The sequence below is a fragment of the Elaeis guineensis genome, chromosome 12 (genome assembly GCF_000442705.2).
Source record: "Elaeis guineensis isolate ETL-2024a chromosome 12, EG11, whole genome shotgun sequence".
NCBI lineage: Eukaryota > Viridiplantae > Streptophyta > Magnoliopsida > Arecales > Arecaceae > Elaeis > Elaeis guineensis.
Genome location: NC_026004.2, coordinates 13,535,003 through 13,607,091, shown reverse-complemented (window position 1 = coordinate 13,607,091; position 72,089 = coordinate 13,535,003). Strand labels below are relative to the sequence as shown.

The 72,089-nt window shown below is 35.7% G+C and overlaps 3 protein-coding genes and 1 pseudogene across 7 annotated transcripts; 2 read left to right on the top strand and 2 right to left on the bottom strand.

Annotated features, from left to right (window-relative positions):
- Positions 1 to 3,572: 3,572 nt before the first annotated feature.
- Positions 3,573 to 10,416, bottom strand: LOC105055108 (uncharacterized). Of its 3 annotated transcripts, XR_012135978.1 has the most exons (5): positions 9,906 to 10,416; positions 7,390 to 7,848; positions 6,486 to 7,271; positions 4,479 to 4,563; positions 3,573 to 3,591 (listed from the first exon to the last, which is right to left on the bottom strand). XR_012135978.1 is itself a non-coding variant. In XM_010936825.4 (3 exons), exons 1-3 carry the CDS (start codon positions 10,014 to 10,016, stop codon positions 6,579 to 6,581), a joined length of 1,263 nt encoding a protein of 420 aa, XP_010935127.1. In that variant the 5' UTR covers positions 10,017 to 10,416; the 3' UTR covers positions 6,216 to 6,578. The 3 variants fall into 3 exon arrangements, 1 of the variants encoding a protein (XP_010935127.1); XR_833671.4 differs by lacking the exon at positions 3,573 to 3,591 and having other exon boundaries at positions 4,274 to 4,563; XM_010936825.4 differs by lacking the exons at positions 3,573 to 3,591; positions 4,479 to 4,563 and having other exon boundaries at positions 6,216 to 7,271.
- A 5,612-nt stretch (positions 10,417 to 16,028) lies between these two features.
- LOC105055109 (uncharacterized) lies at positions 16,029 to 17,025 on the top strand. The gene has a single exon (XM_010936826.3). The coding sequence runs from the start codon at positions 16,029 to 16,031 to the stop codon at positions 16,578 to 16,580; it is 552 nt and encodes a 183-aa protein (XP_010935128.1). The 3' UTR covers positions 16,581 to 17,025.
- A 412-nt stretch (positions 17,026 to 17,437) lies between these two features.
- On the top strand, positions 17,438 to 30,363 carry LOC105055110 (chloroplast protein FOR GROWTH AND FERTILITY 2). 3 transcript variants are annotated; one of them, XM_029267606.2, is made up of 3 exons: positions 17,438 to 17,763; positions 23,581 to 24,208; positions 26,218 to 26,486. In XM_029267606.2, exons 1-3 carry the CDS (start codon positions 17,500 to 17,502, stop codon positions 26,322 to 26,324), a joined length of 999 nt encoding a protein of 332 aa, XP_029123439.1. In that variant the 5' UTR covers positions 17,438 to 17,499; the 3' UTR covers positions 26,325 to 26,486. The 3 variants fall into 3 exon arrangements, with proteins under 3 accessions (XP_029123439.1, XP_073102838.1, XP_010935129.1); XM_073246737.1 differs by lacking the exon at positions 26,218 to 26,486 and adding an exon at positions 30,311 to 30,363 and having other exon boundaries at positions 17,440 to 17,763; XM_010936827.3 differs by lacking the exon at positions 26,218 to 26,486 and having other exon boundaries at positions 17,443 to 17,763; positions 23,581 to 24,532.
- On the bottom strand, positions 28,088 to 30,969 carry LOC105055111 (GDSL esterase/lipase EXL3-like; annotated as a pseudogene).
- Positions 30,970 to 72,089: the final 41,120 nt, after the last annotated feature.

Here is a 72,089-nt window from a genome sequence, read left to right as displayed (position 1 = left end):
AGCAAAAAAAAAAAAAAAATATGCCAAAGGGTTGAAATATGAACAAGTCAACTGATTGGCCAAAAGAATTCGTATAATGACAATAAATTATAATATTATATAAATATATCATATTAATTACTAGAATCTATTACAAGCAGCAAAGGTTTAGGCACCAAAAAGGTACGACAAACTTTCATAATAACTTGGATATTTTCCATTGCCAACTGTTTGTTCTGTCTTCATCTTTTTAGCAAGGTTTCTTTATTGGACTTTTCCATCTGTATTTTGGCTTTGCTTCTTATATACTGTTCAAGAATAATCTCAAATGAAAGTTCGGGTTGTATCTTTCGGATGAAAGAATGATTTGTCATTTTTTTTTTGTAATATGCACAGCTATGCAGCCTGATGAAAAAGAGAGTTCGAAATGCTTTGAGATACATGTAATGCATGATCCAAAGGTCATTGCTGTGAAAAGAAGATCAACCATTTTTTTCGCACGAAATGTACAAGCCTCACCCCTCCAATGATAGGGCTCTTGTTGTCTGTCCAATTCCCAATTCATTTATCTGCCATTGTTTATCCTACATTAGAAGCGACCGTGACAGCATGCAGAAGCACATGGCTAGTGCTTCCAAGGCATAAGAAAATATCACATGGAATGCTGATATCGAAATCCCTTTCATATCACGTAAACTTTTGGGAACAATTGCACGTACAGGTGAAACGAAAGTCTAGAACCCATTAACGTGCATAAAGAACAACGGTACGAAAGCACAAGGAGCTAACCAAAATGGTCCTGTATCCCATATGGACTCCTTTAGGCACCAAATGTGGCCGTACTGCGGATGTAGGATCATCTATTTGGAAAAAGCAGGGCAAGCGCATAAGTAGGTGTCTCGTACTGTGCATTTAGCATCTCAAGTTATGAAACAGCAACCACAAAACATCACAGCATTATTTGTTGAATTACCGCTTAAAATAATCTACATTTGGAATGAAAAGCCAATGACCTGATAACTGGCCAGGTACAAGGCTAATTGCTTGCTTAGAACTGCTCTTATGTTATCCCTTGCAATTCCAGCAATCATCAGAGAAGAAATGACCACAAGGTGTACATAGACTTTTTTAATAAGAAGACATGTACACTCCAACCAAATGCCAGCAGTTCATGTATAGAATATTCTGAGAATGATGTTTTCTAGAAACATTAGGATATATGAGGCATCTACTTGGCCATTCTTTGCGCAAAATTGACTGGACCAACAAATGGAATGATTCCATGATCCAGTACTTATTTAGCTCTGCAAGAATCTCAACAAAATCCAATCCTAATCCTCCACATAGTTGGTTCACGTGGCAAGAGTTGGCAATTGCCAGCCTGCTGGCCAATTACACCATCTAATTCCTGTGGAAAGGACAAAGAGAAGTGCAGTATTTTTCAGGACATAGTGTAAGAAATGGATCTTATGTTTGGATGTTCTCAGCCAATAAATGTATAGAAAATAAAATGGCAAGCCTTTTCAAGAGTGCACGTGAGACCTACGATTATTATTCATCTGTTAGGGCCCAAAACACTGGATTACAAAACCAAAGAAGAACCTTAAACTGGAATGAGATGGTTTCTTTCATTTTTATAATGCAAGTGTCTGGTTTTTTAAGGGCATGTCATATGGGTGCCAGATTATTGCCTACAATTCTTGCTCCTAAAGTCTTCAGAAAGCCTACGGATTCCGAGCAGGGAAAAGCGCTAGTGTTAGATAGAGATAGCGGCCAAACGAGCAATTAATTACATGAGAAAATCCACATATGCTTCCAAGAAATTAAAACAAATTGGTGCATCCACAAGTGTTGTGGGCCCCACCATCATGCTCGGTTTTATAACCACGCCACATGTACCATTTGATGGGGCCAAGAGGCGCCTACGGAGGGTTACAATATTCAAAAAAAAAAAATTATTATATAATATTAAATTTATCACAACTTAATGAGAATATTTATATTTCATCGACCATCGTGTATTTCATTGATTTTCATAATGATACCTCATATTGCCCCATCGATTCTCAATTTTTGATTAGATTGTTACAAATTTGACATGATATCATTATTGTAAAAAAAATCTTTCCTGATATTTTTATCGTCTACTTAGTGCTCTTTTTACCAGCAGAAATAAAAATTGAATCCACAAATAGTATCATATATTGAAATGAAAAATAAAATATTATATAACAGTCATTTCATAAATTCTTGTAATCATTGCATGCGAAGTAAGCGGATAAGAGCTCCAGCAATTTCCGATTGCTAATACAAGAGACTTGGGTTGAAGTCCCAATTTAGATTTAACGATAGACGTTGCTAGAACAAGTACTTCTTGGTAAAAAGAGCTAGAAAAAAAAAAAAAAAAAAAAAAGGCAAGGTTCAATGAACCATATTGCCCATCTTTTATTTTTGTTTTTTTTTTTTTTAAGCAACATGACACTCATGTAATTGTTATAACAGCCATAGTAATACTACAGTAGTGATTGTTTGTTTGTTTTTTTTTTTTCCCATACATGCCGCTGGCGATACTGAGGGATGGTGCCAGAAGCAACAACTCTTCAATTATGAAAAATAGATAAACATAGTTTTGGATATGGTTTGTGCCAAAAAGCTGATGTTTGCCCATTTAGTTCTAAAAACTGTTTATCTAAAATCTCATACTTTGGTAATCCTTGAAAAATCTTTAGATCTTCTTGCCACAAGAAAGCATGATTTTGCCGCCAATGAGCTTGCAGATTACGGATGATCACATAAGCTTTGGTTAGACTGGGAAATCGCATTTGGGTCAGCTTTCAGCTGTCGAGTAGGTGATCTTTATTCTTTGCCTCGTTTTCCAGCTTGGCATTGTTGCTTTTGTTTTTATCAAAGGAAAAAAAGGAAAATTACAATAGAAACTATATCCTCATTCCACTCGTCTCATCCCAGCTTGATCCACAGGCATTATCACCATATGCCCTTTTTCATCCACTCTGGTACCGTTCCTGCACAGCTTTTCGACTGGGTTTGTTAATGTCTGCACCAGTTTATACTCAATTCAGGTTGCAGTTTATCATCAATTCAAGTCGAACATTCACCGTAGCAATGGGAGATTTCAAGAGGTCTGTGCTAGTTCTTTTATTTCTACATTCATCTCACATAACGATGCTATTCATCATCATCATCATCATGCTCTTCATCGTTGACACCATCATCATGATAGACACAATGGTGCGCATCCCTTATCCAAATATCTCTAACCTCCCAAGTCTAGTAAAGGTGGAATTCAATTATAGACTAATTAGTTCACTTGGAGGAGATGGTGGTGGTGGTATCATCATCATTGCTGATGAGCTGCACAATAGTGGGCTGCACTTTTCCAGAGGTTCCAACTCCTGGTAAAGGTGGAGTGCGATCGTAGATTAATTGATTCACTAGAGAAGGATGATGTTGCCATCGTTATCATCATCGAGCTACAAACTAGAGCTACAAAATAGCGGGTAGCCTTTTTCCAAATACCTCTAACCACCCAAATCTTGTCAAAAGTAAAACTCAATCATACATCGATTGATTCGTTGCCGAGCAATTCATTACCTTATAACAGTCACAAAGTTCAGAATTAACGAACAAATTCCACAAGAGAGACAACGAGAATTTATAAAAAGGTTGATGGCTTCAACAAAAGAACAGTAGAAAGAAGAATGACATACGGTTGCAAAACAACAAACATCATTTATTTGTAATATATGAGTATTTATTAAGTCAAATAATAACTACGACCAAATCATAAATCCATCAATAATTTAATGATTCCTGATTAGTTTCAAGATTTAGAGAACTTGAAGAATCATTTAGCCAACTCACGAAATTCAAATAACTCAGATAATTTGTTACCATGCTGTTGACCCACACCCAACAAAATAAAAAAAATAAAATAAATCTAGGCCTAGGCAACAAGTATGCAACTCAAAGAAATTCAAACTCCGCAACTACAATAATTCCACATAAGATGAAATACATTCCACCAAGTTGGCCTGAAATATCACAAATCGTCAGTTCCCACCAAACAATTTTGGGTGGCAAACCTAGGCCCACCTAACACCATTTGATAGAAATGTTGTTTATCCTGTCGAGCATGTTAAAGTAGAATTGAATCAAAGTCCCCTCTCACTTTTAAAAGAGAGTATGCCATCCCACAGGGCACCTACTTCAGGACTGGTCATAAAAGCTGGAAAGAGGGCTCCACTAAATGCCCATTAAAGTTGGGTCTCCCATAGGTTCAAATCTTTCCAGCATATTCCATTAAAATAGCATGTTGTTGTGCAATTATTCAGTTAGCCTACCAACTCATTTACAGATGTTGTATTCCCTGAGCAAAAATGCATGTCCTTTCTTTTGTTGTTTTCAGCCTGGATTTGTTTGTTTTTGGTTCTGCCATATGATTTATCTCAAGATTATAATAGTTTGCTAGGTTCTCATACCTGGATTGGAATAGACCATTGGCTTATCTCACCATAGAATCATGCTTGCAAGTTGGATGATGATGGACATTAAGCTCTAGAAGAACTGGAAGGTAATTTAGCAAGTCAGTTTTCTGCATGGTTTAATGGTAGCCATGTAAAAAATTAAAAAAAGTTCATGAAAAAGAAAACCAGTAACTACCAGGGAACTCATTACAAAAGAAGCAAGGTCGAGAGTAGAGAACAATTTCATAACCCCACCTAGCACAGATGTTTAAAGGTAACCATTGACAGGGGGTGAAAAGTGTAGTATCATAAAACACAGAATCAAGATCCAAAAAGTCCCCTATATGACTTAAAATTATCAGTGGTACCTAAACTCTAGCACTACAGGTACCGGAACCGAGCAACTTTCCCAGAGTGTCTTACTATTTAGGACCTGCAGGGACCAGAAGCAATGAACAAACTTTGTTATAAAAAATGCACCACCATGTCTCCATGCGTGTTGCACCACCTGACCTAACTGGAACTGATCATATCAGTGGAACAACTGTGGAAACAGATGTAGCAATACCGATCATCCACTAAAGAAACTACTTTGATATGGTCATGAAAATGGAGTGGAGGTCCTCCACAAACAATTAATAGAAAGCAACCTCCATATAACTCCTATATCCATAGTGAATGAAAAGGACTGGATAATGACCACTATGAGGCCAGAGTCCAGGAATCTCAAACTTACCCACTTTGTAACCTGATAATTTATGTTGGAACCGATAGCCCTTTGATAGTATTAAATAGCGTGCTTTCTAGTTAGAAGTGCAACATCATCTCAGGGTAGGGAAGCACCAATATCACACACTGCTAGAGTGGGAAAAAGGCCAAGGTATTGCATAATGCATTCAAAAGTATCCAGTCAACCAGTATTAGACATAACTGAAAAAGGGGAAAAATATTGAGGAAGAGGAGCTCCAGAAGGAAAATTAAGCCAGGGAAGGTGTAGCCCAAAACTATTAAGGCAGCAGGCAACCCCCCCGTCTGCCTAGGAAGGCTCCCAAAGTTCAGGGTAGCCCAAAATAATAAATTAAACACATCAAATCAGAATAGAAAGTCTAAGAACCATTAGCTTAGCAAAATCCCATGCTCACTTTTAAGTCAATCTTATCTTCCATACCCAAACATAATGCAAAAGGTTAACACGAGCACCATCTAGCCTGCATCTTTTAAAGCATTTCTGGTGAATGTTGACCATTTAATGTTGGACATGATGGATGTTAAAATTTAGAATACCAATGTTGATGTTAACTTACAAGCTATGGACTATGGTCTATGCATTTGAATGATTATTAAATGATGATTTTTGTGGATGTTGTTGTTACTATGGAGTAATGACTAAGTTATAACGATAACCTCTTATGCTTTCTGTATATGATAATATATATATGTGAAGAAATATACATCTTTTATTGTGAAATTCTGGCCATACTGTAAAATTGTAGTTTCACCATTCTTAGCTAAGAATGATGAAACTATAACATTGTATTCGATTCAAAGGTAAAGTCTGTAAATGCCAGGCAAAGCACTAGTCATTTTTGGAAAGAAATGACAACAAAAATACATGCCTTCACTATATCAACGTACAAATGGAATCAAGGAGATTTCAGAAGTGCAGTGATCGCCTAATAAAAGATTAAAGCATGCAGATTGTCAATGAAGAAAGCACAAAGATTTTGCATATTACCTCAAACAAATCACACATATAAAATATTAATGCAATTCTTAAGACCTTTTGTAATCAAATCAAGCAGTAGGGTTCAACATATCCAACATAGTAAATAGTGAATTCAAATCAAGCATGTGAATGTAAAAAAAAAAAAAAGGAAAAGACCTTAAAAGGTAAAAATAGTAAATTCTACATTGTTTCCCCTTCTGTTTCTCCATCGTTGTCATATTGTAAGATAGTTTCAGAATGAAGAAACATTAAATCATATTTAGTATTCGAGGAAACATAAATATCAGTAGTCTAACCTTGTGCAGGAGGAATTGATTCATCCACCAAGGCACAAGCACCATAACTTCTAGTAATTTATAGTCAACCATAGACTTCAGTCGGTCAGATAGTCACATAAACCAACTTGATCGAAACACCAGTGCCGGGGTTCGACTTGTCCCATCCATCACACACACAAGACCAGGCTGCAAGCTGCCTCTCTCACCCATACTGAAATTGAGAAAGCCTTCCAACCGAACAAGATTTGATTGCCCTTCAACCCTTCCTCCCACACTCACACCCCAGCCTACCTCATCATCCGGAGTATCAGATAAGGTGATGGCCCACTGCAAGAGACTGGGGCTTGGGTTTGACTTTTGCACCTCAACCCATCCCCCAAATTTTGTACTTTCATCAAACTCGAATGTTATGGCAGCAGATCCTCCTGATATAATTCCTATGGTAGACATTGTAGTGGCAGAAGGGGATGCTTGTGCCATTACATGAGGTCTGAAATGGGATCGCAAATTGACTTTTGGAACGGCAACATTACCAAGTCTGATTGGCTGTGACAATGAACTAGGCATTTTCCAGGCACCAGACAAAGTGAGTTTAGTTTCTTCCGATAGCTGGTATGAAATTTGCCAAAATGTGCTCAAGATACTCCTGTAATCAGCAGCATCTGGTTCAGTCCCCAAACAAGAGATCATCTCAGCCAAAGAAGCAGTAATGTTTGATGCTTTGACTGTTAAACCAGCAGCACAGCCATGACGTTGACTAAACAAAGGTGGGCTGGATGAAGTAAACCCACTAAGGCTTCTGCCCTGCCACAAACTATAACCTGATAAGTTAGGAGGACTATAGTTTTCACAGAAATATATCTAACTAAAGATTTTAAATGTATTTAAAGAATAACATAACTCAATATCTAGAAGGCATTACCTCTGCCAGGTTCATATCAGAACGAAAATCATTACATTTAGCCCCAAATGGTATTGAAATTACAGACAACAGTTCATTAATATGCGCCAGGTACATTACTTTTGCTAGTACCAGGGGGCTCCCAGCAACATCATTATCATAATAAATGTCATTGCTACTCGACATAAATTCTGCTACAAGAGAATCCTTTTGCCTGACGGTAGTCTCAAAAATAAACCTTGAGTCTATGCCAGAATTTATTCCCGCTCTATCCAGGGTATCACATGTTTGCTGATCATCACGAAGCATTAATGCTCCAGCCACATCAATGATTCCTTTCATGCGTGTGCTGGCTTCAGGGAAAAGACTTCCTTTTCCAGATTTATGCAATGAAAGCATGCGCTCAACCTTGTCCTGCCTATCCCTAAGCTTCATCAAGTCAGAAAATGCTTCTCGTTGCAAGCGCTTCAGAATCCCTATCTGAAAAGAGGAAAAAAGGGAATAAGATGCAAATCTCAAAAAATAAAGTGCTTGCTTGTATCAAACCATCAAGTATAAACAGAAAGCCTCAGATAATATCCCAGGCTGCAACAGTACACTACTAAAACAATATGATGATCCTTTATAAGAATAAGACAAGTTGCTGTGGCTTCCAGGTTTAACAAGTGAAAATGATATAGATAGGTTGGGTTCTTTAATTTACCCACTGCATTATGACTTATGAGCCTGTGAACAATCATCTCTGATGATCTTTATCAAGCCACATCACATACCATTTGCAAAAATATACTTCAGTGCATACAAATGTATTATCATGATTCACATAATGTTCTAGAAGTGCTTTATATATTCAAGCCTTTCAGCTGTATGATTTAACTGGTCCCTGTTGTTTGTCTTGCTTTATGCAATATAGTAACATTGGCGAGAATGCTACAGCAACTGTATGCATCACAACTCAAAGTGCAACAGTATAACGGACATAGATGGCTACACGTTTCCATACATATTTATTGGCTTTCTCATACAATAAGCATAGCAGACCATTCAAAGTGATAGTCCACATTGCTCATATTGATCTGAAACTCCCAAAATGTCTCGTGACAAAATAAATCCTAAGACTTCTTACATGTGTCATGATCATGAACAAAATAATTTTTTAATAGCAAGACAAATGATTTATTATTTTTCATGGTTAGAGAGTATCCAAACCACTTGAATTATGGTCCACTTATTTTGGACATCTATATTCCAACTATCGTTATAAATCATTGAATTGAATAGCACAACTTACATGTATGCGCCTATAGGTGTGTTCACACCATGTGAGATATGTTTGTTTGTACATACACAAGCAAAAATGCAGTCCATATGAGCAACACATGCTACAAAAATCCCCCTCTGGATTTCGAGTTGTCTATTGCCCACCCTTTCTCATTTCCTAGGCATAAAATCTTGGCACGTTCAGGCTTAAAATTTTCAAAAGCCTTGGATGAAAACCTCTCTCAACTGATCAGATATGCACTAAAAGGTAAGCTCCTGATGTCATTGCATTTATTTTTCAGTTTAGAAAAAAAAAAAGAGGAGTTTCTTGACCATCAGACATATAAGAGGGCAAAGGAACAATTTACTTTGCAGGTGTGTCAAGTTGAACAACTTGAGCCACAACAGAGTCACTTACTTGATCGTGACTGCTGAGCTCAGAAAGAACGAAGAGCAGATGCTACGTGCATTGTTCTTAATGTCTTAGCCCCGAAACTAGCCAAACATTTTCTTCTAATTTTACAATGACTAGTAGTTACATATTCAAAATATTTGACATTTTGCTTTTCATCCTTTGTGAGCTTTACTAGATTGCTCTGAATCTTTATGAAGTATTCAAAATTATACTTCCACTAACCCTAGATACTTGCCGGAGAGTTCCAACAATTCTCTTATCACTTTGTCATAACTACAGGTGACTGAAAGGTGTTATCTGGTTTCTCAAAAAAATATAGTAATGGATACTCAACAGTACCACTATGGCAGGGGCAAGGGCTATCCCAACTCTTTTCCATGGAAGTATCAAAGCACAAAGGCGTTCGTTCCCCTGCATACCTCTAATTTCCTTATCTATAAAGAACATATCAAGCTCACCTCTTCAAGATAGCAACATCTATTATCTAAACAAACTTAACGTACTGAAGACTTGGTGACCAAATCCCAATCTCGGAAGCTTCGGAACTAAAATTTATTCAGCAACAATAGGAAAAAAAAAACGAAAAAAAAAAGGTGAGGGGCAAAACTTCTTCCACATAATGAAGCAAAAAACATGATGAACATTCTGCCCAACGAACCACCTCATATTGAATAAAAAGATGCACATCATCACGGATCCAGTTTCCACTTACTTCCAACCATTATCGGTGCGTTTTATATTTAAATAAATTAAATTCCCTTTCACACAACTATCATGAATTGGACAAGAGAAGAACGGAACTAGGGATGAGTCGTTCCAGCGATAGAAAATCGGGGCAAAGAGAGAGAGACGCGATGCTTACTGGATCGTGGCGGTGGAAATCGAAGCGCCGCTGGATCGCGCCCTTCACGAATTGCTCGGTGGATTTCACGAACCCTTTGATTCTATCCAACACGGATGCGACGGGGTCCATTTCTTCCTTTTCTTCTTAACCCCCCAGCCTAGATAGGAGGAGGAGGAATCGAGGCGAAGACGAAAGCCCTAAACGATGGAACGAGGAGAGGAGAGGGGCTTTCCTCCAGCTACCAAATGAATGGCGCTATCTTTTCTTTTGATTTGGGGATTTATAGAAAGGGTTTTCGAAGGGTCAGTAGCTTGGATTTTAATCCAAGAAATTTTTTTGAGACACAGCAAGGGGAGCGTAGAACAAGACAGAAGAAAGTAGAAGGGTTCAAAAAATGGATCCAACGGTGGATATCAAAGTAGCCTTCTTGCCTATGATTGAGCTAGGTCCAGGGCAGGAGTAACTTCATTGCGATGGCGACAGCATCGGTGTAAGTGCTATGCTTGGTGTTGGAGATTTGATCATTTCATTCCTTGGAGCTCATGGACCTGGCAGTCTGGAACTCGCCTAAGATTCAAGTAGTTGATAGAGGCAATATGATTGGAGATCCCACTTGAATGTAGCCATGCTCTCAAAATTTTTCTGAAAGTTAGCAATGAAGGAAAAGATGATCACACATCTCGGAAACCAAATTGTAGAGTATATAAGTGCTGGGTGTAGGTCGATCTTATTTAACTAGATTAACTACAATTAGTAATTTTTATTGACTAGTTAGACATGCGAAGAATAAGTTGTTGATAATTTTGGTAAAGGAGTTAATATTAATACATACTTGGGGACCTAACTGATTTATTTTACGCTACGCAGATGAACTAGTCCCGGCACTCCAAGCACCGGGATGGTTTCTGCTGTAGTGGTCAGAATGAACCAGCCTCGCATGCCCAGACTAGTTCCTTCTTACACCGGGCAGTAGACTTAAAGATAATTTAAGGAACACCCAGGGACTAATAAGTAATTTAGTCCCAAAGTCATAGAGATTTGGAACTAATTTGGTTTATGAGAATTTTTTTTAAAATTAAATAGAAAATTATTTTTTGAAAATAAAATTTTAATATGTTTGATTGACAATGAGAAAATGACTTATTGAAAAATAAATTATATTTGGTTGAATATTTATTTTTTTGAGAACGTTGTAAAATACTTATTATACCCTTAATAGATCGGAGACCATATATTATATTCTTAAATTTTATATAAATAATAATATTATATTTATATTAATATAAAATTAATATTAATATGTTATAAAATAACATTATATCAAATAGTTTATTGTATTAATATAATATTAATATATATCATATTATATTAATACATTATTAATATTTTAATAAATATAATATTATATTAATATTAATATTACTATATCAATATAAATACTATATTAATATTGATAAAAATATTATATAAATATTAATATTAAAATAATAAATATTATAATATCAATATAATATCATATTATCACTATTCAGTATTTCATCCAAACCATTCATGATATTTTACAAAATTTTAATCATAGATTTTAAAAAAATATTTTGGGCAAGAAGAAAATACCATCACTTTTATTCTATAGGAAGTACCAAAATCTATCTTCTTCATAGATTTTTATTTTTTATGAAATGTGAGAAGTAATTTTTTATGATTTTTTTTTTCATTCTTTTTTCTCTTAAAATTTTAATCAAATAAGAGACATCCTCTATATTTTTGAAAAATTATTTTTTCCCCCTCTACTTCACGTGAACCAAATGGGTCTTTAAGGTTGACGTGATGTAGCTAGTTCATTTTTCATCCAATAATTTTCACAAATGATAGGGATTTGCTAGTTTTGTGCCAGTTGTTGAACTAAAATCGGATACATGCATCCGCATATAATACCATCTTCATGAAATATTTGTGCGCCGCACTGCAGAATAATTCATTATCCGACAACATACTTGAGCATAAGAATTTCATGCGGACATCCATATGGTATGTACCCTTTAAAAGGATTATGGCGCGAATGTTTGCACATATTTTTTCTGTGCAGTGTACGTTTATGTCCCCATATGAGAACAAAAATCATATGGTGCGGATACCATAAAATATCATATGAGGCAGTCTACATTGTATATCATGTCTTTCTTAATATATAATTTTAAAAAATAAATTTAAAAATTATTTTTTTTATTAATAGAGTTATTAATCCTGTAATTAAGATATTTTTTTTCTTCCTCATTTTTAGTACATAATGATATATATTATATGACCATATGATATATGCTAAATATATAGTCAGGTGATACATACTATAAGTTTTTATTTTGATATACAACAATGATTACTGTTAAGTAGATGTCTGGTCAGGATACTATCTTTCAAGATTTTTTTGGTACTACACGATGCAGCAGGAAGAAAGAAGAAATAAAACAAAAATAATCAAAATATATGGATCAGCCAAAAAAGAGCTCACCTCCATGGGGCATGCAAACTTTACTATAAAAAAGAAATATTATAAGAGGAGATCTCATCCTCAACTCTCATACATCCAATTTCTCTCTCACAGAAAGTTCTGCCTCATAAAAACTCTCTTTAGGAAGACCCTCTGAACCCCTAAAGTGATCGCTGTCCACTGTCCAGGAGCCTCTTTGCTCCTCCTCTCAGCGTCGCGTGCTCTCTCTCTTCACGGAATTCTGTTCTCTGGGTTACCGCATGACTTTATGGAAAAACTAACCACCACATCCTCACTGTTGCGTATATAGGCTTTTAAAGGCTTAAATCCTGATTAGATTCTGTTTAGGAGTTCTAATCAGGCCCAAACAACTCAATAAAAACTTTCCAAACCGTTGGATCGAAACCACAAGCTACCAGAGCCATCCGATCACGATTGATTTATGGAACAGTACCGTAGATCCCAAAAAAGGTATGGAAAATACCCACGTGGTTCACAAACCTCTCGATGCACCGTTTGGTCCACGGTGGATCGAAAAAATGGGCTCCCAAGGCGCCTGGGCCTGGACCAGCCCACGCGCCTGGGCCGGCATGTGCGCCCTGTGTGCTGGGCCACACCCTGCCCTGCACTGCCGTGCCTGGGCCATGCGCGGCCATGCCGCCGCTGGCCGTCAGCGGTCCTCCGCCACTTCGAATTCTGTGCCGACTTTTCTCGCACGTATTTTCTACGTCCGGACTCTATTTGTGATGATCTTGATCTCGTTGGACTCCATTTTTCGCCACGGACCTCGCTGTGGGCTCAATATGGACCGAGTCTCTAGACGTCAAATACTAACACATATAACTAAATTGATATATAGTTTCATCAATACATAATATATAACTAATTAATACACATATAGAAAAATATTTATTCAACATCCCAATACACACATCTAGGTAAAGAGATGCATAATTTTCAAAATATAGCATTTATCAGCATATAATATATGAGCAAATTATATATACTAGATGGCTAATTGATATATATTGTAAGATTTTTTGATACATATCCAGCAACAATGCAATACACATCTATAGATAAATTGACATATAGTTTACCGAACTTAGTATTCACTGATACATAGTATATAGTCAATTGATACACACTTAGTAAAATATTTATTCGACATCTCCAGACATATATCTAAGTAAAATGATACATAGTTTCTGTGAACTTTTAATGCAAAGATCTTAGAAAAGAAAAGAAATTTAAAAGAAAAAAAAAGAGCCTCAAGGTGTGTATTTGGTCATTGCTGAATGTATATCAAAAAAGCTTACAGTATGTATCAACAAGCCATTTAGTATGTATCATTTGCTCATATGCTGTGTACTGATAAATATTATGTTTTGAAAATAGTATATCACTTTATATAGATGTATGTATTAGGATGTTTGATAAATATTTTACTCGATGTATATCAACTAATCATATATATACTGTATACTAATGAATATCAAGTTCGGTAAACTATGTATTAATTTAGCTGTAGGTATGTATTCAATCATTACAGGGTATATATTAAAAAAATTTTTAGTATGTATCATTTAGTTATATATTTAGTGTGTATCATATTGTTATATAGTATATATCACGCTAAAAATGAGAAAGAAAGAGAATATTTTAATCACGGAACTAATAATTCTGTTAGTAAAAAAAAAATTTAATTTTTAAATTTATTTTTTAAAATTAATATTAAAAAAAATATGATATGTCATGAAGTTCACTCCATACGATATTTTATAGTGCCTGCCTATATGATTTTTGTTCCGTGTATGCTCTGTGTTAATGCATCAATCTTAAGCTCAGTTTTATCGTGAAACTACAAGTCCATCCATTCCTCCCGTCTTCTCTCACCCAACTTGTAATATGTCTACACAAATTACAATTGGTGTATAGCCACTTAAACTCGAGCCAAGGGTTGTTGTACACAAATTGAAAGCACTGACACAGGCACGCTTCCCTCCACTTGATTACTAGAAATTACTCAAAGCCTGAAGCCTAGGTTCAATATTGAGTGGTTCAGTGCATGCTCTATCCAATAGCTTTTTCTGTATTCTGGAGGCCAAACCAGATGGTTTTTATTTTTTTTGGGTAAAACCAGATGGTTTTTGTTGAAAGCTGAAAGTTGAAACTTGGAACTAGGCTCAATGTCCTGTTTCTTGTTCAACAGAAACAAGTTTATCCCCGTCATCAAAAAGCACACGATATGAAATATAGGAAAGTCCAAAATTGTTGCCCTAGAACTAGAGGAGGTTCATATCTCACATGTTTATTAGGATAAAGAAGGATGCTAATAAGCTAAACAAAAATTGACTCTTCGTTACATCTCTCATATACATGTTAATCATCTGTCGTTAGAAAAAGTATATCTTTAATCTCATATCGATTGCGAGTCAAAAAGAATTATGATTTGTATAAAATGAGATTTTCTTTTATTTGTGAGGTATTTTTTAAAGAATAAAATCGTGATGCTCAAGATGATCTGAAACTTAAAGATTCAAGATGGTTAAAAATCAGAGCGGACAATAACTCACCTTTGTGAGAACGAAAACCGATTCTCTTGAGCCAGGAATATCTCTGACCACAACATCATCCATGTGTCAAGATGAAGTCATACCATGCAGAATGCATTAACAGTTTATCACTTTTAATTTCAGCTCTTCTATGTAGTAATCTTGGTACATTTTGCCCTAATCTTTTTAACTCTGCTAAATTTATCGCAAGTGATAGCTTAACGAAGGGACCAGCGAACCGCGCCAGGGACCAGACACCCAGTACTGCAGAAAAGTGAACCCCTGCCTTTTATTTACCAATCTTTCCTGAAAAGTTATTATTTTGTCCCTAACACGCCAACATGAAAAGTAGAAAAAATTTATCTACTTTTTCCACTGCTTTATCACCCAACCAACAGACTAGCGGACTCCATGGATCCCAAAACTAAAAGCGCCGTTCACCAACACCAAAACAGATCTTCTAAACAAATATCGCAACAACACGTAACATGGTGTCAACCAACCTTAAACGTGTCGATACTTTGTTCGGTTTGAAGGTTCTCTTGCTGTTTCGTGAATCTCAGCTGATGATCTAGGCCCTCCACGTGATCGGTTCCAGTGCTCCGCAGGCCGAGAAAGAGATCCTAATCATATCCCCCACGTCTCATGCTCTCCCCACCTAACACGCGCCACAGCGGATCCATCGAAATGCAGGTGGGGCCACACATATTCACGTCGCCCTTGTATACGTGTCGAGCAACTTTCCTCTCGTATGTGTCATCTGTGAACAATGCAATGTAGCTGATGTCCTGTCGGACGAGACCCCCCGACACAATCCCTACCGGTGCGTCGTGGTCGGCTCCGCAGGCGCGACAAAAGCCCTGACACTACTCCATTGTTATCCAACAACCGATAACTTAACCAAAACTTTCACTTCTTCCTCTACTCGGAAACAAGCTTGGGTCCCACCAACCACGCGTGTGATCCATTTTCTTGTTGTCACATTATCCGTGATGAACTGGGTTGTTATAATATTTCGCATATTTTAGTAACTACTTGGGCTACGTGACGATATAAGGCAAGAGAAGCCAAGCCACGGACGTCAAAGCAGAAGAAGAAATGGAGCAAGAGAAGAGGAAGTTAAGAAGGGAAGAAGAGATTCTAGAGACGGCCTTAGCAGCAGCCGGAGCTGCTCTCTTTGTCTCAGGCCTCAAAAAGTTCTTGCCTTGCGTTCTAAAGCAATGGCCATTAGCTTCGGTGGTCACTCCATCTCTTCTCCTCTTCCTACTTCTGAACCTGATCATTGCTTCCATAGTTGTTATATCCGTCCAACCTAAATGCGGCATTGAGAGCAAGTGCAAGTCTCCAACTGATGCGCTCAAGAAGAAGAATAAGAGCAGACAGAGAGGGAAGAGATCGAGCTCTCCGGCTTCGACCATAGAAAAGAAGCAGAGGGAGTTTGTTGCAGAGTTGGGAGGGGATGAGGGAGAGGAGGATGGGGATGCAGAAGAACTGAATGCAAGGGTGGAGGCTTTCATAACGGCGTTCAAGCGGCAGCTCAGGATTGACTCATTCTCTTCTGGGGCTATTCACAGAACCAGTTATGCTGGAACTCCATCTTGTTTGGTAGATCATGAGAGTTATTTGGAGCATAAGTGTAGTTGTAGGTAGTTCATAAAGGGATTTTTATTTTGAATGTTTGAGTGAAGGACAAAATTCACTGACGATTTAATTGAGGTGGTTTGTGCTTGAATATTGGGATTTATTACTGCATTCAAATTTGTATCTTCTCCATCTATTCTGGTCCTGCGAGCTAGCTAACGCCAACATTTGTGGATTTTATGGACACAGGGTCAAATTGGTGGTACGGATAAACTATCATTAATAAAAACTACCATAATATATTTAAGCAAAATATAATAGCTAATAAAATGGCCACTAAGCTGCAATTTAATTTGGTAAAAACAATTGCCACCATAAGTTTAGGTGGATCATTATGCAAGGATTCTACGGGTTGATGCAATTAAAAGAGAGGTGATGGAATCAAAACATACTATATAGGCTTCAGATAGATATGTAGAGCCGATGAAACCATGTATAAGAATGCTTAGAATTTTTCTATAATGTCAGTCCAATACATCCACAAATAATCTAAGGTAGATGGCTTCTTCTTTATTGTTTAAGGATTACTGAAATTATATCTTGAAAATCTATTATGCGTTCTTTGAAGATAGAAGTTATTTTTGAGCAAACTATAGAGAAAAAAAATTATCCCCAATCATCCGAGATTGTTAAATATTTTATTAATCTTATCATGTCAACAGAAAAATAAGACATTATCTATGTTACTTGTGTGCTATGAGCACTTTTCTAGCAAGCCATTTGTATTTTTTTTTTTTTTTGACTCCTGAATTAGAACATTTTTCCACCCACCAGAGAGGGGACATAAAAACAGACGTGAGAAAATCTGCCGGGTTGATCTCATCGCTCCAAGTCCGGTTGATCCCCAACCAACGGTTCTCATAAGCAAATACATCCCTCTCCTCTACCCGCAACTTCTCTTTCTGGAGGCAAACCGAACGCCTCATCCATGGAGAGGCTCATCTCTTCCTCTCCTCTCCACTCCCAAACTCCTCTCTCGAGACCTCGTCCCCTCCTCTTCGGAGTCCCCTCCAAGGCAAGATATAACCTCCCTTTCTTCCCACGCCATGGCAGCTTCAAGCCCGTTGCTTCTCTCTTCTTCAAATCTCCTGGGAGGGTCTCGGTTCCTCGCTATGAAGAGCAGGCGAGGCGAGCTCGGCCATGTCGCCAATTGGCCTCAGGAAGGGAATTGGCGGTCTTATTTCCCCAAAAGGTGCAATCTTGCGTCCTTTTTTCTGTTCCTTTTCTTATGCTGGTCTCTGTTTGAGACCTTCTTCTGTTTCTATAGAAGTGATGTATCTCTTGTTTTTCCTCTTTGTCTGGCGCTTGAATTGATCGGTCAGCTAAAAATTAGATTTTTGATTATAATTGTGCTACTAGGATTGTATAGCTGGTGCCTAATATACGAGGCTTGTACCCCATTTTAGGTTAAGAAATGTTTGTGTTGTTGGATAGTGGATGTTTGTAGATTGGATGTTCCTGTGAAAATTGCTTTCTGATATTGTTTCTTGTTATTATAAGGCTGGTATGGACCAATGATGTGAAGCATGCGTATCTGGCTTTCTTAGAGTAGGAGTCTAATGTTTACTTTTAGAAAAACGCGTTCTTGCTGTCAAGTGATGCATACACATTCATTATGCGTGGAATTGTTGAAAATTAAGAAGTTAACCTTTTTTGCTTCTCAACAATCTAATTTGTTTCTTTCTCCTCCTTTTTTTTAAAAAAAAAAAATTTAAATTGGTGTTCTTGAAACGGTTCTCCTTGCAATTGCTTGATTGGTCTAATATTCACATGAGGCATTGTTCTATCACAATCTATGGATGAGCTTAAGTGATTTTACTTGTTATCATTGTGTTTCTTAAATAAATCTCTCCATTTTCCAAGAGATGCTATGGACATTATAGTTGCAACTTTTGATTTTGATTTTTTTTTATTTGTTTATGTAATTGCATATTATGCCACATGATAGATTGAATTGCTTGGACAAAAAATTTAGTTGTTAATTGTAGGACATGAACATATAAGCATTCAAGTACTTTCCTCTTGACTTCTTGTGAATTATGTGATCCATTAACAACATCATGTTGCTATGCTGCTTCCACTTAGTTGAAACTGCAACATCTGCACATCTAGTGGTCACGATATGTTACAAGTCACTTCAGGTTGAAGATGCGACATTTGGCTTTACAACTTGTGGGGGGAACAATGTGCTGCGTAGTTGCTAATAACTTTTTTCATGACTTTGAGGAGATATTGGGTATTTGCAATTATGTAGTCAATATTTTCATTATTGATGCTAATCAAATATCCATTTATGGAAAGTTTATGCTCCAGATATTCTTTTTTTTTTTTTTTCCTGCAATGCTTTAGTTTCTTTGCAGAAATTTTATCCCAGGAGACATTTCATTTTATTTTTGATTCTAATGTATATTTATAATGGAGAGGCTCACTTCCAATGCCTTTATGCTAATGATTTAACTACTGATTTGTATTGCACCATACCACATAATAAGTAACATGCTACAATAAATAGCATGTCTTGTGTGTTGACCTATGTTGTATTATATTACAAATTCACAATGAGATACTATGGTATAGACTGGAACAATTTGGTGCCTTGTTAGTCTAAAATGACTTAGCTTATATTTTTCTGTTATCATTACATCACCTAATGACATTTGTAATTCCACACAATACTTTAGTTATGAAGATTGATATATAGTAACAAGAACAATAATAATGATTTTTCATTTGAAAACTCGAGCTCCTTTTCTTTGTATTGGAATATCTTAATGTTGCATTATCTAGGGAACATAATGGATACAAGCATATTATGGAATTGCAATAAGAAAAAGATAATTTGGGGAGGTCACACTGGATGTATGAAGCTTGTAAGTACATCCCATGTATCTCTTTTTTTAGTTATAGCATAATTTATGTTTCTAATGGTAAGAATATATATATTTGTTTTTTCTTCATCGTCTATAGCATATTTATGGTTTGGAATAAGTTTCTACTTGGTAGTGTTGTGTGCATGTATATTCATTTTTCAATGCTTGTGAAGATAGACATTGTAACATTTTTTTGATTTGCCTTTTGACGCTCAAACTTATTTTCCCTAGTGTGTAGCCGGTGCATGTATAACATGGACATGATATGAAATGCTTTTAGTTTGTTACAGGTCATGTATAACATATTTGGAACTTACTTTTAAGGTAAATTAAAAAACAACTTATTATTATTTTTAGTCGATATTTTATCTTCACAATAATGAAGATGTGAATAAAGGACCACATGGCTCAAGGTTACAACTAGAGGATGAGGCTTGTGGTTAGTGGGCATTTTGTTCAATTTTGAATAAATATATTTTCAAATTTTTCTTTGGATTGGCATTATTGTGCTTACAAGACATTGGCAATTTTAATGTTGTACCTCTATGTATTCTCCAAAGCGAGGTTTGCTATCTCGGTATTGGGTACCATATTGGTTTTTATTGATTTGGTATGGTACGGTACACATCCTGTGCAAAAATAGCTCCCAAATCATTTTTCTCAATTTTTATTTTGGTACACCTTGGTTTAGGTCGGTATGCTTCGGTATGGATCGGTATGCACTTCGGTATGGGATGGTTTGTCTCAGTACAGGCAGTACGGGGTTTGTACTGACTCGAAGTGGGATTTCATATCGATTTCCTCTTGATATGGTACAGTACATCCCATACCGAACGATATAGGACGGTACGGCAAACCATGCTCCAAATTAACTTAGTAATATGGATCATGCTTTGATGTTTTAAACTTCCTTTTGGACCATATTCATCAATTGGATTAGATGCATAACATTAAATCTTTGGTAAAAGAGTGTAAGTGCATGTGCCCACTTTCTTTAAATGCCTTGATATAGAAAATGATATGTTAGAGGAATGAACCAAGCATAATATTGGAATTCAGAAACATTCATTTGGGATGTACAATAAAGTGGATTTTGATGGCCTTGGCTTGTGGAGGAGGTGATAGAATCTGCAAATTTTGGCTTCACAAAGAGAATCTTTTATCCTTTTTTTCTTCTTGTGGGAAAGAAGGGAGGGGGGGTGCGGGGTTGAGGGATTGCGGTTGCTGTAGAAGATGAAGAATGAAGCATTTTAGTTTGTTATCCTTTGATAAGAGTGCTGGATAATATTTCCCATGAAGCTGAAGCTTAACATCTCTTGCCAAGCACTAGTGAAGACTAAATATGCTGCCTTGACGTAACGTAAACAAGCAGATTCCTTGCTTCGACAATGCATTTGATGTCTTCATGTCTTGAGTAAGTAACTATGGTATTGCAGTTGAGTGTAAAATGTAACATGTATATGCAGTAGAATTATTTATTTTTGGTAATTGGAAACTTGCAACTGGGTGGAAGTGAAAGCCAGTTGGAGGAGGTAGGGCTGGAACTGGTCTTGGCCTAGCCCAAGGCTTATCAGTCTGGGTCAGCTTCGGGCTTGAGGCAATTTGGGTTGGGTTTGGGCTTAAAAATAAGGCCTAAAGATGTTCACAGTCAGGAGTTGCTTGACCATTGGACTCACAAACCAGGCCTAGCCTATAATCAGGTTCGAAGCTGGCCGTAAGCAGGCCCAACCTCGCCTAAGCCCCGACTAGACCTTATCCCACCCACTCCTGCTTGGGGATGATTACGACACACTTCTTTTGGTGGTGTACTTGTAGGCCATTTCTTCAAGAGAGGGAAGTGATTCGAATTTGAGGGTTTGGTGGCGTTCACGGCAAGGTTAAAGGGCACAAGAAGGGGTTTTGGAAGCCAATTCATTTTTGCAACATGTTAAGCAGATGGAGTCGTTAGTGTATTTCATTTGTCTGTTATTATAGAAAATATTGTCTATGTTAGATTATGTATGGAATTCGAACCAAACTTGATTTATGATTCATTATTTCGATTTCACTAACAATTGTTCTTTTTTTTTTTTTTTGCATATAGATTAGATATGCACCTATTCTTTATACTCTTTCATGGACGAATTATGCCTATTTTCATATAATAGGATTTACGTATGTAACCTCTACCAAAGAAGGATCTATAACTTCGATCCAAGCAATTTATGTACCTGCAAATGATTTGAGTAATCTTATTCCTGCCATGATGTTGGCACATTTAAAATGCTATTACCATACTATCAAAAGTATTAGCTACTAAAGGTATTTATCCAATGGTGGATCTATTAGATTCAATGTTGGCTATATTACAACCTCCAATCATTGGTTAGGAACATTATGAAATTGTGCAAAGAGTTAAGCAAACTTTATGACGTTGTAAAGAACTTCAGGACATTATACCTATCTTTTGGTTGGATGAATTATCCAAAGAAGATCGTTTAACTATAGTGCAAGTATGAAAAACTGAGCATTTCTTGTCACAACCATTCTTCATGGCAGAAGTATCTAGTGGTTCTCCAGGAAAATATATTAGTCTTGAAGAAATAGTAAGGGGTTTTAATTGATCCTTTTCGGAGAATTAGATGGTCTTCTTGAGCAAGCCTTTTTATTTGGTGGATAACATTGATGAAGCTACCGTGAGGGCTATGAAGTTGCATGGGGAAAGCAAATTGAAGAAATAACCATAAAGTTTTGTCTACTATTTCCTAATTGAATTATTGAGGGGTTGCTCTGAGTGCACATTTGATAGGAAGGCGGTTGTCTGAATTGCTGCTGCTATTTTCTCTTCCTTTGGTGGACTGATTGGGTTGGTGGAGTTTGGTTCTGAGATTTCTCTGATTTAATTAGCTTTTGGCAATCTGATGGATAGGAGGAGAAGAGGTAGGCGGTGCGGCAAGGGAGGGAAGGGGTCGAGGAAGGAGATGACAAGGAGGACTAGCATGATGATGTTATGGGAAGAGGTGGTGGGCACCACCGGGATTGGGCAACATGTGGTGGCGCCACTGATGAGTAGCCAGCTGTGATGGTGTGGGGGACTTCTCTCTCCCTCTCTCTCTCTCTCTCTCTCTCTCTCTCTCTCTCTCTCTCTTCTTCTTTCTTCTTTTTGTCTAATCTTGCATTGTGGTGGAGGAGAGGAGGATAATGGCAGTTACAGTTTTTACAGTTTTGGCCTGATCTGTTTTGGACCTGGCTTGGGCCAGAACTTTGAAAACATCTTTGAGCCAAAGCTTGGTCTTAAGTCCCATTCCTAAAAAAAAAAAAAAAATTCAGGTTGGGCTTACGCAGGGGTATGACTCAGCCTTCCTAGCAGGAGATGGCCTTTTTCTAGTGTTTGGATTGCTGCAGGTTGATTAGAATACTACAAGTCAAATTACCTCTGGGAGCCCTTTTACAGTGTTTTATCTTATGGCCAAATTAGCCTAAGACAACCTACTGCAACTAAAAAGGCTTTAGAGGCTTCTATATGATGGGTTTAAGTTCCAACAAAGACAATGAATGGTGGAGAAATAATTAGAACATACTTTAATAGTATAACCAAATAGAATTACGCTTCTCATTTACAAACAAACAAACATAAGATTTTATTTTCTGGAACTGCAAACACATTGAAGCAAACACTGGAGATGGAGTTACTAATACAACAACTACAACCACATGCAACCCTAACTACATGCATTTCTTATGTATAGGCATCCAAACATTATGAAAGTGAATTTCATGTACCAGCAGGATTATGTCATAAAGCGTAGAAGCTAGGACCTTTGTGTTTTTGTGGTCTTTGATATTTGATGGGAGGATCATGTAGGCAGTGTAGTTGGCATGGCTGTTTCAAACTTAAGGTTTGCTGCAGTAGAGTTTTGGCTTCCAAATTATTATATGCTTGTTCTATTTCCTATAATTGACTTCTGCACGCCGCTTGCATGACCATTTTGATTCAAAAGGATTCAAAAAGGAGATATCTTGCCATGTATCAGACTAGTTATTTTGGTGTTTCTCATTCATAATTATGCTAACCAACTTCTATGATTATTGGGGGTTCTTTTGTGGTTTGCTAAGTCTTTGATAATTCTGAATAAAGTCTACATTTTACAATATTTCAGGTTGCTTCTGCTCTGGTTTACATTATAGTATCAGCATTTATTGTGATCATAATCCAGCCAATTCTAGCACCACCAGCTTATGCAACAATGCAGTCTGCCGCTAAGACAAGTGGAAGACTTATTAGAAATGAGTTGCTAAACAGTGCATGGACTGGTTTTTTTGCTGGTTGCCTGCACACGCTATCAGGCCCTGACCATCTCGCTGCCTTGGCTCCCTTATCCATTGGTCGATCAAAGATGGAAAGTGCTATAGTAGGGGCCCTTTGGGGCTGTGGCCATGATGCCGGCCAAGTAATATTTGGTTTGCTATTTCTTATGCTCAAGGATCGTCTGCACATTGAGGTCATCCGAACATGGGGGACCAGAATCGTGGGTTTAACTCTGCTTGTTATTGGAGCTGTTGGAATCAGGGAGGCTTCAGAGGTGCCCACCCCATGCATTGCTCTAGATAATGGGGAGTGTGATGTTAGTATCATTGAACCCTTAGATGCTGGTACCAGTGGGAGGAAAAATTTGGGGTTTGCAACTGTCGCCACTGGCATTGTGCATGGACTGCAGCCAGATGCGCTCATGATGGTCATGCCGGCACTTGCTCTTCCTTCTCGCCTGGCGGGTGCTGCTTTTTTAGGTATGTTTCTTGTTGGAACTGTGTTTGCGATGGGGAGTTACACAGCTTTTATTGGTTCATGTACTCAGGCATTGAAAGAAAGGGTTCCTAGGATAACAGAGAAACTGACATGGGTTGCTTCTCTTGTAGCCATATCCATGGGACTTGCCATTCTTATTAGCCAGTTCTTTGGTTTTAGCCTGTATTGATCTGACCTTTGATTTGCCATTTATTAGCTTTCTTGAAGCTTTACACAATGTTATTTTGGAGCTAGGGATCTTTGTACGACAAAAACTTTTCCTGTTTCATTTTTTAATGAGTATTTCTCTTAGTTGATCATAGCAACCATGGTCAAGTGTTTCTTAGATTCATGTTGAATATACTGGTCATGGAAGAACTGCAGACCTTTATTTCATATTCATAAAAATTTCCACGTCTGCTTGTTGCTGCAAAGTTGCTTGTCATGGCTAACTTTGGCATTAATTATGAAAAAAGAAATTGTTCAGTCATCTGTATTATGATGCATACTTGAGTATAATCAGAAAAATGTTTATTTTTAGACAATTTCTTTGATCTGACTTTCGTTATGTCCAAATATGGAGCTGAAAGATGCTGCACTAAATCCTAGCATTATATTGTGGAATGCTAAGCATTAAATATAACTTTTATGCAAGAATTGCAACTTCTATTCCTTAAACTCTTTAGATCATAAGTTAAGAGTAGGTAGTGCTGTCGGCAGGAAGATGCATAAAAATTTGTCAGAGATTTGGTGTTTGAAGGAATGATGGCTACTTCACAGCCTTTTAGTTTCTGCCTACAGTGCAGAGCTTGCACTTGAGACAGTAGGCCTAGCGTTGTGGTGGTCCTGTGGGGTTTGATAAGATTAACTGCTAGTATCCAAATGAACCTACCGCATCCAATGCGAATTGGATCAAGTTATATATCATCCTAGATCATGAAATCTTCACCCATACTAGCACTAGTGCTGATTTTGGATTCAAGCCCCAAGTTGATTAATCTGAGTGGTTTAGGTTCTCTGTGGGTTAAACCTATCATGGCCACCCCAACTATGGAGACACAAGGAAAAAAACAATATGATGTGCCAATCCCTAGGTGTCTTTGGCAGAAGCAGCAAGTGATCAGGGATTGGGTTCTACCATAGAAATAGTTCGAGTAATAGAAGGTGAAGAAGACTCACCCAGGTGGAAGTATCCTCTGATGGCAAGCTGGTCATTGGCTATGTTATCGAGGAAGAACTCAGGGTGCTAGGTAGAAACTGTGGCCTGTTAATCTCTGAGGAATGTGCTGAAGATACACTCACAAAGCTGTGGAATGGAAGAAGGAAAAAGCCTTGATTAGCATCTTGGAAAGCAAAACAACCATGCATTCGCTAGATCTTGTGGAGGCTTCAGTATATCAGAGTTTATTAGTTGTCTGGTAGTCTTCTATTGGTACTCCTTTTTATGTTTTTATTGTCTTTTGTGTTGGTTGGCTGCTGGTCTATAAGAATGGTGGGTCGGACTTGAATATTGTAAATCCTTGTGCAAGCTATTCTCCAACTTTGTAAGTCCTTTTCTGACAAAAATTCCTATTATATGTATGTTTAGATATTACTTCAAAATTTCCTAGATCCTTTCTCATGACTTTCAACCATATTAGCTTATGTTTTCCCTTGCTCTTTTTAGACCCTTATGACACAAATGTCATGGTCCACTCCCACATGGGTGCTTCCTTAGATTTTCTTTGCTCATGCTTGTGTTATTTTAATTGTTTCCCATCACTTTATTTTTGATAGGTATTACCCCAGCATTTCCTTAAATAGTTACATATGCTTGTCACTTAGCATTTTACTTTTTACAAAGTTTACTTCAACACTCTCATGTTCTCATGCCTGTCTCCTCATATATCGTTGAAACTCTGCCTCCCCAGATATCTGGGGCTTAGTCCTAGCGGTTGGTTCTTTTCCATTGTTTAGACAAGGTCATAGTTTCAGATCCTTGGAGTTACTCTAGAATTTTTGGTTATTGCAGGTATAATTCTGTTGAAGGTTTCTCTGGCAACGATGTGCATAAAGTGGAGTCTAGTGGAAATGTTTAAGTTGAGCCTACTACCAGGTTTTATAGAGCCTTCTGCTTAGAGTAGGCTAGGGGACCTCTTTATCTGGGTTTTAAGACTTAACCAACCTAGGAAGGAAAAATGAATTTCTAGGTTCCTACTTTATATTGAAGATATATGGAGCACCGATTATCTGAAACATATTTGTGGATTTTAGAAATGCTAGGACGGATATTGTTGGCTCAGTTTTTATCCTTTCAACCATCAAACGATGTATGGTGAATTTTCTTAACCTTATATGCTGAGTATAATTTTCCCAAAAAAAAAAGCTGCATATCAGATCTTTGTGAATTTCATGCAGTTATGCTTTCCATGGGAACTTAGTGGAACATTCTTTATTTATTTGCTTCATTTTAGATGGTGATACAGAAATCCAGAGCAAGTAGTAAGGTGCTGCCATTTTAATGAGCATAAGGCTCAATCTACCTGGTTCACAAAGCATGTACACAATTGTTTGTTTCAATAGAAATATCGGATCAGTAGTTCTTGAATTGGCAACTCCAGATGCAATTTTCTATTCTCTTCTGAAATTTCTAATATAACAATCTGTTTAAAGTTATAATTACATATATTAATAAACTATCAAGCAATTGTGTAATGCTCCATCAACTAGTATTTAGCATCTCTATTACCATCAACAGACCGTATCTTGCAGTTTTGTGAAGTATTGTTGCTAGCCGGAGTTTGATTTGCAGAATTTCTCCATCCTTCTGAGGACTTATTTTTTATTTGCCTTTTCACTGATGTTGTACTTGTACTGATTTTTAGCTTTATAAAATGATACGCTCATTATGACCTAGAGTATTTAGAAAACAATTTAATGGATTGGAGTAAGGTCATTTGTCCAAAAAGGCTGTTCGTGGTGAAAGTATGTGTATACATCTATCTTACCGAGGGTGGAAGTTCTTTGAAGGAAAATCAAGAATGGTGCCATTGAAGATGAAGCAGTAAATTCGAATGCTGTAAAATGGTGATAAATTAATAACATTAAGATTATATTAGATAAGGACATAAGGTTGTTGTTTATCTTGATAATTTTGCAATTAAAGAAAATGTCTGAGATCATTCTTTTCATCTGAATCATTTTGGCATATCCTTTTTAACTCGTATGGTTGCTATCTTTCATATCTAGTGTCTGTTGTGTAATTTCCAAATTGGATTGCTCTTAGCTTCAGTAAGAATAATAAAAAAAGATCAGCAGCCAAAGTGGTTTTTATTCCTACAAAGTTCTTCTGGATTATTCTGAATGAATATCCTATTTTTATAGGAAATAATCTAACAATCCAATAAATTTAAAAAGTAAAGAATCTGATAGCTTTTTATTTTCTGTTATACCCTAGATTTTTAAACTGTAATTAAGAAGCACAAACGTGCACTTGCAAACATTTAATGTGTATTTCTGAGACATAATTTTATTGACATAAGTTGATTTATATTTATATCACGAGTTGTTGCTTGTAAAGAAGCTGTGTGGTCTATGTATTCTCTTCTCTTTGCCCGATGAAGGATAAATGTTTCATAGAATAAATGTGGATGCTTGCACATTCAGATATATATTATGTCAGCCAAATCAGTTCCTCTCGAGTCTGGAGAATTCAACAGGGTATAAGTATCCATCACCATACCCCTTACCGATATCCAGGCTGTATAGTTTTAATAATAGAAGCAAGAATAGGACTAATCCTTTAATTTTTCAATACAATACAAAGCAAGTCCATTGATACATGTCACATGTATTTTGAGAGAATTCATATTTTACATGTCAAGATCTTTTCTTAAAAAAGGAAGTGATGTCATACTTAGAAACTGTATTGGACCCTTTTATTTTCTAAAAGCCACTGCAGTACCAAGCTGTAGATGCTTCCGTTTTAGGTTGGATGCCAATGCATTGCTCACTGCCAATTGAAAACCTTGCCATACTAGTGACTAGGGAGTAATGTAAGGTTTAGGTTTTCGCTATTCTTGAATTCAAGATCAGTTGTTGTTGGGAAGCATGGTATTTAACCAAGTGTTAATATGAAAGAGTCGCAAGTTCTGGGCAATACTTTATTTGCTAGTTCAGTAGATCGGGAAGCTTTTCACTGAATTTAGCTACAAGAATCTCATATCCTTTCTCTGTAGGATGAAAGCCATCCCAAAACAAATATTTAGTGGCATCTGGGCATGTGAATGGACTCAAATCGTTGCACAGAATGGTGGCTTCAATTTCCCCTGTCCCACAGCATCCCTTTGTTGTTTCCTCAAATCCTGGAAAAAAATGAATAAATAAATTGTCAGAACTTCAACGAAGAAGTAATAAGTGTGATTTTCTCAATTGAATTATCGTTGGTGGTGCCGATAAAGATAATTTATCATCTGAAAAATGTGAACTACTGTGTGAGAGCATCTTCTTGGTAGAACCAATTGATCACCTTGTCATCTACCATATGCTGCCTCCCAAAAGGTGACCCTTGAATGTAAAGTGAGGTCCAATTTGGTTGCTTGTGCAATAATACAGAATAATTTTGTTTGCTAAGTAGATATCAAAGGATAAAAGTGATTAGTACATTTACATACCATAATGAGAAGGATGCAGAATAAGTTCAAGTAATGGATTATAGACATCAATGTAGATAATATTGGCCCCTGGATGGTAGGTGGCTAGCCTTTCCAGCTCCATGGATAGCTCACCATTGAACTTGATGGAAGCTTGGTTATAAGTATCCACACAATCCCTGGCGATTCCTCCTTTTAGGGTTCTTTGTGCAGGCACACAACCTATGGGAGGAACCCCAACCACACCAATCTTACGAGCTCCCAAATTGTACAGTTCCTGCCAATGAGAAGTTGTCCTCAGTCCAAAACAATGAATCTGTCTTATGTTTTATGTGCTTTCACTTCTTGTATTGATGTGATTCATAGAATCAGATAGTCATGTGTGAGTACTATTGTCTGCTTGACTGAGTAGATGGTCACCGTAACCTATGTATCCACTGGGGAGTATGGATGTACCTCTAGAAAGCTAGATACTGCTTGGAGCAAAAAATTGATGTATGAAGGGAGATCATAGTTCAGAGCTCTGACAGAGGTAGTGAAATATGTAGTCATTAAATCATTGCTCCCTGCAAATATAGTGCAGAGACTTTCCATGACTATATTAGCTGCTCTCTCTTCACCGGCAATGGCTTCTAACTTTCTCTTGTATTCTTTGAACATCTCTAACTGATCCCATAATGAGAAAACTGACTGAAAGAAGCAAAAGGAACATGAAGATATTATTTTGGCTTCTACAGATCATGACAAACTCATCCAGTTGCAATAGCTGTTGATCATAAAATAATTGCTGCGATAAAACAATATTTGAATATAAGAATAACAGATTAAAACTCTGCAACAGAAGCTATTCAAATTAACTCTAGGATCAAGCAAAAGCGAACCATTTGGACTGCAGTTCAGTGTAATGCAAGAAAATAGAAAAGCTTGTATTCTAGCCCCTTCAATTGTTCCTTCATTGACCAAACAAAAACAATTTTAGAAGTCCTAGTTATTCTGGTGTGGTCTTTTTCTTCTTCTTCTCTTTCCTTCTCTTGTTTTGCACGAGAGCATCCATCTTAATAAGTGTCTTTTTTCTTGAATTTGAAATCACAATTTCATTTGTTCTTGTTCTTCTTTATTGTCTTCTTCTTATCCTTCCTTCCTAGTTTTGCACCAGATGGTTGTTCTTAGTAAGTGTTCTTTTTTCTTGAATTTGAAATCACAATTTCATTTTCTGTTCATCTGGTTTGTTTCATTACTTTGCAATTTTTTCCTGATCTTTACAAGATAATTATAGATCTTATAAATGACTAGGGTTTTAAAATTTTTTGGAAGTCCAAGCAGAATATACGGAAAAGCAATCAGCAACCAAGTGACTTAAAAGGCTGTGTAAATGTAGATGACTTGGTTTTAGGGGAAGCTAATTCTTTAAATGTCAGATAAGTTGGTACACCAAAGCACTTTTTATAACTATCTGCTGTGCATATTCTGCAGTTGAAGAAAAGGAAATGCTTTTATTGGAAGTGGAATAAATAAAATTTATACATGAAGCTAACAAAGTTAAGAAATTTATACCGGTATTTCAGCGGTAAGGTTATCAAATCCTGCACCACCAGAAGCAAAGCTTACACCGGTGAGCAGGTCTTGTTCCTTTATTTCTGGGTCAAGATAAGCAGGCAAAAGCTCCTTTACTCCCAGCAGAGATGCTGATTTGATTAAATGACAGGATGCAACAATGCATGATCAAATTCTCAAATAGATTCTAAATTTTAAACAGCCAGTACATGGAGAAACTATGAATATATTCTTTGTTGGGTTATAATATATGTATTATTATTGTTTTACCTATGAAGTCTGTGGGGATCTTTCCATTGCTGAACCTTCCTGTTGCTGTGTGTCCTATGAAGTCCCTCCCATATGGAGGGAAGTTGCACTTGGCAGGTGTCAGGACCATGTTGTTGTTGCCTGGGTCGACAATGGAGTCTCCAAATGCAAAGACTGCTGGCACTCGAGCTGCTGTCTGGTCCGGGACCAGTGCTTGGAATTGGATTATTGGCAGTGTGAGGAAGAGAAAGCAAATGACAGAATAAGTTCCCATTAGAAACCTGAGCTGCTTTTCTGTGCTTGTTTTTCTCATTGCAGGACATATTCATGCATTATATAGTGAAAAGAAAGAGATAACCCAACTAAACAGCAAGTTGCCATTTACTCTCCTGTCAATTTTTGCACTAGAGAGCGCTTTCTCTGCAGCTGTGGTTTTCTTTCCCCCTCTTATACTTGTATACTCCAACACAGACACAGGCAGAGTGTCTCTCTTTATATTTTCACTGACGTAATCGATGGGAGCTTATTTATCACTAGCTTTGCCTCTTTCTTAACTTCTAGGTAATGTTCTATTTCTCATTCAGATTATCAAAGAAAAAATGGGCGTCTTCCCTCCTCATAAAGGAATTGACAAATTCAAGTTGTTGGGTTTCTTGGCCAACCTCTAACCATACAAGTTCTTAAAGGCATTTAATGGGAGCATTTAATTTCCTGAATGGATTTGAAAACCTAGTTTTGGTATAGGCTGGTTCCTCGACAACTCGAGTGGGTCGATGGAACCTGCCCTATGTAGGAGCAATACTCAACTGTGCCAGATACATTCTAATTTGGATCTTTCAAGTTTGAATTATTGTCAATAGGCAGGGTTGGGTCCCAAATTTAGATTCCTTCTCACACTTAGTTGAGCGTCTCATGGCAAAGTAATCTTGATGCGGGTGGAGATGACATTTGAGGAATGGTTGGCAAAATGTCAGGTGTAGACCAGAAAATCTGAATTTAACCTAATTCTGGTCGTGACTTGTACTTCCCTTTTGTTTTCTTTTCTTTCTTTTTTTTTATATATAAAAAATGTCACTGCTCTAGATCCTTTCCCTAGATTAGAAACAATGCAGTGAAGTTTTGAGCATGTCAAACGAACCAGTATTTTTCTGTCTTAAACTTATACATAATGAGTCATCAAAATTGGAATGTATCTTAATCCTAAGTGTTAATAGATCTGTCAAAATAAATCAGGACTCATGGGCCAGCCCATTTGGCTCTAAAATTATGTCGGGCTGGGGTGAAAAATTTTAGTCTATTTGTATAAGTGGGCTTTTTGGCTCGGCCCCTATAATCCATGGACTGAATCGAGATCAGCTCGTGGGCCGGGCCACACCCTCTCTCTCCCTCTCGATCCCCGACTCCTCGGTGCGAGAACCTCCCTTCCTCTCCCTTTTGGTCCCCGACGGCCCTCCCTCCTCTTCTCGGCCCGCCCCCCTCCTCCTCTCCAATATACCATCGGCCCTCCCTCCTCTCGACGGTCCCCGCGCCCCTCCTCCGTTCATAGCATTTTCGATCAAACCCTAGTCCCTTCGTAATCTCTTCGCTCTCGATCCGACATTCTCTTCCGCGGAAAGGAAGTCTTCTTTGTGATCTCAAGCCTCCCCTCGATCCCTCTGCACTCTCCTCCAGCCCCCGTGCATCCGATCTTGTTCCTTTTCTTCAAGATCATAGCCATGGTGATTCGCATCACCATCATCAATTCCACCTACGGTGCGAGAACCCTCATCCCTCTTTCTCTCGGCCCTTGGCATCCCTCCCTCCTCTTCTTGGCCCGCCCCCTCCTTCTCCCTGATGTACCGCTGGCCCTTATCCTCCTCTCGACGGTTCCAGCATCCCTCCTCAGTCCTCTCGCCGGTCTACGACGCTCCTCCTCGCCTCCTCTCCCTCCTTCTCTCAGTGGTCTCCGACGCCCCTCCTTCTCGACGGTCTCCAGAGGAGAAAAGTAGCGGCGCCAAGCGATGACAGAGGAGCAGACTCATAGCGTGCGACGTCGAACGGTGACAGCAACAGGAAAGCGGTCCTAGTAGATACCGGCTCTAGAAAAAAAAAATATGGGTTGGCCCAACTCTAACCCACAATTCACGTTGGGCTAGGGCTGGGCTAGATTTTTATGGCCCTTTCAACAAGTGGACCGAGTCTGATCCAGCCTCCATAATCACAGTCCATACAGGTTAGGACTGGATCCACTCATTTTGACAACTCTAAGTGTTAATATTAAATAAAATAATTTTTTTTCAGTAATATTTGAATTTTTGTTGTCATTAGTTTGTTGAGATGTCAATTTAAAACGACAAAATTATGTCATATCTCAAATAAAGTATGTACGGTAGTTATAAAGCATTACGGTGGACTTAAGGCAGCACTGCGTGAACAAAAAGAACCCAATAATCGAAAAGTTGTTTGCAAGTCATTAGTTTTTCAGCACACAAAAAACGACTATGAACTCCGTGCGATATGCGACAAGGAATCATTAAAACTTGAGTCAATGGTGGTTCTCAAAGGACATGATCAGATTGGTGGAGCTTAAAAGGAGGTTTTAAATAGACTACTAGGAATACGTATAGTGACTAATCAGCTTTTTCTAATTTCTATGATGGTAGTGTACCCTCAACTATATCCCCAACTCTCAATTAAGGATAGGTATAATCCTGAAGCATGGAACTGGATCAGATTCTTCATTTACGCAACACTTGCTATTTTTCTTTTCGCTTCCTGACTAATGTTTTGACTCAAATCCAATTATCAGAAAAGCTCAAAAACAAAAAAAAGTTGTTTTACCTCTCTCTCTCTCTCCCTAAATTTTCTTCTATTTTTCCTCTCTATGATGGAAGCAATTCTGCCAAAAAAAAGAGAATCCAAGACCATCGTCCTTTCATTGGGCTTTCTGTCTCCATACAAGAATGGCAGTACTTACTTCCAATTATATACTTGAGTCCTCGGTTTGAAGAGGGGGTCTCTTTTATTGATTTGGATGGCGTGCCAGTGATAGGTTCGTTTTCCCCCACTGGATTTTGAGGTCTTCCAATTCCAAGTTCTGAATTGGGATCATCACCACTGCAGCTCTTGGACTCTATGGATCATCTTCATCGACGCAAAGGCATCTAATTGTCTGAATGCTCCAGTAATTCTTTGTTTCTAGGTTTGCATGACTGCAAGTGGATTATAGACATTTCTATCCAGTTTGAGTCTACCTAGACTAGACTGTCACAGACTTTATTATTAACAAGGACATTGCAGCAGCATGGCCTTTCTGCGAAGATTCAAAGTATGAAGTTCCCTCCATCACATGCAGAGATGGAACAAAATCCTGTAGTCAATCCAAACTTGAATTCTTGTCCTGTAGGCTGGTTTTGGGGCCCCAAGCCTACATCTGATGATCCTCAAACTAGAGTTTCATTTTGGCAAATGTTTCTTTGCTCGCGAAGATCGGATATGACACATCGACCCTGGTCTAGCCACCTGCTAGATTTGAGACAAATACTTGATAGATTTTTGGTTATGCTAGGCCTGCACCTTGCAAGAACATACTTGAGCTGCACTGATAAGTTGAGTCCCCATGTTTTGTTTATTTTATTTTCGAACATTTCACTTCCCAAGCTAATGCACATCAGAAGAGACTTTTCGATGGTTATCTGGAGTAGTTTAATGCTTTCACCCCGCATTAGATCCCGATGTTGGAAGATATAGTATTGAATATAATCATCATTTGTTTTGGAAAATTATCAAAATATTAAAACTTCTAACTGTGTCCTTATCTTGTGATCATAAGATGATAAATTATGATTTGTTGAGAAAAAAATGATAAATTATGATTAAGAATGATATGGAAAAAAAGGGAAAATCTTGATTTACCTCCTGCAGTTGATCTGATAATTGGATTAATATCATAAAATGAGGTATGGTAGCTTTGCCTGACATTAATATGGATTGCTTCTGGCAGAACACAGGTATAAATAGTTATATTCTTCTATGCATTAAATTCGAAAACAGGCTTTGCCCTAGCAACAGCAGGATGCCAAAGAAATGTGCAAGCAAATATGATGCTTCATCTGCATGCATCCCTTCATGCATGTGTGCATGCGCGCATGCATGCACGCGTGTGTGTATTATAAGCTCTTGCTGTAGGGTGATAGCTAACCCAGAACACATGGATGACCTGGACAGTATGAGTCGACAATTTTGTGTGATAGTTTGATCACATCCACCTGCCAGTATGATATTCGAATAGTTTAATAATGTTAAATTCCCATTAAAATAACTGTAGCTCCATTTATAAATCAAAGATCAGTCAGCATCATACGGTTGAAGGAACTGTCTCTAGATTTGGATCCAAATGCATGCACAATGTTTCAATCCTTAGAACTATTTGCATTAAAAGCTTTGGGTCTCTGTTAGCAGAAAGGAAGCAATTTATTTTGACCACTTGGTAAAATCCAAGCCCCTCTAATAGAATTACACAGGTCCCACATGCATAGAAGAACATCTCCCAAGTTTTGAACCTTGCAAATCGTTCTTTCTTGGAGGGGCACCATTTACTTGAAGAGGAAAGTATCACCATTTGAGCATATCTATAAAACTAATAATCCCTCCCCATAAAAAAAAATGACTTTCAAGGAGATGGAAAGATAGTATTAACATTACCATAATTGCTTGGCTTCCGTACAAGATGAAGCACAATGTGGTAGATTCAAGGTAGCTAATATCTGTGCTTTCTAGTTCTTGGTTAAGCCTTCTAATCTTTGTCATTATCTTGGAATTGAACAGTAATGCTGCCTGATTAAGGGAGCTCTGCAATTCTCCTGCAAGAGTTCTTTTTAATGGTACACATCCTAAGAGTACAGATCCCACCAACGCAAACTTGCGTGCTCCTCGCTACCATAATTCAGTGTCACTGTATTTGCAGTAAACAAGAGATGTATTCTTGTACCAAGATTTTTATCTCGGTTTTAGTACCATGTGGTTCTATATCATTTTAGGTTGATTTGGTTTAGACACGATACTTTTGAAAAATAGTTCTCTTTTTTTTTTTAAAAAAAAATTAATTATGCAAAAAAATTTGAATTTTTTGGGGGTTTTCAATTTTATGAACTTTTATTTAGTGCAATCAAGTCATCGAGCTTTTAAATTCTTTCAATTCGGATCCTGGCTCTAATTTCCATCTATTTATCATGACTAAATTGTCACGTGATACATATGGCTCCTTTTGCTAGTTTTGAAAAAAAAAAATAGAAATCTTTCTCTTCTCTTATCTCCTATCTTCTTCCATCTAGTATTTTTATCAATGGAAAGACTAAAAAAATTCTTTTCTTCCGGATCTCTATCCTCTCTCCTTTCTACCTTCTTGAAATAAATAGAAGAAATTTCATTTTTAGATTAATAAATATTGATGCTAATGCAACTTTATCCCCTCCTTAGTAGATATCAATGCTAATGCAACTTTATCCCCTTCAACCCTTTTTTACCCCGACTTCACATTTCCACTTGCCTCTCATCAATGGGAGAAATTCTCTCCTTCACTCGTCTAAGCCCCCCTTTCTCTCTTTTTTTGTTAGTAATCCTTTCTTTCTTAAAGGTATCTCTTTTAGGCCACTTCCCCATAGCCAAAATGGGAAGGTCACCTCCTTCCTAATTGAAAACCTAGTGCTTTGGATTTGTAGGTTCTGCATTTTTTATGTCCTCTTCAAAACTAGTCTTACAACCTTCCAATCCAATCCATTTATCTTTTCTAGTTTAGAATCATTCTTTTTCTTTATTTTTTTGTGTTTAATTTAGTTTTTGACGATTTTTTGTTGGCATCTTCTCCACGCATTATCCCATCGTTTATGTTGTTTTGTGTTTGTTTGGCACAGAAGGAGAATGGTGTTGCTAATTTGGGATTTTTCAAGTGGATTGAGAGCTTGCAAGGGAGATTAGGTTTATAAGCCCCTATCTTCTATTTTTTTTTTATTGATCTTTTTTCTCATATTTTGTTTGTCATAGGATTTTAATTATTTAAAATAGGTACTTTTATATCAATTTCTTTTGTTACATAAACAACTTGACGCCATGTAAGTAAGCCACGTAGGATAACAGAAATCAGAGCCAAGGTCCGAATTAAAATAATCTAAAAATTTGATGATATGATTGTACTAAATAAAAATTTAGGATGAATTTGAAAATTTTCAAAAAAATTCAAATTTTTTTTACATAATTATTTTTTTTAAAAAAAATCAGATAACCTGGACCTTGAGCGTCTCGTTGGAAACTTTACAAAATCTGCTATGGTCGCCTTCAAATATACAGCCATAATTGAAGTCACTTTTAGGTGGCATTGCTAATAATTCAAGCCATTAAACATCAACGAAGATGCAAAGATACAAACAGAACTAATAGCATTAATTCTACTAACCTACCTGCATTAGATTGGAAGATGTCATGATAGATCATGCACCAGAGGATGACACGTCTACATGACATGTTGCTATCCTCATTCAATCATCTGAATCTGTAACACTGGTTGTGCATACATTCAAATTGGGACAGCGAAACATGTTCTTAGCTCGCTCACAAACCTTTATTCTAAGGGGACCATTTATGACATGAAACAGTACCCATCTAGTTGCATCCTTAGAAACTGCATTAATTGCAGCTCAAACTTGGTCTGATTCACGTATCCAGTCCTAGTTTCCTTGCACTGATTCATAGCAGTACATGGAAACTTACGAGGTCGGAGGTCACTCTTCCATTGGAGAACCTCCCCATGGGTTTTCCCCTGGGATGCTGAAGGTGACAAGCGCATTATTATTACCCATATCCACTGTTGAGTCTTCAAACACTGGCACTGCTGGAACCAGGCCTTGTCCCATTGGAAGCTCCTGCTCCCACCAGCTTAAAGAAAGAGAGCACAATGAGAGCCCCTGCAGCCTCCATTTCCTCTCCTCTTGTTTCTCTCCTGATACATGTAACCACATAAATAGAGGGGTAGATGAACGCAAATGCTAAAATGAAGAGCTTGTGAAAAAAATTAAGGGTGTCATGAATAGAGTAATTCTATTTTAGTGATAATGGTAATAGTTGCCACATGGATCAATAACAGCATAAAAAAGAGAGTTTTATTTAAAAGAGAGTCATTCATCCAATGTTCTCACAATACACTTAGAGATATGGAGACGAGAAAGAGAATCTAATAGAATGAGAGTGGTTTGAGTGTTAGCTTTTTTCCATGTGGGCTTATATTAATTGGGCATTTTAAATAAAAACTGATTAAGATTAAATGGTTTGTAACTCTGGGAACTCCAAAAGGTGGAATTCTAAGAGACAGAATTCTAACGGTCAGTAATTAAAGTGTGACCCTTGGTATGGGCCATAGAATTCATGAAGCTATTAATGGAGAGGCTGATGAATTACTATATAAAGGGATGCTAAGTCCCTCCCTTAGTTTGCCAAAAAGAACAAAAGTTTCTTCCCATCAGAGAGTTCTAGATTAGATCATAAGGGAGAAGCACCTAGTGCAAAATCTTGCTTCCGCTGATATTGCAATGGAGTCAAAAACATGTCTGAATTATGTTATTTATCATAGTTAATTATTTTAGTATTCTATGCTCTCATGCATGTATCCTATAAATGAAAATTAACATATGGTATCAGAGCTTAATGCATGATCATAGAATCTAGTATATGGTTTGCATGGACTAGCTCTTTGCTGGAATTTATTTTGTTCATTTGTTGAGCATTCGTGTTGAATTTATATCTGGCTCTTTGTGACTCTAAAGGCATGATTTTTACTGATATATACATACAATTTAAATCATGATATTTAATCTATACCGGATAATTTTTATATTTGCACTGGATTATTTGTTTGGATTTTGTTTTCTGTTGAATCCCTATGAATCCCACGGCGTGGGTCATGGCAAACCCCAATTCCGATCACCTAATGATGTTTTCTGATTGGGTTTAAGGCCATAAGGGTCCCATAGTTATAAGGAACAAAAAGCCTAGCCGGAAGGACTTCGATCGGAGTCGCATGGGCTGATCTGGCATGAGAGGTGTCGGAACCGGTTGCTGGTTCGCATTCTTCAGAAGGATGTAGGCACGTGCGATACACGCGCTCGATTGGTACGTCTGAAAGAGAAGGAACAGAAAGAATCTGAAAATATTGTATCCGTGCTCCTTAAAGTTTCGAGGCATGTACAATCTGGTTTTGAGCGTCGTTTAAGCTTTTGGGCGCATACAGTTTGGGCCATAAAGTTTAAAAGTGACCAAAAAGGGCCTAAAACGTGACTAAATTGATCTTAATAAAATTTCAAAATTTTCAGTTTAGTCCCTGATCTTTACAAAGTTATTTAAGCATGCATTTAAATATGTTTTAACTATAATTAGCAAGATATATATGGTTAAAATATCTCATAAAGATGATTATAGTGTTCATGCATGCTTTTATTCACTTTTGATGGATAATTAATTTTTAAAATATTTTAGAATAACTCATTAACCCCTAATATTTAGAGTTTTTCTAAATAAATAAAGCCATATTAAACTTTGCATACAATAAAGTTTATATTCAGTCATGTTAGAAGACATATTTTGTGATACATGTCTATAAAGAATAAAGATTTGAGTTGAATATGTATGCTTAAAGTAATTAATTTGGTTAATTAAAATTGCAATGGATACGGCATCATATAATATTTAGAGAGAATTATTTGGTTCTTAAATTCTCATGCAGATGAAGTCATATGATTGATTGTTAAGCCCCAAATAAAGTGTCATGTTGTGAAGGTGATATAAAGGTGTCCCATTTTGGGAGAGTTTTATGAATTTGATCAAACTACAGCCACCAAAGTGACCTCTTTGTCAAATTTTATGAAATTTCATTCTCGCATGTTTAGGAACGTCTCTAATTGAGTGCATAGCTATTCTATCCAAAGGTGTTAGCTATGTACGAGATTTTGAGATGAGGCACATAAGACATATGGTTGTGAATTGAATGATTTAAGCGGTTTATACACCTAAAGGTGGTAGATTTAGCGAGAATTGAAATATGTTCACTGGACTATGTTATGTGTAAGAATTTAAGACTGCATGTTATGTATTCTATTTAAAGGTGTTTCATAATGATGTGCTTAAATTCTTATTGAAGATACCGTTTATGGCTTTTGGTATCGCTATCACCTTACATTCAGTTAATAATTGCATATTTTGAATATTTCAGTCATCTTTTTCGTTAGCAATAATATGGTCATTATTGAGTTGTTGATGGGCTCTAACTTCAAGAAGTGGAAGCAAGATGTAGAGTTTGCTCTAGAAATGGCTGATGTGAACTTGGCCATGACTACTACTAAGCTTGCTGATCTGGTTGCTACCAATACTGATGATGAAAAGAAGGCTTATGCAGCTTGGGAGAGGTCAAACCGTATATGCTATATGATGATGAAGAGGTCTATTCCAAAACATCTGCTAAATGGACTTCATGATATTGTTGTAGCTAAGAATTTTCTAGTTGCTGTGTTCCAGAGGTGTAAAGTGTCCTCAAATGCTGAAATTGGTACCCTTCTGAAGGAGCTTTCCTCCATGCGGTATAATGGAGAAGGCAGAGTTAGGGAGTACATTATCAAGATGGTCCATGTCTAGACTAAACTCAAAGCACTGAATATTGTTCTACCTGATGCTTGCATTGTGCATCAAGCATTGAACACTCTTCCTACTGAGTTTGGGGTCCTTGTGATAACGTATAACTCCCAGGATAAGGCCTGGACTGTCAATGATCTCATTTTTAGATGCATCGCTGAAGAAGAAATGCTCAAAAATGAAAGGTCCCAAACTGCCTTGTTTGTATCCGGTAAACACAATAAGAAGAAAGGTAAGATTTTCAATCTTAATGCTCTTAAGACTGCTCAATCTCGTAAATCTGATCGAAATAAAGGAGTAAACGGTCCTATTAGTATCAATAAAAAAACTATCAAGTGCTTCTTCTGCAAGAAAAAAGGTCATAAGAAATCTGACTATCCAAAGTACAAAACTTGGTTGGCGAAAAATGAGCATAAAGGTAACTCTTTGGCTCTTGTCTTGCATGAATCCAATTTGGCTATGGCCCCATCTAGATCCTAGTAGCTAGATAGTGGAGCAACTAACCATGTTGCTTATACATTGTAGGGATTCATGACCAAGAGGAAGCCAAAGAAGGAAGAGTCTAAGCTCGTAGCTAGCAATAACGAAGAGGTGGATGTTGAATTCATAGGAGTCATCTGTTTAAATTTAGCTTTTGGATTTAAACTTGTTTTGAATAACACATTCTATGTACTATCTTTTAGACGAAATTTGGTTTTTGTTTCTATTCTAGACAAAGAAGGTTATGCTTTTGAGTTTAAAAATAGTTCTATAAACTTATCTTTTAACTCAAAGCTTATCGAAAACTGTTCTTCATCATATGGTTTGTATAGAATGTGTTTAGCTCCTATTGATATTTATGCCACCTTATATAATGTCGAAAAGATTGTTGCCAAAAGACCCCTTGTTAAGGAACAATCTTCCATGTTATGGCATAAGAGGCTTGGCCACATCTTTAGAAAAAGAGTGGAACGGTTGATAAGGAACAACATCCTTCCTGCTCTTGACTTCAGTGACCTAGAGACATGCATTGACTGTTGTAAGGGCAAGTTAACCAAAATTAAGAAGAGGGGAGCTATACGTAGCTCAGATCTATTGGAGATCATTCATACTGATATTAGTAGACCATACTCATCTACAATTTGTAACTCATGATATTTCATCACTTTTATCGATGACTATTCCCAATATGGTTATCTGTTCTTGATTAAGAAAAAGTCTGAGGTTCTTTATAAATTCAAGATCTTTAAGACTAAAGTTGAGAAATAGTAGGAAAAAGTTATTAAAATTGTGAGATTTGACCGAGGTGGAGAGTATTATGCCAAACATGAGGACAATGGATACATCAAGGGTCCGTTTGCTAAATACTTAGAGAGTTGTGGAATAGTGGCTCAGTTCACTATGCCAGGTAGTCTTGAACAGAATGGTGTGGCTGAGAGGCGAAATCACATCTTAAAGGATATGATGAGGAGCATGCAAAGTAGAACAAATCTACCTGACTTTCTCTGAGATGAGGCTATTAAGACAGCATTGTATATTCTAAATAGAGTACCCAGTAAGTTAGTGCCCAAAATGCCTTTTGAGTTACGAACTAGTAGGAAACCTAGCTTATCCCATTTTTATGTTTGGGGATGCCCTTCAGAAGTAAGATTGTATAACCCCACTGAGAATAAACTGCAGCCTTGTTTCACTCATTGCTATTTTATTGGATACCCTAAACATTCAAAGGTTTATAGGTTCTAATGCACAGAAGGTGGATCTAGAATTATGGAATCACAGACAACTAAGTTCCTAAATATTGATGCGATGGATGAAAGTAGTCATTCTCAGACTATAGAAAGGAATGAGTAGACTAGTGCTATTTATATTCCTTGTGTCATACAAAAAGAGACAATGGAACTTTCACCTATGATTGAAGAGCTTTACAGCCACAAATTGTGGAGGCTCCGCACGCACAGGATGCAGTAGCAGAAGTTTCACTAAGAAGGTCTACTAGGAAAAGGAGGTCTGCCATCTCTTCTGATTATGGGGTCTATTTGGGAGAGAATGACCGTGACATTGGTCATGTAGTGGATCCAATGACTTTTCAAGAAACTGTTTATAGTGACTTTTCAAGAAGTTGTTTTAGTCCTCAAAAGGACCTATGGATGGATGCAATAAGGGATGAAATGTAGTCTATGCAACATAATAAAGTTTGGAAGCTTGTTGAGCTATCTGAAGGTTGCAAGCCTATTGGTAACAAATGGGTTTATAAGACTAAAAATGATTCCAATGAAAAGATTGAGAGATTTAAAGCCAGACTGGTTGCTAAGGGATATACTCAAAGAGAAGGAATTGACTATATTGATTTATTCTCTCTCGTGTCCTCAAGGACACATTTAGAGTTATCATGGCACTTGTAGCTTATTATGATTTGGAGTTACACCAGATGGATGTTAAAATCGTATTTCTAAATGAAAATCTGAATGAAGAAGTCTATATGGAACAGCCTGAAGATTTTAAGGTAGCTAGTAAAGAACACATGGTATGTAGACTTTTAAAGTCTATTTATGATTTAAAACAAGCTTTTAGACAGTGATACCTGAAATTTGATGAGGTTATTACCTCTTTTGGTTTCATAGAAAATCAAGTAGATAGATGCATATATCACAAGGTCAGTGGGAGTAATTTTATTTTCCTCATTTTTTATGTGGATGATATTTTACTTGCAACTAATGATTTGGGCATGCTGCATGAGGTTAAGCAATTTTTGTCCAGATAATTTGATATGAAAGATCTTGGTGAAGCATCATTTGTTCTCAGTATTGTGGTACATAGAGATAGATCTCGAAACTTATTGGGTCTCTCTCAAAAAGCATGCATTGAGCATGTATTAAAGAGATTTAACATACAAGATTGGAAGCCTTGCATGTGCCTATCACTAAAGGTGAAATGTTGAAAAAGGCACAATGTCCAATGAATGACATTGAGAGAGAATCCATGAGAGATGTTCCATATGGTAGTGTAGTAGAGAGCCTCATGTATGCTCAAGTTTGTACTAGACCAGACATCGCATTTATAGTTGGCTTGTTCAGAAGATTTTTATTTAACCTTGGGCATGACCATTGGGTAGCTGCAAAGAAAGTTTTGAGATATCTTAAGAGGACTAAAGATTACATGTTGACCTATAAAAGGGTTGAGAACCTCGAACTAGTTGGTTATACAGATTCTGACTATGCTGATTCTAAGGATGATAGGAAGTCTACATCTGGATATATTTTCATGTTAACAGGTGGTGCAGTCTCATGAAAAAATGTTAAGCAGACACTTATGACTTCTTCTACTATGCATGCTGAATATATAGCATGTTTTGATGCTTCCACATAGGCAGCTTGGCTATGTAATCTCATTACTGAGATGTTAGTAGTTAATTCCATTGCGAGACCCATATAGTTGTATTGTAATAATTTTGCAGCAGTGTTGTTTTGCAAGAATAATAAGAGTATCTCTGGGGCTAAGTATTTGAAAGTCAAATACCTGATTGTTAAAGAATAAGTGAAGAAAGATAAAGTGACCGTAGAGCATATTGGGATTGAGTTTATGCTAACAGATCCTCTAACCAAGGGACTTCGCCTTAATGTATTTAAGGGCCATGTTACTAATATGGGATTAGTAGTCTTTTGATGTACTTGGTTAGTAGGAGCTCTACATAAAGTGTGAACACATTCTTATTGATGTATTTATGTTTAGTTATTTTATAACAAAGATTAAATTTTATCATAAAGATATCTTTATTATTATTTAAAAGGTCTTAAGATGGATGTCAATCTTAAGCAAAGGCTTGGGGCACTAATAATTATAGCCTTAATTTTTATATATCTTATGACACATAAAGATTATCTCGAGATACATAAAGTTTGCTTTATAGACATATAGATAGGAAAGATTTCTCAGGCATGCTTGTGCTATTTAAGGAGAGAAATTATGGACTGATAAGCAGATACAACACATTTGGATTTAGTGTTGCTGCTTGCCATACCATCACACTTGATTCATGTCGATAAGATTTATTGATGTGCGTGACCATAGAAGGTCCTGTGTCGCATGAATGATGTAGTTACCACCATGATCCTACATTGAGGGCCTTATTAGACGGAATGTTGACTTGGAGATATTACATGACCATTTGTTTTTAAAATCATGCGCGCATAAAGTTTAAAGTTGTCTGAACCAGATATTTTGATTTCAAAACTTTAACCAATTAATATCGCCCAAGTGAGAGAATGTTAGCATTTTTCCAATGTGGGCTTACATTAATTGGGCAGTTTAAATAAAAATTGGTTAAGATTAAATGGTTTGTAACTCTGGAAACTCCAAAAGGTGGTATTCTAAGAGATAGAATTCCAATAGTCAGTAATTAAAGTGTGACATTTGGTATGGGCCATAGAATTCATGAAGTTATTAATGGGGAGGCTCATGAATTACTATATAAAGGGGTGCTAGGTCCCTCCCTTAGTTTGCCAAAAAAAAACGAAGGTCTCTTCCCATCACAGAGTTCTAGATTAGATCATAAGGCAGAAGCAGCTGGTGCAAAATCTTGCTTCTGCTGATATTGCAATGGAGTCAAGAACAGGTCTGAATTCTATTATTTCGTAGTTAATTATTTTAATATTCTATGCTCTCATGCATGTATCCTGTAAATGAAAATTAACATTGAGGTGGTTGGATGTCAGTGTCTTGAGAACTGGCCACAACCATGTGGAATGATTTTAATTTCATGTACCATGTCCTGATGTTTACAATCTATCACTCTGAAATAGTTACTGGTCTCATACCACCTATGCTTATCTGCATTCTGATAATTTTCTCGGCTTCGTATTAATGTGGGTGACCCATGTGTTCCATGACCTCCAACATTTCCAAGGGTCCAGAATCTCCCCATCCATCGAAATTTTTTAAAAATAGAGCTTTTTAAACGGTCATGACGCTCATCGACCCTTTCTTTCCACATAATTCCCTCAATAGAGAGGTACGTAACAGGTTCCACAATCGATCATTTTTTCTTCCTGTAGGTCTTAATTAGCAGCAACACGTTAAGTTGTGGGGAGCCATCATGAGTGTGTTTTGGCGAAGTTGCAGAAAGCAGAGTCCCGTAATCATAGTTTCCGTCCTCATAATTCTCTTCCTTAAGAGCTTCTTAACTCAAGTTGCCAGAATAGCGGACGCATGTCTATCATTACCTCTGTTTCTTATGCAGATTAAGATTTGGATTTAGTATTTGTGCAATGTACAAAATCAGAGCAAAATACAACGAAGAATAGAAATTTTTTATATTGAAGATGACGATGTTACTCAGACTGAGGCATGGAAATCTTACTCTCTTTAAGGATATTTAAGTCCTCTATGATTATGATCAAAACCTATGAAGCGGTGCAGTAGACCTCTTTGACTTGTCCCTTTAGGATATAACAGTCCAATTGGATCATCGTATGGCTCAAGACCAACTTTGCACAAGAGGTTGAATCTAAAGTTCCACCAAATGAACACTTTTCTTTGGATATAGAACTCTCAAAACTTTTTTGTAAGTGGAATAAGAATAATGTGTATTGAGTATTGTGTGTTAGAGGCTAATGGTAAGGGGTCCTTTTATAAGCTCATGGACCCTTCCCAAGTTAATATGGTCCATTATTAGCTAAAGTAATGGGCTAAAGAGAGAGAGTGGAGATGATAAATTCTTATGTTACAAAATATAAGAGTAATTAGGCCTTTAATGAAAAAGTAAATATTCTGTTACAAAAGATATTGGGAATAATGACCTTATTAGTATATGAATAATTGAGTTAATACATGAAACTCCCATGCAAATGAGTAATGGTGCAAAAAGGAAACTTTGAACCATTCATATTCTCTATTATCTCAAAATTTATTAAGAAATTATTTTTATTTTAATATTAAAATTTAAATATTAAAATGCACCAACATTTCCTCACTTGTTTTAATATTAAAATGAAAGAAGAGAGTTTACCAACCAAAAAGGAATTGTTATGCCTCATGAAGGTGTGCTCTACATTAAATCTTTACTTAGTGAAATGGCAACCTTTACTCCAAAGTCAGTAGCAGTCTCAGACTTAAACTATTAAACTATGACTGCTTAGGGGAAATAAAATATCACTACCCGCACATACAGTTCAGGTATTGATACGAGCTTTATTAGTCAGCATATTATGGCTTTATGCTTATCCCAATTTTTTATGAGCATATTTGAGCATAAGTTCAATTCTTATAGAGAGCAGCCCCACTCCCACACTCATATAGGTTAATGGGTCTAGATTTACTATTGTAATAATGGTTTTGCACTCTATCAAATGTAGTAGTGTTATCATAGTGAATCAAAATAGATGGAATTGGTTTCTCCCAATGTGGGATTTCAATTAATAAATCTCTCAACCAATTTAATTCCTCACACGCTGAAGCCAAAGCAATAAGCTCAGCTTCCATCATTGAGTTAGCAATAATAATTTGATTTTTCAATTTCCAATAGATTGCACCACCACTTAAAGTAAAAATAAAACCAGTGGTAGAGAGAACATCACACAACATATTCCATTTGGCACCATTGAAATCTTCAAGTACTGTAAGATACTTTTTATAAAACAAGCTATAATTTTGGTACCAATTAAATATTTCATTACTTTTTCAATGACATGCCAATGTTCTCTACCTGGCTTAACTGATAGACCTGCTAAGTACTTTAACTTCATATGTGATGCCAGGTTTAGTACAATCAATTGTATAATAGAAGCTACCCATCAAATTAGCATATTCTTTTTGATTTATAATATCATTTTCATTTTTAACAGAAAACAAATGAACACTTGAATAAAAAAGAGTCGCCATATGCTTGCAATCAGTATAGTTATATTTTTTCAAAATTTTCTCAATGTAATGTGATCGATCAAGAAAAATATCATCATATATTTTTGTAATTTTTATGTCCAAAATAAAATTTGCCTCACCAGGATCTTTCATGTCAAAATAACTACTAAGCATATCTTTGATTTTTTTAATAATATGCAAATTAGAGCCAAAAATCAACAAATCATCCACGTTGAAACAAATAAAAATATGTGATTTTTTCCAAGATATGATAAATGCACTTATCATACCCATTTGATATATAGCTATTGTTAATCATATAGGAATCAAATTTTTCGTGCTACTACTTAGGAGCCTGTTTTAAGCCATAAAGGGATTTAATTAACAACTTTAAGGACCGATTTGAGCTATTTTTTAAGGACCCATATGCACCCTATTGTTTTATAATTCGATGGTAAATCAACTAAATTCCATGTTTTTTAAAAATTAATGTCTCTATTTCATCATTTACCCTTTTTTTCTAAAAAATGGCATATGTGATGACAAAGCTTCTTGCAACGAAAAAGGATTTTTCTTTATATTATGAATATAGAAGTCTGGGCCAAAATCTTTTTGTACTCTAGCTCTTTTACTCTTTGATTTAAACTCAGAATTTACTTCTTTTTATAAGATACTGTAGAAGAGCTAGATATAGTTTTTTTAGATTGTTTGGCCCCGACTACTTTTAGATTTTTACAAAAAAATCTTCATGAAAAATAGCATCACTTGATTCAATAATCATATTTTTTCAATGTTCAAAAATCTATATATTATGCTATTTATTGAATAATTAAGAAAAGCACAAGTGGAAACTTTTATACCCAACTTGGGTATTTTAAGCTCTATTAGTCTTACATAAGCTAAACAGCCCAAAACTCTAAAGTGTCCTAAATTTGGCTTATATCCCTTCCACAATTCAAATGGTAGATTTTAGTCTTTTTATGTGATACTCTATTTAAAATATGACAAGCACTTAAAACTGCTTCATCCCAAAGATTTGAGGAAAAACCTGATTCAATAAGCATAGCATTTGTTAACTTAATCAATATTCTATTTTTTCTCTCAGCCACACCATTGAAGGTAGGTGAGTAAGGAGTTGAAGTAGTTTTATGAATTATTTTCAATGATTGAATAAATAAATTGAATCCAAAAGATTTATACTCACGACCTCTATTACTTCAAAATTTTTTAATCTTTTTATCGAATTGATTTTCTACTTCATGGATGAATTCTTTGAATTTTTATATTGCATCACTTTTATTTTTAAGCAAATATACATAAGTGTATTTAGAAAAATCATCAATAAAGGTGATAAAATATCCTTCAATAGTATGAATCAATTCTAACAATTTAGTATTTCTTTCAACACTTTTATGAGACCTCTTTGTAACTTTTGCTTTGCTATACATTTCATATTTTTCAAAATTTTTTTCATCATTGGGATTAATCCTAAACTAATCATGATTCCTACATATTTATAATTTATATGACAGAAACGAGCATGCCAAAAATTAATAGAAGAAAACATATAAATAGAAGTAGCAGATGATTTATCATTCTCAATATTCAATTTGAACATTCTATCACAAGCATAATCCTTACCCACAAAGATGCCCTTTTTTGTGATAACATATTGATCAGAATTCATATTTTGCTTGAAGCCAGCTTTGCTGAGAAAAAAACTTGACATCAAATTCTTTCTCATAGATGGAGTATATATCTTTGTATATTTTTTAAAGTTAACAATCTTTCAAAGGTGAATTTTAACTTAGCTCTCCATTTCCAAGTACTTGGATGGTATGTGAGTCATCAAACATAATAGTTTGAGGCTCCTCAAAAGAAATATAAGGTTTGAACCAATTTTTATCATAGCAAATATATCGGTTAGCACCAAAATTTGCCCATCACCCATCAGTATATTGAACCATATTTATGTTTGTTATCATTGCCACAAGTGGCTCCTTGGCTATGTTGGCCTTGGGTACAAGTCAATATTTTCGTAATTTACAGATTCGAGTAATATGCCCACTCTTGCCATAGACAAAATATGCATTGAAATTTATTTATTTTGTGCTTGATTTTGGCCCTTATTATGCTTTAGAGGTCTATTAGAATTTTTTATATTTTTCTTCCTAGGCTTCATTTGGGCATTTCTAGGTAAATTTTCATTGGACAAGTTTTTATTTGCAAAAATAAAATTTACTTTAGTTGTGATGGGTTGTTCATTACTTTCTTGTACTATGGGTGCATCTTGTCCTCTTGCCTCTTCTTCTACATGGATACAAATAATTAGCACTTCAAGGGATGTTTTTTTTTTGTTTGTGGTACATCATGTTTTGAAATTCTCTCCATGAAGGTGGGTTGTTGATGATGCCATAGACAACAAGATTGTCCCTAATCTTGATGCCTTCAGATCGAAGCTCTCTAACTATCATCATAAAGTTTTGGGCTTGGTACACTATGGATTTGCTATTCACCATTTGAAAGCAGAAAAAGTGGCTTGCAGTATATTTCTTTACACCAGCCTCTTCAGTGTCGTACTTATTCTGTAAGGTTTTTTAGATTTTCTTTACAAAAGAATGTGTTATCATAAAAATTATAGAAATGATCTGCAAGACAATTTAATAGATAATACTGACAGTTATATTTGTCATCTTCATAGTTCCAACTCTCACTTGATGTGCAACAAGTTCTTCATCGGTCATGTTGGCGGTGTCAACCTTCTTTGGATTCTTTTTGGTGACGACATGGGCAGCTTCGAGTAGATTGAGGTAGAATAAGACCTTTCTTTTCCATCTTTTGAAGTCGGCAACCTTAAAGTGAAAGGGCTTATTGAGATCTCCGACATTACCTTCAATTAATGGGCTTCTCAGCCATCTGCCCCATTTTGAACCTCCTTAAAATTATTGGTGCAACATACAAAATCAAAGCAAAATATAATGAAGAATAGAATTTTTTTATATGGAAGACGACAACACTAATCAAGTTGAGGCATGGAAATCTCGCTCTCTTTAAAGAGATTCAAGCCCTCTATAGTTGGCAAAGTCCAAGATCGATGCAGCAGACCTTTTTGACTTGTTCCCTCCAAGATACAATAGTCCAACTGGATTGTCGTATGACTCAAAACAACTCTGCGCAAGAGGTTAAGCCCAAAGCTCCACCAAATGGACAACTTTCTTTAGCTAGAGAACTCTCAAGACTTCTTTATAAGTGGAATAAGAATAATGTATATTTAGTGTTATTAGTTAGAGATTAATGGTGAGGGGTCCTTTTATAGGCTCATGGAGCTTTCCCAAGTTAATATGGTTTATTATTAGCCAAAGTAATGGGCTAAAGAGGGAGAGAGGATGATAAATTGTTATGTTACAAAATATAAGAATAATTAGGCCTCTGGTGAGAGAGTGAATATTTTGTTGCATAAGATAATAGGAATAATAACCTTATTAGCATATGAATAATGGAGTTAATATATGAAACTCCCATACAAATAAGTAATTGTTCAAAAAAGAAACTCCCAACCATTCATATTCTCCAATATCTCAAAGTTTATTAAGAAACTATTTTTATTTTAATAGTAAAATGCGCCAACATTTAGCAGTGTAAATATTAATTCTCTTGTAATGGTGATCCTGATACTATCATCAATAATGATTAGGTTACATATATTTCATCAACTTTTATACCATATAAGTTTTTAATGCTTTTAATATTCCTCGCTTGGAAGCACAACATATAATCATAATATTTTCCACACACACACATACATTGGGCTGCGCTAAAAAGAATGATGAAAATGATGATGGTCATATCAAACAAAGATGATGAATGAAAAAAATGATTTGATTTAAAAAAAAAACTAATAAGTAGTGCAACTCTACGAGGAAGCTTGGTTGTAGATCCTATACAAAGGTTTTAAATCTAGTTTACTAGAAGTGGGACTGTCTTTCCAAGAATACTATCAAATAGATAGACTATTTACCAACTACCATCTTGATAAAAATTCACTCAAAAAAAATTATAGAAAAAAAATTCACCTCTAGTCATTGAAGATTATTAAACATTTTATCAACCTTATCATGTTAATAGAAAAATGAGACATTAACTATGTCATTTGTGTGCTACAACCTACAAAGCATTTCTTTCGCAAGCCATTTGTACATTGTATATACATTTGAGACATACATTAGTGGTTAATTTTTAAATGTTAAGAATTTGAGACATACATTGTATATACATTTGAGATTGGTGCATGGCTTACCTCTCTTATCGATAGATGAGTCTCGGGTCTGCGGTGTAGAGACACTGGGATAAAGGTGCAAGTGGTTGTTATAGAACAACTTGCACTGAATGTGACCAACACAAGAACCACATGGATGTCTACTCACTCGTCAGTGATCTTCTCGATGCTGTAGTGGTATGAGTGATCCTTTGACCTATGGTGTTATTGGCTATTCGCAGCGAGACTATTGAGTTTGACTGTACGTTCCCTTGATCCCTAGCCATTCAAGTTCTTACTGTGTATGTTGGCTTCAATAGGTTCAGATTTGCTGTTTGGAGTAGGATACATCTAAATAGAATTTATCAACCTTGATAGAAAAAGAGAAATCCTACGTAATTTGCGAGATTGAATTCAGAAAGTCTTTGGCCAAAGCAAGTGTGAATACTGAAAAATTTTTTTCATGAAATTCACAAATGAACTCGAATCTAGCCAATCGAACATATGACTGATAATGGGGTCTGACGAGTTCTCCATGACCTCCGTCAAATCGAAACTCACTATACAAGGACTAAATCATATGATAACTGTACCTAAGAGTTCGTACTTTCATTCTACTGGATTGCTACTACATACTGTTAGATGTCACTGATGGATTGTGAGACTCATCGAACATCATCTTGATGATCGATGACCCTCGAAAGGTAGAATTAAAAATATTCTAATCCATCAAAAATTTTTTTGATGATATTATGATGGAGATCATAATATATCCACAACTATATAGAATAGAACCTATAGAGTCACATATTAAGAGATTTAATCTTGAATTTGCCAATTGGACTTATGAAGTTTTAATTGGGTTAGAATTTATGAAAATCCTATTAGGTTTATGAGAACCATGCTAGCATATGGTTAAACTTAATTCTTCTCGAGACTTTGATTTGATCAAGTCCATAGCCTTGAACCTAATCTAAATCCATTTAGATTTAATTGGGCTCTTAATTGTGAGTCCAAAAAGATTTGATTAAATCAATTAGTTGACTAAATTATCCTAAGATTATCTCTTTATTATCTCCTAATTATCTCTAAGAGTGCATATGGAATATATGGAAAGAAGGGAGGTGCCTGCTTCTTTTTTTGGCAAGACCAGGGGGCACCAACCCCCTGGATATGGCAAGAGGGGCCCACCCCATCTCATGGCTAGGCATGGAGGAGAGAGCGAGAGGGGTCGTGAGAGTGCATATGGAATATATGGAAAGAAGGGAGGCGCCTGCTTTTTTTGGCAAGACTAGGGGGCACCAACCCCCTAGATATGGCAAGAGAGGCCCACCCTGTCTCATGGCTAGGCATGGAGGAGAGAGAGAGAGGGGGCATGGCCCACGCCCCCTCTCATATGGCATGAAACCCTAATGTGGGGTGCCAAGAGTTGGCACCCCAACTACCTGACTTATATTCCATGGGTGCCCCTTGTAACTACTTAAAGGGATTGATTATTTGCCAATTATATTTGATTTTATTGAAAATAAATCAGATTAAAAAGATAGAAGATTCTTATGAGATAAGAATATACCTTTTTAAGATAATTAGATTCTTCTTTTGAGTCACGATAGTGCCTATACGGAGAGAATATCTCTAGGATTTCTAAGTGATAGAATTTTGTGAAACCAAAACTCTCACTCCCTTCACCACACCTCCCCTCCTTCCTCTTTTTTCTTCCACGCCCAAAAGTTGGGTGTCCCACTTTCCACATGCCAAGAGTAGATGTACTGTCCATCTACAGCGAAGAATAAGGAGAAGAAGAAGAAGGCTGCAGATCAAGGAGTTGATCTTGCAGTCTAGATCAAAGAGTTGATCTGAATTCTAAGGCTGAGATTCTACTTGGAGAAGAAGAATCAACTACGAGAAGATCAGTTCGAGATTGATCCCAATGGATACTTGTGAGGTCGGACATATGTGAGGTTTGAGCATCTACGAATTCGTGATCATCGATAGTGGTGAATATCTACTTATGCTAAGGTATCGAGATACGATCTCATACTTATTTTTAAATTTTAGATAATATATATATATATATATTTTTTTGGTTTGGGTAGGATTAAATTTGATGTTAAGCATGTGGGTTTAAAGAGTTTAACCCGTTTGTTTTTCACTGCGTTCAAAAATATTTTAAAATATACACATGCTGCCTACCCGATTTTCTAACAATATGCCATACCAGTGTCTACACTCCTTAGTTACAAGGACAACCAACCTATATGGCACACAATGACCTACACTCGATAAATATCATCATCCTTTAATGACGTATCATTTGGTCATGAATATATTTAAGAACTATTTGATAAATCCTCTTTTATCGATTGTCATATAGTTCTAAGGACTTCATCACAACACATGAGTTCATATAAGGAAGATGTACACCTTGTGATAAAAAATATCAAATAACTTTTATTAATTCATAATTCATATATAATTATAAAGAGTATAATCACCCAAATGATTGACTTTAGGACACATTTTCTAACAACTCCCATTTGGACTAAAGCCAATCAGTACAGTATCTAATACCCATATTCCATTTGTATTCATCGAACTCTTTGATTCTGAGGGCTTTAGTAAATGGGTTGGTCAAGTTCTCCTTTCCATCGATTTTCTAAAGCTTGATGTCACATCGATCTATGATCTCCTAGACTTTAGATGGTAGTGGCACAGAATATGTTTAGTACGCTGATGGGACTTTGATTCTTTCTTTTGAGCTATGGCTCTAGTGCTGTCGTAGTATAGTAGAACAGGACCATCAAGAGAGGATGCCACTCCTAGCTTACTAATGAACTTTCATAATCAGATAGCTTCTTTTACAGCATCGAATAACGTGATATATTTCACTTCGTAAGTTGAGTCGGATATGATGTGTTGCTTAAAGCTTTTCCAGCAGATTGCTTCTCCATTTAGGATAAACACATAATCTGACATGCTCTTGCTGTCATCATGATCTGACTGAAAGCTAAAATTAGTATATCCCATAAATTTCAAGTCAGTGTCTCCATAGATAAGTCATTGGTCCTTAGTATTTTTTAAATATTTAAGAATTATCTTTATAACCTTTCAATGGTTCTCTCTCGAATCAGACTGGTACATACTTATTATCCGTAGTGAGTGTGCCACATTCAATCTCGTACATGTCATGATGTACATGATAAATTTCACTGTCGAAGCATATAGAATTCTACTCATACACTCTCTCTTTTGTGGAGTTATCGAACAATCTTTTTTAGAGAGAGTAATTTCATGGCCTATCGGAAGATAGTCTTTCTTAGAATTTTTCATGCTGAATCATTTCAGCATAATATTGATGTACGTGGATTAAGACAATCCAAGTAGCCTCTTAGATCTATCTTTATAGATCTTTATCCTTAAGATGAAGGATGCTTCTCTCAAATTCTTCATGGAGAACTGTGAAGACAACCAAAGCTTTACACTTTGTAAAGTAGGAACGTCATTTCTTATTAACAGTATATCATCCACATACAGTACAAGAAAGATGACTACAGAATCATTAGTCCATTTATAAATGCATAGTTCTTCTCCATTCCTAATGAAGCCATATATTTTGATCACCTTATTAAAATGCATGTTCCAACTTCGAGATGCCTGCTTCAATCTATAAATGGATCTCTGAAGCTTGCATATCTTTGATTCATCTGTGGATGTGAGCTCTTCAGGTTATATCATATATACCTCTTCTTCCAGCTTTCTGTTAAGAAAACTAGTTTTGACATCCATTTGTTAGATCTCATAATCAAAATGTGCCGCTATCACATCATAATCTGGATGGATTTGAGCATTGTCACAGGAGAAAATATCTCATCATAGTCAATACCATAATATTGATGATATCCCTTGACAACCAAATGGGCTTTATAGTTCTCCAGCTTCTCGTCTGCATCTTTTTTTCTTTTAAATATTCATTTACATCTTATGGATTTAATCCTTTCAAGTGGATCAACAAGTGTTCATACACTATCAATCTCCATGGACTCCATCTCAAAAGAAACTATGGGGTACCCAAAAGAAACTAAAGGATATTGACAAGCTTGGACCATGATTTGATAAGTATTATTTTAGTTTCTTTTGGGTACCCCATAAAATAATACTTATTGGACCGTGGTCCAAGCTTGTCAGTATGCAAACATTTGACATAAGTTGGATAGCCCCAAATCCTAAAGTAAGAGAGTATTGGCCTATGCTCAGTCCATATCTCATACGATATTTTCGCGACTGATTTGCTTGGAATCCTGTTCAAAATATGACAAGCAGTCTCTAAAGATCGACAGACTCGCAAAGTCCATCATGGACCAAACTATATCCAACAGAGTTCGATTCCTCCTTTCTGAGATGCCATTATGCTGTGGTATCCCAAGAGGGATCCATTATGAGAGAATCTCATTCTCTCCTAGATATATCAAAAACTCATTAAAAAGATATTCACCTTCTCAGTCTGATCGAAAAATTTTAATACTCTTTTCAGTTTATTTTTTTACCTTATTACGGAATCATTTGAATATTTTAAATAATTCAAACTTGTGCTTCATAAGGTAGATGTATCCATACCTCGATAGATCATTAGTAAATATAATGAAGTAGTAAAATCCTCCTTTGATGCTTATATTCATAGGTCCACATATATCACTATTTACAGGACCTAGAACATCACTGGCTCGTTCACCTTTTTCAGTTAAGGGTGACTTGATCATCTTTTCAAGAAGATAGGACTCACAGATCGACAATGATTTACAATTATTGATATTGAAGATTTTCTCTTTAGTTAATCTGTTTATCCTATTCTTATTTATATGATCGAGCCTACAATGCCAAAGGTAGACATTCATGACATTATCTATTCTAGGATATTTGTTTGATGTGTACATTACACAAATAGATTGTGATAATGTGTAAATATCATATTTTAATTATCCACATATAATTATGACATCATTCATAATGATATCACAGTAATTTTTTTTATGAAAAAATCATAACTATCCTTGCCCAAAAGGCCTATGGAAATAATATTCATAAAGAAAGATGGATAATAATAACAGTCATCTAAAACAATGACATTTGAATTGAGAACAAGCTGAACTTTTCCTATAGCTAGAATTGAAACAGCTATTCCATCTCTAATATTCAGGAATCATTCGCTCTTCTCAAATTTTCTACTAACCTGAAGTCCCTACAATGAATTACAGATATGAATTAGACTTTCGGTATCCAATACTCAGGTAGTAGTATCACAGACAGGGAAATTATAAAATATTATCATATAAGTACCTTGTCAGTAACCTTTTGCTAATTTCTCTTTTTAGACCTGTCTGTTTCTGTCTGACTCTGCCTTAGACTGCTTAAGATCATCATGATTTTTCTGCACCTTGCATTTTCTTCCTCTCTTAGAGGATCGATGCCCTATTGAGGACAAATCCTCAGTATGCCAAAGGACTTGTTCAATATTTGAAGTATCTCCTTTGGCTAAGCATTATCGAATTTACAACTAAATTCATCATTCATAGCAGCCCTCATTATGTAACATACTGTCATACAGTCATTGAGCCACTTTTGATAAGTGTCTCTAATCATTGCATCAGCATTGGGAGCTGGTACTTCAGGTGCTGGATCTATAATCACATATAAGATCTTCTCATACTTGAGAACTATTCTCAACTTTCGATACTATTTATCGAAATTGAGTCCCATAAATTTGTCACTGTCCAACAGTGAGTGGAGCGATAAACTACTAGCCATAATTGAAAAGAAAACAAAAGACCTATTAGTATATGAATTATTTAATCCTAAAGACTTAGACTTTAGTTTAAAGGTCCTTCCACTATTTTTTATGAATTGGTAGCCTCGACTTTCAATTTGAGAAATTATCTTAATTCCTTAATGAGTATGAGAATCCATACAGACTGCACACAAGACCGACTTTGGCCGGCTAACCTATGTGCATCTATGGGTAGGTTCTTAATCAATTATTTCTTCAAATAATTTCTAGTAATATTTTTGCCCCAAGTTATTTTTTAATTGGCTTTGGCCATCTCTGCAAGTCCTACTTAGGTCTAACTATTAACATGACTAAACTCAAGAATCTAACTAATGAATGATCAGGCCCAACTTTGGCCGGCCAACCTGACCACCCATCAGAGAGACTCGACGGAGTCATCATATTATAAATGATAATTTCAATAAAAGATAAACATCAGGCCTTTGGGCCTCCAATGACTATCAGACTAATGAACTCATTATCACCCAACTTAATAGAAGCTATGATCTAGTTATCCCCATAACTAGCTTATTTTAAGAACCTAATAATTTAGAGAATTTGATTTAATAATTTAAGAAGTAATTGATCAGCAAGTCTTAAATCCTCCCACTGACTTCATCAAGTCAAGAAAAAGATGAGACAAGCTGATCCATTGAACTGGCGAGTCTAAATCCTTCCACTAATTTCACTAAGTCATAAAATTGGATTAGAGACAAGCTGGTTGAAAGGGCACCTAATTCAGTCAAACTGATTTAATAATTTAAGAATAAGAGAAGAGATTAACCGGTAAGTCATAAATCCTCTCACTGACTTCATCAAGTCATGAAGAGAATAAAAGATAAGCCTGATCTAGAGACACCTAAATCAGTCACACTGATTTATCTTAATGGTATAGGTCAGCTCGAATTAATTAGTGACGTAATCAAAATATAATCTACCATATTGGTCAAGTAAGTGAGATCGATGGGAGGATCTACCTCAACTTGTCTTAGACACCATCAAAATAGCCAGATAAGCGGACTACTAATTAAAAATCATCGGGCATATTGTCAAACAATATTACCAAACTTATCTTAGACACCAATCGATCGATTAGTCTCAATTTGATCCATCAAAGGACTCAGGCAAAATCATTGAGCTACAATCAGGTCCATTTGGTATGATCAAAAAAATATTGACTTGATCAAGCTATAACTATTGAGTTGGATCTTAGAGAAATTTTGACCTAATCTGACTCAACTCTTGATTAGATTTAATTAATTTTTCTAATTTGTCCATATTTATTTCTAACCCTAGGTCTAACCTAGTTAGAAGACCTGATTCGTGCTAACCCATGGCCCATCAATTTATAAGATGTCTTAATCATCATTTAATTCTCAAATCTAGATTACTTAATTCTAAATTAAGTATGTGAAACATGTGTTTCAGTCTACAGAACTATTTTATTAAGATTTCAAGAGAAGCATACATCATATGTCATACAATTTTTAGATCTTAAAATCTAATTTTTAGATCTATGTTTAACAATTAAACATGTATAAATTTGATCTAAATTACTTATGTAGATAATATATTTATGATCAAAATAATTTTAAATTTTTTTTTACTATTCTTCTTCATAAGATTTGATCACAGTGGTACACCTACACGTCATAAGAGAACCCATCAAATGGGCAAGAGAGGGACTCAATCCCTACTTCTTCTTATAATCGGATGACCTGATAATCATCTTAATTCGAGTACTGGGCTATTAAGATTTAAAATCTAATTTCAAGAATTAATTATATCTATATATGCAATAATCAAAAATTCAGACATGCATTGAACATGATCATATAATGCATGTTATGTATCTAATCTAATTAGATCAAAACATCAGATTAATTTCAGATAAATTAATATATAAAATACTTTTATATAATATATAAAATACTTTTATATAGATCTAGAATCTCATAGAAAAATAATTCTAACACACACATGAATGCATAGAAATTAAAATTCTGGTTAGACCTGATTTGATGTTGTGCAGAATTTTACTTAAAATCAGATCTAAAAATCTGTCAAAATAGATTCAATTTAGATCTTGATTAAGTCTAACTTCTAACCTAAAATAATATCATAAAAATTTTATTAAAATAAATTTAAATTTGCTTATTTTTTTAGTAAAAGTCTGCATCAAGAAAATTTTGTTATAACATATTTATAACTAACTTCAATCAACTATAGATTTTATTCTTGAAATCTGATCAAAATCAAATCAAATAATTTTTAATTAATAAGTCTAAATTAGATGTTATGTCCTATATAAAAATTTGATCATATATATTATATAAAATATCAAAAAAATTAACTATGCATAGCATGTATCAACCTGACTTTGATACCAATTGAAAGAAAAGTATCCGATCTGATTGGATTGTCAGGGTGTGTTTTAAAAAATTTTTCCATTCTAAAGTATACATAACAATTATAGATTACTTTGATCACAGTAGAATATGGATCAAATCTTTAGAGGTTACTTGAATCCGATACCTCACGAGGCCTAAAAGCACAAGCCCTCTACTTCGCGTGCACGCCGGCTCTGTAGGGAAGAGGGATGATTCTTTTAGTACCAATTTTTTAAAAAGGCAGTGAAGAGGATGGAGAAGATCTAATCTCATGCCTTGGTATCTTCTTGGATATGACCTTTCATGCCAAGAAGAAGACTCCAATAGAGATGACACCAAGAAGGGAAGACGTCCACGTTTTCTCATGATGTTTGTTATTTATTGCACAAACTTTTTTTCATCTTTTTTCATCAGTTGGTTGGATCCCTCCTCAAATAGGTGAGGCATCTAAATCTGATCTAATGTCCTAAGGGGTTAGGAGTCCTTATCCAATAAGAAATCCCACTTAAGAAAGGAGATGTAAGAAAGAAAGGATGCCTCCTTTCTTCATGCATGAACACTTTCATCGTGTGCATAATGTGGGGAGAAAAAAATCAGCCCCCTCCCTCATTTGGTTGGCCACCTTATGAGAGAGAGTCTCAGATACATAGAACTCTTTGGTTCTAAACTAAATGGACTTAGATTTGACTCATTTTGGATCCGATTCGAACCCGATTTGAACTAGATTCGAAGAGCCTGTCAATCCTAATCTAATTAAAATTTTGGTCTAAGTCTAACTTGAATTATTAACCCAATTAATCCTTAATTAAATTAGATCTAATCTAAAATTAAGTAGGACATAAATTGACTCTCATAAATTCTTTGGATCATTGATTAAATTAATATCATTCCTGGAATTAAACCTAAACCTCATATCTAGTGCTAGCTAGACATAATCAACTTGTTTAATCCTGTAGCACCTTTAACTTAGTTCTTAATTAAGCTAATCTATTTGTTCAATCAAATCATGTACTTTCAAATTGAACCATAGACTTAGATCAATTCTTTCCTACATTGCCTGACTTCATGCGTGACTCTATAGATTCGAACATTAAGCTAGTAGTACAGAAATCATTTTCTATACTAATTAAGTTACTGTCTAGCAATAATTTCTGACATCCAAATAGGTTGAATATATCTAGGATAATATTCAAGAACCAATGCATATGGTTATCGCATAATTCATCTTTTTGACTCTAAATGCTCAAGGACGATCTAGGGTTTAACTGTTAACCCTGAAAAGAGTCATCGACATTGTATTCCAATCTTTCACATCCATCACATGGATTACCCTGTCTCAGAGTTTACTAAATTAAAATATAGTGATGCATTATCTCCTATAATATGGAAGGATCCATCCAATCTTGATCTACATATAGACTTCGCAAGTACTTGATTATACCCAGTAGCCTTCCATCACTGTATTAGAAATGTAGGTAGTCTGGTATCAAAGTACAGTGAGTTGTTTGCAAGTCACTATAGTGATCTCAGGTTTGAGGGACACTTATGCCCATACGCTTCGCAAGCTGCTCTTGACAGCAAAATGCTCAGCAGGTGAGTCACTCATTCAGTGATGATGTACCTCTACATCTTACCTGTATGCCATACCAGTATCTCCACACTCCTTAGTTACGAGGACAATCAATATATATGGCACACAGTAATCTATAGTCGATATATGTCATCATTCTTTAATGACGTATCATTTGGTCACAAACATATTTAAAAACTATTCGATAAGTCCTCCTTTATCGATTGTCATATAGTTTTAAGGACTTCATCACAACACGTGAGTTCATATAAGGAAGATGTATATCTTGTGATGAAAAATATCAAATAACTTTTATTAATTCATAATTCATATATAATTATAAAGAGCACAATCATCTAAATGATTGACTTTAGGACATATTTTCTAACAAGCTCTGCAGCTGAGTCTTGTTCAGTGATAATGTACTCCTATATATCACTTGCATACCATATTAGTGTCTCTACACTCTTTGGTTATGAAGACAACCAACTCATATGGTACCCAACGACCTAAACTTGATAAATGTTATCATTCTATTAATAACATATCATTTGATCACGAATATAATTTAAGAACTATTCGATAAATCCTCATCACCTTTATCGAGTGTTTATAGTTTTAAGGACTTCATCATTTTAATAAGAGTTCTATAAGGAAGATGCAAAAAATATGATGAATAGTCAAATAATATTTATTAATTTAGTTCATATACAAATGTACAATTATTAGCAATTAGACAATTACTTTAGGAAACAATCCTAACAACTCTCACTTGTACTAAAGCCAATCGGATTTGTATCTAATATCCATCTTTCATTTGTGATCATCGAACTCTTTGATCTCGAGAGCTTTAATGAAGGGGTTAATCAGATTTTCTTTTCCATCGATCTTCTGTAAATCAATGTTATCTCTATCAATGATCTCTCAAACAAGATGATAGCGATACAGAATATGTTTGATTCTCTGATGGTTCTTAGATTTCTTAGCTTGAGCTTTGGCTCCAGTACTATCATAATATAGTAGAACTGGACCATTGACAGACGGAACCACCCCAAGATCACTGATGAACTTTCTTAACCAAATAACCTCTTGGGCAGCATCAGATGCTGCACTGTATTTTGCTTCGCATACAGAGTCAGCAATTATGTGTTGCTTGAAACATTTTCAGCATTTTGCCCCACCATATGAGGTAAAATTATAACCAAACATACTTTTGCATCTTTACGGTCTGACTAAAAATTAAAATCTGTATACCCCATAAGTTTTAAGTCAGAGTCTTCATAAATAAGCTATTGGTCCTTAGTATTTCTTAAATACCTAAGGATTATTTTTATAACCTTTCAATAAATACTTGAAGATTATTTTTACAATCTTCCAATCTTTTTCATCCAGATCCAACTGATATCTACTCGTTACTCCTAACGAGTAGGTCACATCTGACCTCATCACGTCATGGGTATATGATAGATCCTACTGTCGAGATATGGAATTTTACTTATACAGTCTCTCTCTTATGAGGTTGTTGGATAATCTTTCTTAGAGAGAGATATTCTTTGATCTATCATTAGATAGTCTCTTTTGAAATTTATCATGCTGAACCATTTTAGCACGATATCAATATACGTAGATGGGGACAACCCAAGCAACCTTTTAGATCTATCTCTGTAGATCTTCATCCCTAGGATGTAGGATGCTTTTCTCAAATCTTTCATGGAGAAATATGATGATCGCAAGAGCTTCACACTTTGTAATGCAGGGATGTCATTTCTAATTAAGAGAATGTCATCCATATACAGTACAAAAAATATAACCACAGAACCATTAGTCCATTTGTAGATACAAGACTCCTCTCCATTCTTAATGAAGCTATACTTTTGACTGTTTTATCAAAATGCATGTTCCAACTCTGAGAGGCTTGCTTTAATTCATAAATGAATCTTTATAGCTTGTATACTTTAGATTCATCTGTGGATGTAAACCATTCAGACTGTATCATATATACTTCTTCTTCCAGCTCTCTATTAAGGAAGACCATCTTGACATCCATTTGCTAGATTTTGTAATCAAGGTATGCTACTATTGTAAGCATAATCTGAATAGATTTGAGCATTGCCATGGGAGAAAATATCTCATTATAATCTATACCATAATGTTGATGATATCTTTTGACAACCAAATGGACTTTATATGTCTCTACCTTTCCGTCTATGCCTCTTTTTTTTAAAAAAAATTATTTGCATCCTATGGATTTTATCCCTTCAGGTAAGCAACGAGTGTCCGTACATCATTGAAATTCATAGATTGCATCTCGAATTTCATGGCTTTAAGCCATTCTTCAGAGTTAGTCCTCTGCATAGCATCCATATAGGTGATCGGATCTTTATTATTCTCATCTAGTTCAATAGGATCACTATCCTGGATCAAAAAATCATAGTATCTATCTAGTTGATGTGGTACTCTATCGGATCTCCTCAAAGATACATCTATGAGGGGATAAGAGTTTGATTCTCTAATCAAATCCGATTCTGTAAGTTCATTTGATTGTGTCAATTTTTTTACCTTTCGAACTTTACTAAACCAAATTTCAGTGGCATTAGTTTCTTTTTCAAGAAACTCTTTTTCCAAAAAGACTGCCTTATTACTGATGAACATCCTTTGTTCTTCAGTGAGGTAGAAATAGTACCCTTTTGATTACTTTGATTACGCAACAAATATGCATTTATCGAATTTAGGTCCAAGCTTATCTATCTTTAAATATTTGACATAAGCCGAACATCTCCAAACCCTAAGGTGAGAGAGTAACGGACTACATCCTGTCCATATCTCATATGATATTTTATTAACAGATTTACTTAGAATCTTGTTCAGCATATAACAAGTAGTATCAAGAGCATATCTCCAAAAGAAGAATGGCAGATTCGTAAAGCCCATCATGGATCGAATCATGTCCAATAGCATTCGATTTCTCCTTTCGGATATCCCATTGTATTGTGGTGTTCTAGAGGGAGTCCATTGAGAGAGAATCTCATTCTCTTCAAGATATATCAAAAACTTATTGGTGAGGTATTCTACTTCTTGGTCTGACTAAAGAGTTTTAGTACTTTTCTCAGTTTGCTTTTCCACTTCACTATGAAATCGTTTGAATATTTCAAAAGATTAAAACTTATGTTTCATAAGATAGACATATCCATACCTAGATAGATCGTTAGTGAAAGTAATGAAGTAATAATACCCATCTCTGGCACTCATATTCATGGATCCACGTACATCACTATGTATTAGACTCAAAATATCGTCAGCTCGTTTACCCATTCCTTTAAAGGGTGACTTGTCAATTTTTTAAGAAGACAGGATTCACAGATCGACAATAATTTATAATCAATGACATCAAAGATTTTTTTTTTGGTTAACCTGTCTATCCTATTCTTATTTATATGACAAAGTCGACAATGTCAAAGATAGGCATTGATGACATAATCTACTTTTGGATATTTATTTAATATGTATATTATACTAATAGGCTGTGATAAAAGGTATATGCCATATCTTAATTATCCATGCATAATTATAATATTATTCATAAAGATGTCATCAAAAACATCCTTTATTAAAAAATTAAAATCATCTTCGACCAGTAGGCCAATAAAAATTACATTCAAAAGAAAGGAGGGACAATAATGACATGTTGGAAATTATGTCCTAAAATCAATCATGTGACGACTGAATTTCTCGTTGTATATGAATTATTGATAAATAAATAAAAAATATTTTAATATTTTTCATCATAAAGTTACATCTCTTGTATTGTGATGAAGTCCTTAGAACTGTGTTAGTTAACGATAAAGAGAGAATTTATCATATAGTTCTTAAATATATTCATGATCAAATGATACGTCATTACAAGATGATGATGTTTATCGAGTGAAAATCATTGTGTACTATATGGATTGATTGTCCTCTTAACCAAAGAGTATGGTGACACTGGTATGGTATATAGATGAGATATAGGAGTACATCATCACTGAACAGGTGACTCACCGGCTGAGCGTTCTGCTATTAAGAGCGCTCATGAAGCATATGGGCATAAGTGTCCCTCAGATCTGAGATCACCATAGTGATTTACAAGTAACTCAATATGCCAGACTATATAGATTTCTAATGCAGTGATGGAAGGCTATTGGGTACGGTCAATTACTTGTGAAGTTTATATGTGGATCAAGATATGATTGATCTCTCCGAATTATAGGAGCTGATGCATTACTGTATTTCAATTTAGTAAAGTCTTAGCTAGGGTAATCCATAAGATGGATTTGAAAGGTTGAAATACAATATGGATGAAACACTCTGGGTTGATAGTTAACTTGAGATCATCTTAGAGCATTTAGGATCAAAGGGATGAATTATGCAGTAACCATATGCATAGGTTCTGAAATATTTCTTTACGATAATTTCATCTATTCGGACATCAGAAAGCATTGCTAAATGGTAGCTTCAATTAGTACAGAAATCAATTCCTGTGCTACCGACTTGTGTTTGAACCTATGGAGTCACGCACATAAGTCAGACAATATAAAAAAATATTGGCCTATATTTATATGTCCAATTTGAAAGTACTTGACTTGATTGAATATATAAACTAACTTGATTAAGAATTAAATTATAGATCAAATGAGATTGAAGAGTTGACTGTCTAGCTAGCACCACAAATGAGGTTCAGGTTCAATCTCGGAGATGAACAGTTCTTGATCTATGATCCAAGAGATCTATGAGAGATTGAATTTAAGTGTTAATTAATTTTATATTAGATTTAAATTAATTAAACTTAATTAGATTCAAAATTTTAAGTTAGACTTGATTCAAAAGTCCTAAAGAGTTTAGGATTGACAGTCTTTCGAAATTATTTCGAACCAGCTTCGAATTGGATTCGAATTGGATCTTTTTTGGATGAGATGTTTGGAGTCTTACTTACACTGGAACTCCCTCACTCCTTAGCTGACCAGCACCTAGTATGGTGCTGGTTGTGGGTATCCCATATAGGTGTGGGAGTGGGTGCATTGTAGGCACCATATATGGTGGCAATCTTTTCTCATATAGGAGTCCTTTCATAAATAGTGGACTGATTCAAAGTTTATTTGAATTAAGAGTCCTATACTTATTAAATCATAAAAATTATCTATAAATAGAGAGGATCTCTATCTATGGATGCATAAGAGATAGCAGAGAAATCAGATTGAGAGAAGAGAGAAAGAGGCGTGGCTTGTGGGCATCCCATCCTTGGTGTCTTCTCCACCTTGCCGCCCCCTCTTCCTCTTGGCGTGGGCTATCCTTGGGCATCCCCTTTGCTGGTGTGAGGCATCACACCAGCACCTCTTCTCCCTCCTTTGGTTGCTTTGCAAAGGTGCTTTGATTAGAAGATTCATCCCGCTTTCATACGTTGCTTGGCATGCGTGCGAAGTAGAGGGTCTGTAGTTCCAGACCTACGTGAAAGTTGAATCCAGATTTTAAAGATTTGATCCCTAATTTTATTGTAATCTAGGTAAAGATGTGATCCTTATTCATATAGATTTATAAAATTTTTTTAGATGCAACCCTGGTTATCCATGAGAAACAGGTTTCTTTCTCTTCAATTGGTATCAGAGCCAGGCTTTGATAATAGATGCATAAATAAATTTTTTTAGATTACTTACATATTATATGTATTGTATGTAATTAAAATTTTTTGTTAGATATTAAATTCAATTTAAATCTATTTAAATAAAATTTTTGATCTGATTTTGATTAGATTAGATGAACATAATCAATGGTTGATTAAGGTTGTTATAAGTTTGTTATAACAGAATTTTGTTGTTACTGAATTCTTATTGAAATAACAATCTAATTTAAAATTTATTTAAAATTTATTTTAATAAAATTTTAATATTATTATTTTAGTTATGAAGTAAAATTTATTTCAGATCTGAATTGGATCTATTTTGATAGATATTTAGATCTAAATTCTAACAAAATTTTGGCACTACACCAAAACAGATTTAATCAAAAATTTAGTCATTATGTGTTTCTGTTTGTATCTAATTAATTTTCTATATGATATCAGATCTAAAATTGATATTTAATAATCGGTATAAGATATATTTCAAATCTAATATGATGTATGTGATGCTTCAAATCTAATTAGATTAGATGAAGAACATAATTGATAAGATCAAAGATATGTTTATGATATAAATTATTTTATTAATATTATATATTGATATAATTACATATGAAATTAAATTTTAAATTTTAGTAGTCTAGTACTCGGATTTATAAAATCATCAGACTGTCTGGTCATAAGAGATCGAAGAGATTAATCTCTCTCTTGCTCATTAGATGGGTTCTCTTATGACGTATAGAGATGTGATTGTGATCCGATTTTATGAAAAAAAAAAATGAACATATTCTTATAAATTATTTTGATCATAAACATATTTAGATTAGATCTAAAATAATTTATAATTTATTATAATAAGATAAATTCAGATATAAAATTATTTTAGAATCTGAATAGTATATTACATAAAATATAATCAGTATTGATTTAAAAATTATCATGATGCATGAGATGTATGTATAAAGTTTAGATCATATCTATGTATATTTAATTATTAAACATATTATAAAAATCTATTTTTATAAATTGAAACATATGATATGCTTCACCTGAAATCTGGTAGAACAGTTCTACAGACTGAAACATATTTCATATATTTAATTTTGAATTCAGTTTGAATGATCTAGATTTAAGAATTGAAGATCATTAAGACACCACATAAATTGATGGGCAAAGGGTTAGCATGAATCGATTCTTCTAATGTATTAAACCTAGGGTTAGAAACACATATAGATCAAGTAGAGAAATTGATTAAATCTAATCAAGTATTGAATTAAAATTAGATCAAAATTTCTCTAGATCAATCTTAATAGTTAAAGTTTGATCAAATCTGTAATTTTGACCTTAATAAATGGATCATGATCATGGCTCCGTGGTTGAGCCCGAATCTTCTGATGGATCAAATCGAAACTAATTAACCAGTTGGTGTTTAAGATAAGTCCGACAGATTCGATCAAGTGGTTTTTAATTGGGAGCTACTCATCTAGATGCATCTACGATGAGTTAATGGTATATCCCTCTCATTGATCTCACTTACCTGGCCAACATGATGGATTGTGGTTTGATTAGATCACTAGTCGATTTGAGCAGACCCATGCCATCAAGGTTAATCAATATGACTGATTTAGGTATCTTTAGACCAGCTTGGTGAAGCCAGTGAGAGAATTTATAACTTGCAGATCAACTTCTTTTCTTATTCTCAGGTCGATGAAATCAAATTCTCTAAATTATCAGGTCCATAAAATGATATAATTATAGTGATAACTTGTTCATAGCCTCCCATTAAGGTACATGATAATGAGTCCAATATTTTAAATAGGCATTAAAGGCGCCACACGTCTAGTGTCTATTAGATATTGAAATTATCATTCATCATATGACCATCTTATTATACCTTCATATCAGTGCTCAGATTGGTCGAGCCACACTCGAGCCTGGACATTCATTTGTTGGATGCACTTGGCATTGTCATGTTAATGGTTGGACCTAATCAAGATTTTCAATAGAGGTGCCACACGCCTGTTGAAGAAATGCCTGGGGCAAAACCAAATTGCTAGAAGTTGTTTAAAAAAATAATTGGTTATGAATCTACCTATGGATGCACTAGAATTGGTCGAGCCATACTCAGGCTTGAATGCAGTTCGTGTGGATTCTAGTATCCACTAAGAAATTAATGTAATTCCTCGATTTGGAGGTAGAGGCTATCAATTCATGCAAAATAGTGAAAAAATCTTTAGACTAAAGTCCATATCTTTGGGATTAAAAAGTAATTCATATACTAATAAGATTTTATTTTTTCTTTCAGTTATGGCCAACACACTATCCCTCTGTTCGCTATCTATTGGACAGCGACAAGCTCACCGGACCTAACTTCGAGAGCTGGTATCAAAAGTTGAAGATCATCTTGGAGCATAAGAGGATTCTATACAAACATATGGATAAGGCACTTGAAGAACCTGCTACCAATGCTACTTGTGCCATGAGAGACATGTGAAGTGGCTTAATGACCGAACGACTGTGTGTTGTGTGATGAGGGCAGCTATGAATGATGAATTTAGCTATAAGTTCAAGGATGCGCAGCCTAAGAAGATTATTCAAATATTGAATGAATCCTTCGACACCCCTGAGGATGCAGAAAGATACAAAACTTTCTGCACAGTGTTCAGTGCCCGTATGCAAGAGGGGGCTTCAGTCACCGATCATGTATTGTATATGATTGAGCAGATTATGAAGAGAAGGCAAACTATTTCTCTTCAAAAGGTTCAGGTTGTATCTAAAATTTTTTGTATTAATCTATATGAATAAGAATCAAATCTTTATCTGATTTGCAGTAGAACCAGAGATCAAATCTTAATTAATCTGAATTAAACATTCATGGAGGTCTGGAGGTGCAGACCCTCTACTTCGTATGCACACCAGCCGCAGGAAAGCGGGATGAACTCTGATCCAATCAGCTTCGCAACCCAATCAATTGAGGAAAGAGATGTGCTGGTGTGACACCTCACACCAGCAGGTGGGATGCCTAAAGAGAGCCCACACACAAGGGAGAAGGGGCGGCAACAAGGGGAGAGGCTAAGGAGAAGAAGGGACCTCTCTCTCTTCTCATGCCTCTCTCTCTCTTTCTCTCTTCTCTCAATCTGATTTATTTGCAATGTATCCATAGGTAGAGATCCTCTCTATTTATAGATGATTTTCATGACCCAATAAGTATAGGAGTCTTAACTCAAATCTAATTTGAATCAGTCCAATACTCATGAAAGAAGGATTCCTATATGAGATAAAATTACCATCACATATGACAACCAATTTGCATCCACTCCCTCACCCATATGGGACTCCCCAAACCAACACCATTTTAGGTGTTGGTAGGCCCATATGAGATGAGAATCCTAGTGCAAGTGAAAATTCTCATATTTCATTAAAACGAATCCGATTCGAATCCAATTCGAAGCTGGTTCGAAATAATTTCGAAAGACTGTCAATCTCAAACTCTTTAGGACTTTTGTACCAAATCTAACTTAGATTTTTAGATCCAACTAAGTCTAATTAATTCAGATCTAATCTAAAATTAATTAATATTTAAATTCAATCTTTCATATGCTCCATGGATCATAGATCAGAAACTATTCATCTCCAAGATCGAACCTAAACCTCATGTGTAGTGCTAGCTAGATATAGTTAACTCTTCAATCCTGTTTGACCCATAACTTAATTTTCAATCAAGTTAGCTTATATGTTCAATCAAATCAAGTACTTCCAAATTGAACATATAAACATAGGTCAATTTCTTTCTATTTTGTCTGACTTGTGTGCATGACTCTATAGGTTCAAATACTAAGCCAGTAGTGCAGGAATCAATTTCTGCACTAATCGAGATACCATCTATAATAGTTTTCGACGTTCAGATAGGTCAAATTATCGTAAAAAAAAAATTCAGAATCCATACACATGGTTACCGCATAATTCATTCTTTTGACTCTGGATGTTCTAGGATGGTCTTAGGTTAACTGTCAACCGAGATTGCTTCATCCACATTGTATTTCAACCTTTCAAATCTATCTCATGGATTACCTTGGCCAAGACTTTGCTAAATTGAAATACAATGATACATCAACTTCAATAATTCAGAGAGATCAATCCCATCTTGATCCCCACACAGACTTCATAAGTACTTGACTGTACCCAATAGCCTTCCGTCACTGCATTAAAAATTCAGATAGTCCGACATCAAAGCACAGTGAGTTGTTTACAAGTCACTATAGTGATCTCAGATCTGAAGGATATTTATACCCATGTGTTTTGCGAGCAGCTCTTGACAGCAGAATGCTCAGTAGGTGAGTCACTTATTCAGTGACGATATACTCCTATATCTCACCTATATGCCAGACCAGTGTCACTACACTCTTTGATTAAGAGGACAACCAACCTACATGGCACACAATGACCTCCACTCGATAAACGTCATCATCCAGTAATGACGAATCATTTGGTCGCGAATATGTTTAAGAACTATACGATAAATCCTCTCTTTATCACACACTAGCATAGTTCTAAGGACTTCATCACAGTACAAGAGTTCAAGAAAGATATTACTTTGTGATGAAAAATATCAGAATAACTTCTATTCAATAATCAATAGTTCATATATAAAGAAAAACTCAATCGTCATATGATTGGTTTTAGGACACAATTTCTAACAACTTCCACTTGGACTAAAGTCAATCGGGGTAGTATCTTATACCCATCTTCCATTTGAAATCAGCAAACTCTTTGATCTTGAGAGCTTTAGTGAAGAGGTCAGTTAAGTTCTCCTTTTCATCGATCTTTTGAAGCTCGATATCACCTCGATTCATGATCTCTCGCACCAGATGATAGCGGTGCAGAACATATTGCAGCATCCGATACAGTATTATATTCTGCTTCGCATATAGAATCGATCACAATGTGTTATTTGAAACTCTTCCAGCAAATAGCTCCTCTATTCAAGATAAATACATAGCTTGACATGCTTCTGCTATCATCATAATCTGACTGAAAATTAGAATCAGTATATCCCGCAAGTTTCAGATCAGTATCTCCATAGATAAGCCATTGATCTTTAGTATTTCTCAAATACTTAAGAATCACTTTTGTAATCTTTCAATGCTTCTCATCTGGATCAGACTGGTACCTACTCACTACCCCTAGTGAATAGGCCACATCCGACTTCGTACATATCATAGCGTAAATGATAGATCCCATTATCGAAGCATGTGGTATTCTACTCATGCACTCTCTC

What these genes read in the sequence shown, in the direction of transcription:
- LOC105055108 (XM_010936825.4), bottom strand. Translation starts at nt 10,016, where the DNA reads ATGGACCCCGTCGCATCCGTGTTGGATAGAATCAAAGGGTTCGTGAAA. An exon ending in ATTTCCACCGCCACGATCCA is followed by an intron (nt 7,849 to 9,905) that starts GTAAGCATCGCG and finishes TCCTCTTTTCAG; the next exon opens with ATAGGGATTCTGAAGCGCTT. An exon ending in CTGATATGAACCTGGCAGAG is followed by an intron (nt 7,272 to 7,389) that starts GTAATGCCTTCT and finishes AGTTTGTGGCAG; the next exon opens with GGCAGAAGCCTTAGTGGGTT.
- LOC105055109 (XM_010936826.3), top strand. Translation starts at nt 16,029, where the DNA reads ATGGAGCAAGAGAAGAGGAAGTTAAGAAGGGAAGAAGAGATTCTAGAG.
- LOC105055110 (XM_010936827.3), top strand. Translation starts at nt 17,500, where the DNA reads ATGGAGAGGCTCATCTCTTCCTCTCCTCTCCACTCCCAAACTCCTCTC. An exon ending in CGGTCTTATTTCCCCAAAAG is followed by an intron (nt 17,764 to 23,580) that starts GTGCAATCTTGC and finishes ACAATATTTCAG; the next exon opens with GTTGCTTCTGCTCTGGTTTA.